Below are 72,089 nucleotides of genomic sequence, written 5' to 3'. Positions count from 1 at the left end.
AAATTTGACCAAGTTGGAGGGAGCTAGGGACACTTCCCGTAGCAAGGGTGATGTTGATGATTGAGGTCCAGGATGGGACGATGATATGCTTTAGGTCTTGGACAAGGTTAGAAGGGAGGGGGTCTTTGGTATGGGAGGATGGCTTTAGCTTAGTAATAATGCTGTGGACTTCGTCTTCAGTTACAGGGAGGAAATTATGCCAGGAGGCATTGTTTTTTGGTCGTGAGAATGGGAGGTTGGGTACAAGAGGAGTAGGGGTGGGAAGGTGTGGGGATAGTTTATCGAGGGTATAGGAGAAGGAATGTGTGATGTGGGGTTAGGGTTAGGTGAGGTAGGGGGTGAATATGAGGGAGGACCTAGGGGTGTCAGGAGTGTGGAGTGTGAATTAGAGGATATGACAAGAGAAAGTAGGGGGTTGGTTGGGATCTGCGTTGAGTGGAACGATTGATCTATTTTAGTGATTTTTTCAGAGAAAAAGTGTGCAATTTCTTCACATCTAGCAGTTGAGGCCGTCGGGTTAGGCGGAGCTGAGGAGGTTTGGTGCCAAATAATGTTGAACAGTTCTCTAGGTCTGTTTTTGGCCTGATCGAGTTGTGTACGGAAGAAGGATGCCTTTTCGTTACAAATTTGTTTTTTGTATGTAGATCTAGCTGATCTGTGGAGTGTCAGGTTAGAGTGGGAGGTATGCTGTCTCCAGGTTCTTTCCATTAGTCTTAATGAGCGTCTTTCGTTGTTAAGTTTGAGGTTAAACCAATATTTGTAAGGGATGTTTCTAAGAGTTTTAAGTTTACGAGGGGGCAATTGGTCTAGGACATCTATGACGGCTTGATTAAAGTTGTCAGTAAGCTCATTTGCGTTTTGGGAGAGAGGAGTGAGGGGCAGTTGAGCTTGTAGTTTGGACTCAAGTTCGCCAGGAGGGATAAGTTTTAGAGTTCTGGTCCATTTCATAGGTTTAATTTGTTTTGAGGTGAGGGGAGGCGGCGTGATGGAAATGGTGAACAGTATGAGGTGGTGGTTGGACCGGTCAATGGGGATGATGTTGGTCAGGAAGGCTAAGTCATTGTTGGTAACAATGGCATCCAGGATGGCTCATTTGGTGTGGGTGGAGGACTGACAAAGTTGTTTGAGGTAATTGATCTCGAGAAGGTTAGTGAAGAGGGTGGTAGTGGGATCATTGGTGTCGTTCAAGTGGAGGTTGAGGTCTCCAAGTAAGAGATTTTTGGAGTTGGATAATGAGGATTGTGTAATCAAGTCAGAAAGTTCCTCAATAAAGGGGTGTGGATCACAAGGAGGGTGGTAGATAGTGTGTAAACGAATAGAGTGGGCGCCTGGAATTTTACGTTCAGCTTCAAGGTATTCGAAATGTTAAAGAAATATAATGAGCTTGCCGTGGCAGGGTCACTAAAAAGTAAAATTTTTAGGTTCTCCTACCAGTACAGGCTTCAAGAATATTGGGACTCAGAGGGTCTGTCCTGGTCTCTTCTGTTAGCACCTGAAATGGAACTAGGAGAAGATGCAGGGCTTCTTCCTGGAGGAAATGGTGAAGATGATATTGAAGATGAATAGGAGAAGTTTCCTTCACCATCATTCCAACTTTCATCATGAGAAATCTATTCTTCTGCTAAACTAGGTTTAGCTCCTTCTTGTTCCATTTCCACCTGTACTGTTTTCTGGAACTCTCCTGGGGCCTCAATGATTGCCTAGACCAAGCATTGCCATATAGACGAGGGGCTTTTTTCACAGAAGAAAGTGAATGTGGTGCTTAGGATCTTCCATTTTCCAAGTCTTTACAAGGTGTACTGGGCACACTAGGTACGAGATGCAGAAGAACGCAGTGGTTGTGATCCCAACATACACCATACTCATGACCATACTGTTTTTTTTGTTGATGATAGTTGTTGCGCTGGCCACTTTCTTAGGGTCTCCAGTGACATATTCGGTTAAGCAAATACCTGTGCATTTTGTTTCTAATTCTACCTCCAAGCAAGAGGAAATAGAAGTATTATAATACAGATTTCTCCATAAATGTTTTTGATCTAGAGAAAAAACCTAATAGCAATACTCAGGAGTTTGACATGGAGTCTGGGATAGCTGTAGTTACCTGCACTGATATTCATGCTCTGGCAAAGAAACCCATATGGGCAAGTCGAAGTCATGTACCATGTTTCTGCTCCTGCTTCTACCTGACCTAGCCAGGTACCCAGGGGCACAGTTGCTTGCAGCAAATACTGTCATCCCCTCCCCCACCACCATTAACTGTGCCCCAGACACATACCATCAACAGCAAAATACATGCTCACAAAGGCAATAATAAATGGTAGGCAACAACTACCCCATAACTACTGCCACCCTGACGTTCACTACTAATACATAAAATGCTGCCAAATTGAGGATACACCTTGTGTGCACCACCCACCTTCAGCAGCCCCCTTCCTTACTGACACACACCCTAAACAGGAAAACATGCCCCAAAAATTAAGGAACAATCGGGCACTCTAACTCATCCATTGTTCCCCTGAAACATACCACTAACAGCATAAAATCCCCTACTACTTAATGATAAACCATGGGGTACATTCCACTTATCCATCGCCACCCAGAACCTTTGCACCAAAGTCAAAAAACTCCAAAGGAGACATTTTTGTTGAACATCAACTTTTCTACAGCTACTAAGATACATATTACCAGCAGCAAAAAGGGGCCGCAAAAATTATGATTTTCACACCCTCAAAGACACATACCACCAAAGTAAAAACATGTCACAAAAATTGATGCAAATTCTTAGGGCATATCGCACCACCTCCAAGCCTATCCTCGGGCCCCTCATTCCTTAACATCTGTCAAAAATAAATTAGAGAGTGGAAATGAGGGGGGCATGGCCTGTGGTAGCAGAAGTGCTGCACAATCTAAAACAAACACATATAATACCAAGGTAGACAAAATGTTTGACAAATCGATCATATACAAAAGGAATTACTAAAGACACAAAGCAACAACTGCAAAAAAATGTAGACCAATACTGGGGGGTAGCGCACACTCTTCTATTGCTTCAGACACGTCTACCACAAACAGTACAAAAAGGCAAAAAAATATTATAATTGTTGGGGCACTGTGCTTATCCGCATCTCTAAATCCTTACTAGCAGTAGCACAAATTGTGGCAAATAGGGCAATGTTTACTTTTATTTCATTTTCATTCAACCATTATCAAACTATGCCCCATAAATTGAGAAAAAAATCCTGGAGTTTCACACTTTTTTTGCTTTGCCTCAGACACATACTAACAATTGCAAAACATGGCCAAGTAATTCAGTATAAATCTTGTGGCACGCCACACTTATACTGCCTCCCAGACAAATAGCACAAAAAAAATGCTCAAAAACGAATCGTAAACCAAGCGGCGCCCTTACACTTCCACCGCCACCTGCCATTAACAGCAAAAAAATAAAAGACAGAATAAATCAGAGGAAAGGTGATGCTACCCTTAGTGTCCCATTGCACTCCAAACCCAAACCTTCGGGGAGCTCCCACTCTTCCTCTGACATCCAGATGCATACCATAAACAAACTTTCCATTGTTTCTTCGACATTTACCACCAATGGACATATGTCACTATATGCCACCAAGTGCAACAAGCATTTACAATGCAATAGGTCTCGCATTAGGAAAGTGTGAGCTATTGGTATTGTAAATGACAATTTTTTTTAATTTGTGTTGGCTTTGAAAATATATAAATTAATAGCATTGTTGTTTGCAAAGCCAATAGCTTACACTTTCCTAATGCGAGTCCTATTGGCTATGGCAATGCTTGTTGGTAGCAAGCAAGGACAGTGCTGTTGTGGCGCTGAGTGGTGCTGAGTGATGATGTGGTTGGGCTGGGTGATGTGGTGGTGTATTAGAGTGATGTGATGGTGTATTAGAGTGATGTGGTGGGGTCCCAGAGTGAAATGGCGGTGTCCCAGAGTGATGTGTGGTGTCCCAGAGTGATGTGGTTTTGTTCCTGAGTGATGTGGTGGTGTTCCTGAGTGATGTGGTGGTGTCCGTGAGTGATGTGGTGGTGTCCCTGAGTGTTGTAGTGATGCCCCTGAGTGATGTAGTGATGCCCCTGAGTGATGTGGTGGTGCCCCTGCGTGATGTGATGGTGTCCCTGAGTGATGTGGTGGTGTCCCAGAGTGATGTGGTGGTGTCCCAGAGTAATGTGGTGGTGTCCCAGAGTGATGTGGTGGTGTCCCAGAGTGATGTGGTGGTGTCCTATAGTGAGGTGGTGGTGCCCCTGACTTATGTGGTGCTGTCCCTGAGTGATGTGGTGGTGTCCCTGAGTGATGTGGTGGTGTCCTAGAGTGATATGGTGGTGTCCTAGAGTGATATGGTGGTGTCCCTGAGTGATGTGGCGGTGTTGTGTGGCGTTCAGCAGTGTGATGCATGCAGCAGTGTGAGGCGTGCAGCAGTGTGAGGCGTGCAGCAGTGTACAGCATGCAGCATTGTGAGGCATGCAGCAGTGTGTGGCGTGCAGCAGTGTGAGTCGTGCGGTAGTAGGCAGCAGTGTGAGTAATGCAGCAGTGTGCAGCATGCAGCTGTGTGAGGCGTGCAGCAGTGTGAGGCGTGCAGCAGTGTGTGGAATGCAGCAGTGTGAGTAATGCAGCAGTGTGCAGCGTGCAGCAGTGTGAGGCGTGCAGCAGTGTGAGGTGTGCAGCAGTGTGAGGCGTGCAACAGTGTGAGGCGTGCGGTAGTGTGTAGCATGCAGCAGTGTGCAGCAGTGTGCAGCGTGCAGCAGTGTGCAGCATGCAGCAGTGTGTGGCGTGCAGCAGTGTGTGGCGTGCAGCAGTGTGCGGCGTGCAGCAGTGTGAGTAATGCAGCAGTGTGCAGCAGTGTGAGGCGTGCAGCAGTGTGAGGTGGACAGCACTGTGAGGCGGGCAGCAGTGTACAGCATTCAGTAGTATGAGTAATGCAGCAGTGTGCAGCTTGCAGCAGTGTGAGGCGTGCAGCAGTGTGTGGCGTGCAGCAGTGTGAGGCGTGAGGTGAGGGGGTGAGGGTGTGAGGGTGTGTGAGGGTGAGAGGATGTGTGAGGGTGAGTGTGTGGGAGTGTGAGGGTGAGGGGTTGTGAGGGTGAGGGGGTGTTAGGATTTTGTCTCAGATTACTTCTGTGAATCGGGCCCAATACGTTTAAAGACTCAGTACACATATGCAACTAATACACCAAAATTCCCCTTTTCAGCAGGCCCTGACCTACACCTTCAGGATGCATCATGGTGCCTGCCACACAGTGCAGGCATGTTTACCTAGGCCCAAATGTGAAGGACTAGAAGGGCAGGGGGCCCTGCTAGGGGCCCCCAATGTCACTTTCCAACAGCCTTTCCATGCCGGAAAGGCCAATGTTGAATGGCTGCCAGATACCAACATCATAATCCCGATGGCGGAGCCGCCATCATTAAGGGATTATGAACTGTTTCCAAAGAAAGCATCAGACAGTCCCTCTGACTGCTGCCTCCGACCGCACGCATGGTAATGCGTCAGTCGGACCACAGCAGCAGATGGCGGTTGGACCAGAACTGGCGAGCTGTCGGTTGCGGTCTGACCACCATCATAATCAGGCCCTTAGTTGTTTTCCCAAAACATTTGTTCCGTGTCATGCTCTGGAAATTAATTTCCTGATACAAGATCATGATCTGGACATCCTGTTCCTGAAGGAGACTTGGATTGTTGCCAGTTCAGGTGCAGACATGGTTTGAGCCCTTCCCCCTGGTTTTTTGATATACCATCTTGATAGACCTAAGGGGCGGGGTGGCAGCATTGCCATTATATATAGAGATACATTGGTGTGTAAGGCGCAGAACAGTGACGTACAGGACTGTGAGAGCTGTCAGTTCTCTCTACATGTTTTTCCTACGGTGACTGTGTCAGGCATCTTGATCTATCGTCCACCAGGAGTCGTGGGGAGTTTTGTTGGTTCTCTGATGGAAACAGTCACGCAGTTGGCTTCCTCGACGACTAATTTTATGCTGTTAGGAGATCTGAATTTCCATTTTAACGAACCAACAGACTCTGTGGCGGCATATCTGCTGAGTGACCTTAAAGCCTACAATCTTAACCTAAAAAACCTGGGACCCTCCCATTCCAAGGGTCGCCTTCTTGATCCCATCTTCTCAAATATTCCATACCTTACAGCTCTGTCCGTTACCTTGGACAGACCATTTTCTGGTCCCGCTCAGTCTGCAAGTTGACCCGAGAGTGGCCCCCTCTCCGAGAGTTTGTACTCTGGAGAGAGTTTGGTCCAGGTTATCAGTTGATAACTGGATCGCGAGACTTGAGAGCTCATGCCCCCCTGTAGCAGCGGATCCGGTTACGGCTGATACGGATTTTGAGATGTGGATAACTAATTCCTTGGACGTCATTCTCCCCAAAAAAAGAGTAGCAAAGAGGGGTAAAAGGATGGGTTCCGCCCCTTGGTATTCGCCGGACTTACGCATCCTCAGGAAAGGATGTAAGAGGCTGGAGAGAACCTGGAGAAAAAACTGGGAGGTGGCAAGCCGGGATGAATATCGCACCGCAATAAGAACATATAAAAACGCCCTTCGCAGTGCTAAGGCGCAATTCTTTGAGGATAGGATAAAAAGTGCCTCCAATTCTTCGAGAGAGACCTTTACAGTGGTAAAGGAACTCCTCAAAATCCCGGAGCCCCCGCTGACTCAGGATAATCCTGCTGAGAAATGTAGAGAGCTAGCGGAATTTTTCCATCTAAAAATTAAAAACATCATAGCTGCCCTGCCCCAAGTCGTACAGGTTGCACAGACAGGCAATCAGACAGCAGGAGAAGGCGCCCGCCTGGATACCTTTGGTCCAATCCCTGTAGCTGAGGTTGCAAAGGAGCTGGGATCCATGAAGAGTGGTTCACCAGAGGATCCAGCCCCAATGAGATTTCTGAAACAGGTAACATCTGTGGTTGCGGCTCCTATAGCGAACTTGATTAATGCATCCCTTACCCAGGGTGTGGTGCCGCCGAGCTGGAAAAGAGCGGTTGTAAAGGCTCTTCTGAAGAAACCCAATCTGGATTCGTCAGATTTGGCTAACTTCAGGCCCATCTCTCTGCTGCCGGGTCTCGGTAAGATCGCTGAAAGACTGGTTAACCGACAAATATCCGTCTTTCTGGAATCCAATGGCCTGCTGAGAGATTCACAAACGGGCTTTCGGCCAGGGCAGGGTACAGACACCGCCCTCTTGGCAGTCATTGAGGAAGCAAGGAGCATTTTGGATTCAGGAGGGTCAGTGGCAGTGATCCTCCTGGACCTCAGTGCTGCCTTTGACACTGTAAACCATCAAGTGTTGATCCAACGGCTGTCCAATGCGGGGGTCACAGGAGTGGCGTTGCAATGGCTTAGGTCATTTCTGTGTGGTCGTACCTATCAGGTCTGGGAAGGCAGCGAGAAGTCTCCATCTATCCCCCTCCAGTGCGGTGTGCCACAGGGCTCCTCGTTGAGCCCTACGCTGTTTAACGTCTATATGGCCCCCCTGGAGGATGTGGTGGCCCCTTTTGGGATAAAAATTGTCAGCTATGCTGACGATACCCAGCTGGTGGTCGCATTATCTCAACTGGAGAAGAACCCAGACGCGCTGCGCCTATGCCTGACCAATGTACACACCTGGATGTGTGAATCGTTGCTCAAACCAAATGGTTCCAAGACGGAGATAATGCTGTTAGGGCACAAGACTCCCTCTCTCCCCTTGACCGTTTGGCCCAGCTGCCTGGGGGAGCTCCCCATTCCCAAGGAGGAGATCAAGAGTTTGGGAGTATGGCTGGAGCAAGATCTCTCCTTTAAAACTCAGGCCAAGAAAACGGTGGGGTTTGTTTTGGGCTTCTTCGTTCAGCCCGTAAAGTCTTGCCCCTCCTCCCCTTGCCATCGAGGAGGTTACTCATCCAGGGGCTAATTATCTCCAGGCTTGATTACTGCAATGCCATATTCCTTGGTGCTCCGGAAGCCACACTCAGTAAGCTGCAGCAGGTGCAAAATGCTGCGGCTAGGCTGTTGACTAATACATCAAGGAGACAATCAGCTAAGCCCGCCTTGGAAGCATTGCATTGGCTCCCGTTGAGAGAGAGGGTCAAGTTTAAGGCTCTCTGTACGGCCCACAAGATCCTTCAAGGGAAAGGACCTCCTTCTTTAAGGAAGCTAGTGGTGCCCTATAAAGCCAACAGAGCTCTTCGCTCTGATCAAAAACTTTTGCTACAGGTCCCCAGAGTTCACAAAGCTCGCACTGGAGGCAGAAGATTTTCGGTGCATACAGCCACCCTTTGGAATTCGCTCCCTTTGAAACTGCGTCGTGAGACATGCATTCTTCGTTTTCGGAAGCTTCTGAAAACACACCTTTTCCCATCTTAATACGTTGGATTGGCTTCGCAACGGTCTGACGAACTCCTTGACAAGCGCTGGGACACCCAAGGGTAACCACGCACTATATAAGACTCAAATCAATCAATCAATCAATCCTGTGTATCTGGCCAAGCACTCTTTGTCACCAAGAAGCTCAGTTCCTCATGGCTGCCTTCTCTCTCAGGGAGACAGACAGTCTGCAGGAGTGGCACCCCCATCACTGCAGTCTCCATGCTTTTTGTACCACCCCAATGATAGCCATGAAGGTAAGTTTTTTTTTGCACCTTATACCAACAAGATTACATGTAAACACACATATAAATCTCAAAATATTTTTTTGTTTGTTCTATTTTTTTGTAAATCAAATTTTTTCCAGATATGATGAAGAATTGGTGCTTACAAACAGTAGTGTAGCCAGTGTGTCATGGGCCCTAGTGCAAGGAAGGAAATAGGCTACCTGGCCACTGTTGTTTTAAATGGGAAATACAGCAATAATCAGGGTTCATTGGGTTCTCAGGTCTCTGTGCCCCAGTGTCACTGCACATGCTGCACCAATGGAGGTTGTACCCCTGCTTAGAAATAAGTAACAATTAAACAATTGTTAAAGATATGTGTGCTACATGGCAGTTACATTCAAACATCATATTTTTTATCAAAGTACATCTAAAAATGCTGGATGCACTTCTTTAAAGAGTTAATTGATGTAGGCAACCTCACATCCAGAGATGAGCACACACACATAAAACATATCACCGATCAGTGACATCTCTTTTGTTCCTTGACTGAGGCTTGGATTTCCTTCCTCGACAACATCATGCGATATACAACCGACCTCACATTAAGAAATGACAACTCAGTGGACTCAGACCTTAGCTAAAATAGTTGTTAATTCATTTGTTTCAAGCTGATTTTCCGCCAACAGAATAAAAGCACCTCCCATCCTGTAAAAAATGGGGTTAGTGGTCGGGGGAGGGTGAAAAACCAACTCAAGCAACAACCACAGTCCCTGTCAGGGTGAACCACAAAAGGTACTAAATTAACCTGTGCTTTTCCCTCTGGTAGCTTGGCACAAGAGCAGGCAGGCTTGCCTTAAAAGCACTGTGTTAAGCATGTATGTAGCATATAAACAGTAATACAGTGAAAACACAACACAAGAATCCCAAACTGTTAGACCTGTCAGCCTTTGATGTGGTATATCTGTGGAAACTAGCTGCAATGGCTGTTAGCAACAGCTGAAGCCCTTCTCTCCTTCTGTTTGCTAAACTTCATTTGTGTTGGCTGTGTGCACCTTTACCACTGTTAACCAGTGCTAATATACTTGTGCTTGTTCCTCTAAACATAGTAAAATTGGCTTACACCCAATCGGCACATTTAAATTACTTATAAGTCCCTAGTAAAGTGTTACCACTGCTACTAGTAGGCCTTCAGCATTTATTGTGCCACCCACAGTCATATAAAACATGTCTCATACCTGCAATTACAACCTGTGTGCAGTTTCAAATTGTCAGTTTGACCTAGCAAAATTAACCTTTTGCCATGCACAGACCTTCCTTTTTAATACATATAAGTCACCCCTAAGGATTTAGGCCCTTATACATCCCAGAAGACACGGTGCAGTGTATTTACAAAGTTGGACATAAATGTTCCGCATGTCCTGGTAGTGAAAAACACCTACATTAATTTTTCACTACTGGAAGGCCTATCTCTCCCATTGGATAACATTGGGTTAAATTATATTAAATAAGTTATAACTTTTGATTGGGAGGGGTAGGAATGTCATGTTTATGCTCCAATTCTCCAATAAATCCCTTGGAGTCACTCAGGCAGACTGGGATGAGGAGAGGAGGTTCGGTCTTCCTTCTCAGAGAGCAGGGCAGGCCTCAAAGAGCAAGGCAGTCTTCTAACAGCAGGGCAGTCCTTCTTCTGTACTGTCCACAGCTCCAGAAATGGACTAAAGATGCCTGAGGGCCCCATAATAATACCTGGGAGAAACTTCTAGGCTACCCTGATATCTGGTTTTTGAATTTCCATCCTTCCCCTGCCCAGGCCCCTGGAAGTCCAGAGTGATAAAAGACTAGTGTTAGGTTCCTTTGTGTGTGCTGGGGGTAGGCCCTATTGAAGTACAAGTGGGCCAGGAAACAGCTGAAGCCCTTCTCCTCTTCTGTTTGCTGAAATTCGTTTGTGTTGGCTGTGTGCACTTTACCACTGTTAACCAGTGCTAATGTACTTGTGCTTGATCCTCTAAACATAGTAAAATTGGCTTACACCCAATTGGCACATTTAAATTACTTATAAGTCCTTAGTAAAGTATTACCACTGCTACTAGTGGGCCCTCAGCATTTATTGTGCCACCCACAGTCATATAAAACATGTCTCATGCCTGCAATTACAACCTGTGTGCAGTTTCAAATTGTCAGTTTGACCTAGCAAAATAAACCTTTTGCCATGCCCTGACCTTCCTTTTTAATACATATAAGTCACCCCTAAGTATTTAGGCCCTATTACATCCCAGAAGACACGGTGCAGTGTATATACAAAGTTGGACATATATGTTCTACATGTCCTGGTAGTGAAAAACACCTACATTAATTTTTCACTACTAGAAGGCCTATCTCTCCCAATGGATAACATTGGGTTAAATTAGATTAAATAAGTTATAACTTTTGATTGGGAGGGGTAGGAATGTCATGTTTACGCTCCAGTTCTCCAATAAATCCCTTGAAGTCACTCAGGCAGACTGGGATGAGGAGAGGAGGTTCAGTCTTCCTTCTCAGAGAGCAGGGCAGGCCTCGAAGAGCAAGGCAGTCTTCTAACAGTAGGGCAGTCCTTCTTCTGTACTGTCCACAGGTCCAGAAAAGGACTAAAGATGCCTGAGGGCCCCATAATAATACCTGGGAGAAACTTCTAGGCTACCGTGATATCTGTTTTTTGAATTTCCATCTTTCCCCTGCCCAGGCCCCTGGAAGTCCAGAGTGATAAAAGACTAGTGTTAGGTTCCTTTGTGTGTGCTCGAGGTAGGCCCTATTGAAGTACAAGTGGTCCAGGGAACAGGTCCTCCCCCACCCATCCTGTCAGGATTGCCCATCGTGCCCACACATAAGCCCTATTGTCTAACTGCCTGGGAGAAACACAGAAACCTTATAGGAGGGTCATGTAACCCAGGAATCTGGCAACAGGCCCCAATTGGTTAGGACAAGAAAATGGCAGCTTTCTAAAAGTTACTTTAAGTATTGGGGCGACACTCCGCCCCAAAGCCAGTGGCACAGCTGAAAGCTGTTTGCTTCTTCCTTTGTGTACACATCATTTTGTCAAAATTTTTCAACATTTACTTTCCTTTTGCCTTATTTTCTCATTTTAATCCCTCTTTAGACTCCACACGTACGGTATCGTGCCTATTTTCAACAGTTTCTCATGTTCAAAGTCGTCCATCCGGACCTTATTTAAGAACAGGTACAAACTCATTCCGTTCATTTGAAGCAGTATTTTATTAACCCAATGCATTTCGGGCTATTTAAGCCCTTCATCGGGGGTAACTGAAAATATCAAATAACAAGCATTAGCTTCTATTTCTCATTAGCATGATCTAAACAACAGCATTATCTTTAAATAAAACACTGCACCCCGATACCCATACAGTCACCCCAATTTGTGTCTCTAAAATTCCTCTGCAAGGTCCACTTATATATATACCCATATGTTGTAAACAGAATCTACCTCAGTGGCTGATTTAAGCTATCTTCCTCATGTTGTGCCCCGCCTTTTGAGACCGCGTTTAAACGAGCATTCTCCTCATCCTTAAACCTCTCCTCTCAATATATTCTGCTAGTTTTTCACGTAGATTTAACCTATCCTTCCTGCCCAACCACAGTAGTTTCCTAATGCAATAATTATTCCATCCCTTGTTTTCCACATCTTTATCACGTGCAGTTTCTCATGCTGTCACAACCCACATAATGCTGCTTTAATTCGATCTTACTCCTTTGGAGCCAAAACTGCCGTATCCCTGATCTCACTAACATGCTATTCTGCATGTTAGTGAGATCAGGGATACGCATGTCAGGCAGCAGATAGAATGGGGGCTTGCAATGTGGGATTTCAGAAACAGATAAGATAAGGCGAACACTTGAGTTGGTAAAGGCAGTTTGGGCTCCAAAGGAGTAAGATCGAATTAAAGCAGCATTATGTGCAACTACTCCAGAGATTCCAGTAAGAGTTCTGGAACCTGAGAAGCTAGCGCTGGACAAAACGAGGACATTAACCATTTGCACAAAAAAACAAGCATATTAAATTTCAGAATTCAGACGTCCCTTGATGTTTGAAAAAATTCTCCTGGAAGTCCTTTTTCACATGATGACATAGATCTAATCTTTGCTTTCATTTTTATAGAGGAAACTCAATGTCCCTCTGTCTTTCTCCTCCATTGATACTTTTTATTTCTCGCCGAAACGTACTTTATAGGAGGATTTTTTTTCTTTCTAGTTAACTAGATTTACCAGAATTTCCAGAGAAACAAAGCACACCTCATTAAAATTTAGAACAATCTCACAGAGGTGCAATAGGTACTGCAAAGAGAGTCTACAGTCCTGCACGTTGTTGGTGGACGGGAACAAGAATTCAGCTGCCCGTTTTAATATTAAGGCCTTTTCTGGATTTGCAGCCTGCATATGCCTTTCTCTTACCTACACAGAACAAGCATTGGCATAGCCAATAGGTCTCGCCTTTAGGAGTTTATAAGTGTTTAACTATGCAACAATTAATGTTGTTGCACCAAGGATATTGTGCTGCATAACTAAATACTTATAAGGTCCCAAAAGCGAGACCTATTGGCTATGCCAATGCTTGTTAATACATATAAGTCACCCTTGGGGTGGGTCTTAAATAGCCCATAGGGCAGGGTGCAGTGTATCCAAAATGTTGGACATGTACTTTTAACTTTTACCTGTCCTGGTAGTGAAAAACTCTTAAATTCGTTTTTCACTACTGCAAGGCCCGCCTCTCTCGGAGAATAACATTAGGTTAACATATTACATTTATTAAGTGAGAACTTTCAGTTGTGAAGCAGGCAGGAAAGTCAAGGTTGGTGTCTAAAGAATTATAATTGCAAACCCTCTTTAATTGAAAAGTTAGATTTTAAGCCACAATCCTGAAAATGCTTCTTTTAGAAAATTGGCATTTTCATGTCCCAACCATTTGTTGCCTGGAGCTGATATCCCGGATCACATGAGAAGGTGTTGCTGGCCATTGGTCTTTGTGGATTGCTCCCAGCCTGTAAAACTAAGGGGTAATTGGTGTTGGCAGGATGTGCCATCCCTTTCAGGAGGAGGAGCTGTTACTTACCACACTTACATATCACAAAAGCTCTGCCTCAGCACCCTCATAAAGGGTTTGACATTAGTCTTTTTGCCCCCAGATAAGCTTGGGCCAGGTTAGGGAGGCAGGAAATTCCAGGGCCTCTGTAAAGGGAGGACTCTGACGATTCTCCCACCTCAAAGTGGGCACCAGGTATAGATATTGGACTTTCAGACCCAACTCTTCAGTACACATCTGGACCTGTGAAAGACTCAGAAAAAGTACTGCAGTGCTGCTCTGCTGCAAGGACTGCCCTGTTGCCAGCTTTTCTGCTGCACTGCTGCCTGAGTGAGAAGAACCGATCCTGCATCTTGAACCCATGACCACCAGGTTGAGTCCAAGGGCAAGTTGGCTGGCCTCCTAGTCAGAGCATGTGGGACAGAAATGGCCCCAACCATCTTGAACCCTGAACCTGGACTCCACCTGCTGTGGTGCACTTTCAATCCTGGACCCTTGGAAGTGGTGCTAAAGGTGCTCTGCCAGCCCAGCTGTGATCTTCAGTGGAACAGACGCTGCAGAACCCATCTCTGACACCCCCGCATCTCATCATAGTTTGAGCTTGCCAACCTGGATAACTACACTGCTGCTGAGCTCAAAGAGTTCTGCAAGGAGTGGACTTCCAGCCAAAGGTAAAACCAGGACGCACGAGCTCCAGAAGGCTCTGAGGGTCTGGGCAGAAGTTTATCAATCACTAGCAGCAGCAGAGGGGGCGGATGATGGGGAGCAAGAGCAGGACCAGGGCACAGGTCCTGAGCTGCAGCACTTGGAGGAGGAGGACAACTCAGCCCCAGGAGTGGTGCCCATTGTCAGGCCAGAGAGCAGTGTGTCTTCCTGTGTCCCGTCCCCAGATGAACTGGAGGACAGAAAGGCTGAGAGGGAGCTCAAGCTGCTTCTCGACAAAATAGAATTGGAAGCAGAGGGAGGAGGCTGAGTGTAAGAGGGCTTTGGCTGAAAAGATCCTGGCCCTGGAGGAAAGGAGAATGGCCTGTGAGCTAAGTCTCCAAGAGATGAACATCAGAGCCAAACAAGTGGAGTGCGGCAACAATAGTGGCAGCATACATACAGTATCCACTTGAGACAAGAGAGTCCACGTTACCAAGGATCTAGTGCCTGACGCTTTTGTGGGGGTTGAAATAGATAAGCAGTTTGTTGCCTAAGAGGCTGCCTTGGGGATCAACAGAGCTAAAAGAATGAGGGCAACATTGTCTTCTCTCATTGAAGGTTATTCCCAAACAACGACTACAGGTATTACCTATGTCATCTTTACATGTTTCTCATAAATCCTGATTCAAGTGAAGTTCCAGTTTTCTCCCAAATCTGCCCACACTAATTATACAGTAACTTAGCAACACCATAAGGAGGACCTAGGTGGACTCAGTGCAGATTAAAAAGCTCCGAACACAGTGGTTTTGCAGTGAGCCGAAATCCAAAACTACATTTTACCCATCATTCCAAGTGGGCAGAAATAATGTGAGGTACCCACCCACCCAGGTGTAAAAACCTCAAGGTGTGGTATCAGTATTTTCCCAGGCAGTTTTCCCTCTGGGATTTCCCATCTTATTTGGAATAAGGTTTTCAGCCATACTGACTGAAAGGTAACAGGATTGACTTAGGCAATGTACCTTTAGCCCTGTTGGATAACTGTCCCAGTGGGCCATGGAAGAATAGACAAGCATTGTAGCATCCTTGGTGGAATGCCGGGATCTACCCATTGAAAGCTTCTACCATCATGTATGATCCCAAGGTGCACGCACTTAGGGGCATAATTATCAAGAACGACGTTAAAATTATCAACGCTTTAGCGCCAGGGAACTGCCGCTAAAGCGGTGATAATGGGCTTGATAATATGCGATTGTGAATTCCCATAGAAGCCCAGGTTCACACCAAAACCTGGGCTTCAATGGGAATTCACAAGGGCATATTATCAAGCCTATTATCACTGCTTTAGTGGCAGTTTCCTGCCGCTAAAGCGGCGATAATTTTAACGCTGTTCTTGATAATATGCCCCTAAATAAGTAAATATGAAATTAAATGAAATCCATGTTTAGCAGGCAAATGGTAGGTACGTTTAGAAGGCAGAACCTCGCTTGGTTCTTTTGTAGAGACAGTTCCTTTGACAGAATGGCTCAGATGTCTTTGTTGAAGTGTCACAGATCCTAACAAAGAAATTCGTGGTGTTCAATAAAGCATGGACTTCAGAAAGTATTGTCACTGGTAAAAATGATCATTGTAATAAACGTCCTTTAAAAACACATCGACAATCACGATGTTTTCTGCATTGTAACATGGAGCATTTGTGATCAATAAACACCTATCTGATTCCAGGTATCCCAATTCGAAAACACCCTCACGCTAATAATCTGTGCTTTAGTTTGCCGTACTGTGTCTGTACTTGTAGTCTTGCAATCCTTGTCATGTCCCTGGCGTCCTTGTCTGGTAATAGAACAACAGGCAATTCAGATCACTGCACGTGCATTAACTTGTAGCTAAAACACGTGCATATATGTCATACAAGGCATAGGGACAGAACATTCAAAAGTAAGTACAACATGAAAAATTAAGAATTTGGCTCTGATAACTAGTGGTGTGCAAATCCCATTTCTCGCCCCGAAACAGGAAATCAAGTCGGTTGCATGTTACTGTCAACAATAGGATTGTCTGCACAATTTGCACAGGTAAAGTCAGGCGCGCACCTGTGTGTAAATAGCCCGATTTTTATTTCCCGCACAGTGAACAGAAACAAAACGTTTCGGGGCATATTTACATGTTCTGGCGCATCTCTGCAAATCAGCAGGGATGCGCCAGAACAGATGCGTCATGCAATCCCCTCCTTCCGCCACCACAGATGCGCCGCCTTTACAATGCGGCGCACCATGGTGCAAGGAAGGGAAGATGCGTGACGCATCTTGTTGCATATGGGCGGCGCATTGCGGGAGTCGCGTCGCAAGCACAACGCAACTCCTGCAATGCACAGGGGCCACCCATACTAAACGTGGTGCGTCACTCCTTACGCTTCAAGCAGGCGTAAGTATTTGACGCAGCAGCGTCGTAAAACTGACTCAGTGAAATCTTGTAGATTTCACTGCGTCAGTTTTACGGGGCTTTCCTGCGAGGGAACGCCCACCCTGCGACAGAACGCCCACATGAAACCTGACGCAGGTTTCATGTGGCGCAGGGCTTTACAACGTGACGCATATGCCTAGATGTGTCACGTTGTAAATAGGTCGCAATGTGGCGCATTGTTTATGCCGCCGCTGCGTCACAACAGTGACGCAACGGCGGCGTAAAAGTGTCGCAAGGGGCTTGTAAATCTGCCCCATAATAGAGTTTACCTATTCCAAGATTCAAAACACAGAATAACGTGCAAATCGTGCTCTCTGAAATAAACCAACACATGCAAATGACATTTTTACAGAAAGCGCAATTTGTACCTGAGACAGAACCCACAGTGTAATGAAATCCTGATACAAAAATAGGCAACTGTGTGGGAATAGAACGATGACAAGAATGAATCTTAAATTATAGGCCTTGACATTTCTTTAGAATATGAAACAGTAAACAAGGACAAACATGAAACTGGAACGGGTGGTAAGTACCTATTAGACCCACCTAAGCCTCAGGACAACATTTTGGGATAATCATAAGCACACGTATAAACAATGTGTACAGTAAATGGGTGAGGTCACAAACATCTGCAGCAGACAGGCAGCTGTGGGATTCCCCTGCGTCTTCCTTGCGTCTACAGTGCTGGATACTGGGGCTTTCCAAGCCGTGGGAGTGGCAACAGTGTATTTATAGGCTGCCTCAACTTCCCTTTCTGACGAGGAAAGCCCCAAGTGCTGGAACGGCGCGTGGTCTTTGGGAGGGATGTGCTCTATATAAGCAGGGCAAAATCACAGCTTGCCTGTAAACTTGTGTGCCACCTTTCAGCCGGATGGAGGTAGGTTTTTGTTGTTTACCCCTTCGGACAGTGGATAAGGGCAGGGGTAGTAGTGACCCTGAATCTCATTGCAGGGGCGTGATCTAATTAGCATAGTTCTCACTTCCTTTATTAACGATGGTCATTATTGACGGCAGTCAGTGAGATAGATTGGAATCGCAGCAATCCTGCGGCCATCTTGAAACTAATAACCCTTAATGAAGTGAATGAGATTGCGCTGTTGCACATCTGACTTACTTATGAAATTGTACCAGTAGAGTGGTGTGTCAGAGACGTTCTAATGGGCAAAATGGACACCAACTGCCCAGGGTCCCAACCTTCCAGGGCCAGCCCGGAGTGGTACATTTTCTCTCTAGCTCAATTATGTTTATTTCTATTTATCAGCCTTTAATGTATAAGTTAATTTTGTTCGGAAAAAGTTTTACATTTGCAAGAAAACATGGGCAATAACATTCAAAATTGTTGGAAACATGGGTTTCCAAAAGATTTCTTGCCAAGGGCCCACAAAAATATGACACCTGTGCCCTTTTGTATAGGGTTGCATCTGGATTAGATTTCTTATTACTGTTGGGCACCTGTTTTATGCTGTAGAATTAAAAAAATAAACGTCACTTTCGTAAAATATCAATTAATCGAGGGCAAATTTAAGAAGTACAGTTAGCTGGGTATAACGGCAAGTGTTCAGGCCCAGTGGCAGGTTACAGTTAGCAAATAAGGAGCAGGTGTACATAGGAGATTTATAGGGTAAAGTCTGATTCACACAAGGACAAGGTGTGGCATACTCAGGTATAACATATGCATGATTCACAAAGGTGCATGTCCAGGTGTAAGTGTATGAAGTAGATATGCATATACTCTCATGCAACAATTACCCTCAAGTGGGTTTCTTCCTGATTTACGCTTGTGGGCGTTTCCATGGATGTGTTGGACGATTGGTCAGGGAAAATTCTATGAAAATGTGGTGCATACACACTTAAGCCTATCATTTAAGTACGAGAGTAAAATTTGGGGGTTATACCCAGTAGGATAATGTAACCACTTGATATTACCCCATTGATGCATACTTCATCCATTAATGTTTTGAAATAAACAAAAGGATCTGACTTCCATTGAATGGCAATTTATAAATATTTGTAAACACATTTGTTGCGCATCACATTAACATAAACGTGGCACTTGAAGGATCTAGGTGTTGGAAAAAGCGTGAAAAACAACAATTTATCCTGTTTTCACGGTGAATGAGGGAGGGCGGAAGTATTGAGAAGGTCTAGAAAGAAGACGTCTGTTTAGTAAAGACTTTAAAATACAAAGATAAACGTTATGATTACAATTTTCCAAGCATTAACGTGTATCTTACATGAGACAAATATAGATACAGGTTTTTAATGTATTGTTTTATTTTGAATGTCATAATATGACTCGTACCTCTATAAGCTCGAGAGTTCCTTTCATAAGGAAACGAAGGGGACAGAGAGATGAAATAACAGAAAAGAGCAGGAGAGGGTGATGTAGTGAGTCTAGATCATGGGTACTCTCAAATATTTGCTATGGGGCCACAAAGTAAGGTCTGTGGTGTGACCGATGGCCGCACTGATGCCTACAGGGTGATGGTAGGGGGTCTGGGTGGGTCAGGAGGTGGTCTAAAACATGTTAAAGAAACAGGAAAGCATTTATTTACAAGTTAATAAATGCTTGCCCGTTTATTTAACATTTTTTTCTGAATATTAGTGCTCAGCAACTAAACAGCAGCTTGAACTGCTGTTCACCACAGGCCGCATGTTAAGGTCCATTGGGCCCAAGTGCCCCAGCTCCCCCCCCCCCCCCCCCCCCCGAGCCGTACTTTGAGTATCACTGGTCTAGAAAGAAAGATATTGGTCGAACAGTGAGTGTTTTTCTGGCATGTATGCTCATGTGGTTCCAAAGATGAGGTGTCCATCTAGGGAAGGATTGGAGTGATATCCTAATAGTCCTACATTTCTTGGTTTCCAGTCGTACTATTTTTTTACTTATGAGATCGTTCGAACTGTCCAAGACATTGAGGATGATGTACAGGTAGGTGGGGTGTTGTAGACACACAACATCCGTCTCTAGTTTCCTGGAGTGAATTTCTTTCCATCAATTGTTCTTTTTGCATTTGTCACCCCGTGGGACGTGTATGCCCAGATGTGGGTCCCGTGCTCTCCATGCCAATGTAATTAAACTGTCGTGACTGAAGAGGGGTGAAACCCCGAAACCATTCCTAGGATGCTTGTTTCGAGCCCAGGGAGGACCTGGCTTGGCATTTCGGGCTGGACTGTTTCTATTGGGCGCAGGGTCAAGACTGATTTGCATATGGCTGAGTCAAAACTGGAATGGCATGGCGATCATTAAAACGATGTTTTTAGGCCCAGATCTCTGTACTGGGGTGAATGTATGACATTGTTCTACATTCGTTCCATCAATTGCTTTTTTTGCATTTGTCACCCCGAGTGGGACGGGTATGCCCAGACGTGGGTCCCGTGCTCTCCATGCCACTGTAATCAAGCTATCCTGGCTGAAGAGGGGTGAAACCCCGAAACCGGTCCTAGGATGCTTGTTTCCAGTCCAGCGATGACCTGGCCTGGCAGTTCGGGCTGGACTGTTCCCATTGGGCGCAGGGTCAAGACTGATTTGCATATGGCTGGGAAAGAACTGGAATGGCATGCTGAGCAAAAAAAACAATTGATTTAGGCCCAGATCTCTGTACGGGGGTGAATGTATGACATTGTTCTGCATTCTTTTCATCAATTGTTTTTTTTGCATTTCTCACCCCGAGTGGGACGGGTATGCCCAAATGTGGGTCCTATGCTCTCCATGCCACTGTAATCAAGTCAACCTGGCTGAAGAGGGGTAAAGCCCCGAAATCGGTCCTAGGATGCTTGTTTCCAGTCCAGGGAGGACCGGGCCTGGCAGTTCAGACTGGACTGTTCCCACGAGTATGGCATAATAAGGCTTGATCAGGTAAAACAGCGAGGTGGTGGGATTGCTGTGGTGCATAAATTAGAGCTTACATGCACCCTTGAAGTGGCCATTATTAAGGATAGCGAAGCAGGCTCATTTTCTATCAAATCTGGGCCTAATTTGACTATAAATGGCTATCTGATTTATCGGCCACCTGGGGTATCCTTGAATTTTATAGACAGCTTAATGGAGGTGATCGCACAACCAGCGCTGCGTTATAACAAGTTTTTAATTTTGGGGGACCTTAACCTTCTCATGGAGGATGAAGGGAATAGGGAAGCCCTAGGACTGATCGCATCTCTGGAACTGTTCAATCTGAAACTCCAATCTCAGATGCCCACCCATAAGGCGGGCCACCTTCTTGATCCCATTTTCGCTAATTGGGAGGGAGTAGTGGTCCAGCCCCCAACTCAGATAGTATGGTCTGACCACTTCCTGATCCAGTTTAGCATCCCAGGACTGCCCAAGAAGCCCCCTCTAATTAAGCCCATGGCATATAAGCGTAGGCAATGGGGGAAACTTAAGCAGGCTGAGTTAGAGCTTGCGCTGAGAGCAGGAAGCCCCCCGATGAAAGACAATCTGGATGAGGCTTGGATGGATTATGAGAGCTGGCTGACTGTGGCGCTGGATGTAACAGCGCCTTGGACAACCAAGGCTCCGGCGAGGTGCTCTAAGTCGGCACAGTGGTTTAACGATGATCTAAGAGCGGCAAAATCTGTGTGCAAAGAGCTTGAGCGTACCTGGCGCAAAAAATATGAAGAAACAGCTGAACTAGAATACAAAAATAGTTTAAAAGATTATCATCGGATGGTCAGAAAGACCAAAAGAGAATTCCTAAACAATAGAATCGAGTCGGCAGAGAGCTCTTCCAAAGAACTCTTTGCGATATACAAGGAACTCACATCACTGGAGAGGACCATGGCTTCAGACGCCCACTCTACAGAAACTTGTGAGGCGATAGCTGACTTTTTTGTCCAAAAAGCTGAAACCATATATAATACTTTCCCAATGGGAGCTGAAGGCCCGCCCATAGATCAAACCACTGTAATAAAGTTGGCTAATAACTTTTGCCTTAATCAGTTTACAGTCCCAGATTATTCTGAGTTGTTGAAAATAATCTGCAGCATTCAATTGGGTTCTCAGCACAACCTAAGATCTTTAGAAATCAGGCGGAACTGCTCATAAATCATATAAGTCACATTGCAGAACTGTCCTTTCAGACGAGTTATGTACCACAAGACTGGAAAACAGTGCAGGTCATTCCCATAAAAAAAGCTAATCTTAGTCTAGCTCATCTAGACAACTTTCGCCCTATTTCACTTCTACCATTCTGTGCTAAAGTAGTGGAGAAAATCATGAATACACAGATGATAATACATAGAAGAGGGCCAAATTCTTCACCCCTCGAAATCAGGTTTTAGGGCGCACCACTCAACAGAATCGGCTCTTCTCTTTTCCACAGGAACTGTTGCGCGGGAGAGTAGATGAGGGGAGGACGGCTGCGCTATTGCTATTAGATCTTAGCGCAGCATTCAACACCGTCTCACACCCCCTACTGCTCTCCCGCCTCAGGGAAGCAGGGATTGAGGGACCAGCCCATGAGTGGCTGTGCTCGTTCCTTGCAGACAGAAAATTTCAAGTTCACTGCCCACCCTACAAATCGGAAGTACGTTCATTAAGGCAAGGGGTTCCACAGGGCTCTATTTTGAGCCCTACCCTATTCAATCTATATATGGAGCCCCTCGCCAAGATAGTTGAGACCTATGGGGTGGAGATAGTGTCCTATGCGGATGATACCCAACTGGTGGTGACACTGTCCCAGCCCCCAGAAGAAGCTGCAGCTAATTTCTCAGCCTGTCTAGGTAAACTGGCTGGCTAGATGAACAACAACTGCTTGCGCCTTAATGCTAATAAAACCGAGCTTCTTGTGGTGGGGAAAGCACCGTCCATTTGGTCCTCCGCATGGTGGCCACCAGAACTAGGGTCCGCCTCTCGGAGCAGGTGAAAAACCTAGGGGTTAAATTGGACGTCAATCTGTCCTTTGAAGACCACACTAGAGGGGTTGCAGGTAAATGCTATGGCATTTTAGAAAGCCTGCGAAAAACCTTGGATTTACTCCCTGCTACTAGCAGGAAAACTTTGACCCATACCCTTGTAATGCCTCACTTAGACTATGGTAACTCACTGTACATAGGCCTAAGTAAAAAAGGTCTCCACCGACTGCAGTGCATACAGAACGCGGCTGCTAGACTGGCACTGAACCTATCCAGGAAGTCCTCAGGGAGACGAGCCCTTTCTAAACTTCATTGGTTCCCTATTCGAGAGCGTATTGTATTTAAAACGATGTGCATGTCCCACAGCATCTCGCAAGATAAGGGGCCAATCTATCTTCAAAAAGTAATGACCAAGTACCAGCCCAGGCGCAATCTAAGGTCACTTGGGAGCATGCTCTTCCAAGTACCTAGAATCTATCGTGCCCGTATGGGTGGTCGCTCCTTTAAATACTTGGCCAGTAAACAATGGAATGCCCTACCGATTGAGCTCCGCATGGAACCATCAGATATAAGATTCCGACAGCAACTTGAAACCTATCTCTTCCCGAAATAGAGTTTGAATGCTCGGCAGCCCCTATGCGATATCTGTTTAAACTGAGCCGGCTCGATCCTCTGTCTGCACAGCACGAGGACACACTGTTTTCCTAGTGTAACCAGACGCTTTATAAGCTTTTTTATTATTATTATTATTATTATTGGGCGCAGTGTCAAGGCTGATTTGCATATGGCTGGGTCTAAACTGGAATGGCATGGTGAGCAAAAAAACGATGGATTTAGGTCCAGATCTCTGTACTGGGGTAAATGTATGACATTGTTCTGCATTGTTAAAACTGGCTATTTCTGGTTGGCTAAGGCTGACGCCAAAGCTAGGCAGAAACCACCATTCTAGTCAGGGCAAGGGTGTCCCACACCTAGATAACCCCTGCTCACCCCCTTGGTAGCTTGGCACGAGCAGACAGGCTTATCCCGGAGGCAATGTATAAAGCATTTGTGCACGCGCACAACAGCAACAACATCCTAGGCACACCACAAAAGGAACTCCACACAAGGTTATATAAAAATAACTTTTGTATTGTCAAAACACATCAGATAGTAATCACACAATACACATGGTGCCAACTGGCACGGGCAATATTCACAAGGGATTATTTACAGGACAGGGCCACATGGGCCACTGTCAGAATCAACACTTTTAGAACTAGAGATACTGTTAGAAATAGCACTTTGTAGATCATAGAACAATCAGAAGTTTCACACATGATGCATAGAACATTCAGAGGTGTAGGAAAGACACATGATGTATAAACATACATTCAGCGGTGTAAGAAACAAGGCACATGACACATCAAAACAAATTCAGAGGTACCGGAGAATCACATGATGCCTACAACATTCAGAGGTGTAAGGGAAGGAAAATACATGATGCATAAAAACATTCAGAGGTGTAGGTAAGTCATAATGCATAAAACACATTCAGAGGTGTGACAGGCATAATGGCATAGCACATTACGCATAACTCACATTTGGGCCTAACCAGTAAAAACTACAGTAGGCAATCTCTCACTAGTCTAAACACATTAGACTCTCCCCCTAAGCATAACTCACGTTTAGGGGCGTAACTCACATAGTGAAATAAACGCTCACTAACATAAACCTACACAGGTAAAAGAACCTCATAATCACATTGCACAGAAATCACATACCAGCCCCCTGGCCCCATGGCCATCCAACAAGGGGACTCAAAAAGCCCTGTGTCCAGAATGTCAGGGCGCGCTGCCAGTGCAGCACCAGTCAGGGGTGCGCCACCAGCGCAAACCTAAACGTTGCAGCTGCCCACTAATTGCTGGGCAGCTGGGAACTCCAACAGGGCCTAAACGTTGCAGCTGGCACTAAGTGCTGCGCAGCTGTGGAAGGCCTGGCACCACTGTGCCATCTCTGTCCCACACAGGGACTTTCACTCATATTGCGCCTAAACGGTGCAGCTGCCCACTAATTGCTGGGCAGCTGAGAAGCAGAACTGCGGCAGGGCTCTCACTAGCCCTCAGGGACCAAAACTGCGCCAACTGGGAGCCTTCTAGGCTCTGGACATACATATGCAGGGCCCCCCTTGGCTTTTCAATACATATAGGCCAGTCAGAGCCACACAGGCTCTGGACATCCAACATATGCCGCGGGGAGCACACTGGCTCATCAAACAATCATGCCCCTCATCAACCAGGCATCGGCACCACTGGTCGTGGGGAGCCCCACTGGGGCTCTTAACCAAAAAATGTGTCCCAACGTTGGAGCCCTGCTCGGGGGACTCGAATAATGAAAATGCCCACAGAGCCCTTGTGGACTAGAAATCAAAAATGCGCCCCGGCACCGGGGAGCGGCCCGCTGCCAGACGGGGCTGCTCTACACTTCCCTTGGAGACCCCCACCCGAGACGCCCGCACTCACCGATTGCCTGCTGTGAGGCGGTGTCTTCACTGGGGCTTCTTTCGGCAGGGAGCAGCGCGTCTCCTCTCTCGCTGCGGCATCTCTGCTGCATGTCACCGGACATCCGGGGCTCCCTCGATCGCATGGGAGCCCCGCACCACTCGCGCTGCATCCTCTCCTCTTCGTGGTGGCCCCGGGGCTCTCCATAACTCACCGGAGCCCTGGGCCGCGAGAGACCAGCTGCACTTCCTCTGTTCCTGCCGAGGCCAATCCCAGCGCGGCTCACTAGGACGAGCCCCCGGGTGACGAAGCACTGCTTCCGGCACTGTCCAATCACAGCGCTGCCTCATGGGACGAGCCTCCCACAGCCAACCAATGGCTGCGCGGCTCTCCAGAAAAGCTTCTCTCCGGCGGCCAATCAGAGTGCACCCCTTCGCTCACAGCCCCGCATCGGGAATGGTGTTTCTTGGCTGATTTCAAGCCTGGGCAGCGGCCAAAAAATGTCGAGGAAGCGACGGCAAGGCCATAATTTAGGCAGCCACGCGGCAGGCAGATAAGGGGGGCGCTCGAGACAACAAGGAAAGCCCTCTGAAATAAAAAGCAAAGCGCTACCTCAGCAGGTCACAGCCCCAGAGCTCAAAAAGGGGGAAATGGAAGCCACTCCTAGGAACAAAAAGTCCAGCACTCCCCAACGCTCTACAAATCAAGTCCAGGGACAAAGAGAGGGAGCACCAACAGCTCATATCCAGGAAAGTCCTCCAGATATCCTGGGGCTGGGCAGGGCCCAGGGAGGCAAGCCTTCCCCTGGGCCCAAGCAGCAGCACGCCCCTGGCAGGATTCAAGTCAGAAACAAGAACATTTTGTGACAGAGAAATCCTTTGTCTAGCAGGGTGCAGGCAATGTGAGAACCAGCTAGAACTGGTTATAGGGAATTCCTTTCACTGGCCAGGCTAGGGACATCAGACGCACCCCAGGGGGTGGAGCCAGCATTGTGTGGGGAAAACCCAGCCCCGTTCAGGACCCTCAAACCAGACAGTCAATCCACAAGCAGGCCCAGGCTCACTGCTGGAGCCAGGCTCCAGCCAATCACGTGCCAGCAGACTCACTACACACGCACACCCACGTCTAGAAGTGGCACTTCTACACTAGACACAATCATGCCGCATATATTATTGCGCAGCATTCAATCTCACGAGTTCGCACATACCAAACCTGACCCTGCACTCCCCACACATCAGGAACTACCATGGTCATACATATTCCCCATGCATTCCTATGGGAGGGCAGGTCACTCTCACCACACACGCAGAGAGCTCACGCACTTTACACTGTACCACAGTGAAAAAGTGCGCAGAGGCCTAAAATCACAAGCACCAGGTCACAGAAACGGGCTAGGAAAAAGCAAAAAGTTTCGGGGTGAACCTGCCAAAAAGGGCCAAGTCCAACATGCATTTTTTCTATCAATTGTTCTTTTTGAATTTGTCACCCCGAGTGGGACGGGTATGCCCAGACGTGGGTCCCGTGCTCTCCATGCCACTTTAATCAAACTATCCTGGCTGAAGAGGGGTGAACCCCCGAAACCAGTCCTAGGATGCTTGTTTACAGTCCAGGGAGGACCTGGCACGGCAGTTCAGGCTGTACTGTTCCCATTGGGTGCAGGATCAAGACTGATTTGCATATGGCTGGGTCCCAACTGGAATGGCATGGTGAGCAAAATACTATGGATTTAGGCCCAGATCTCTGTCCTGGGGTGAATGTATGACATTGTTCTACATTCTTTCCATCAATTTCTTTTTTTGCATTTGTCACCCAGAGTGGGACGGGTATGCCCAGACATGGGTCCCAGGCTCTCCATGCCACTGTAATCAAGCAGCTAAAGATGGTGTTGAAGGAGCATTCAATTTTTTTGCTGTGGCCAAACCAAAACAGATTAGCCTGTTGAATCATCTGATTTGAAAATATCAGTTGAGATCCTATCAAACATGCACGATGTAATGACTCTATGCCCTGTACTTGCCAATTTTTGGAACCCCAAATTGATTTCAAATCAACTGTGTCTTTCCAGTAATCATAACCCGTCAGGCACAAAGTAGATATAAAGGAAGAAGAATAGACCAATTTTGAACGGGTCAGCATGAATTTCGTGCAGATTGTAAAATTTAATTTATAAAAATAGGATCTTGGGTCAGACAGATTGTTACCCAATAAATATATAGATTAACTTTTTTGAGTCAGTGAGCTCCCGTGGGATGGTGTTGGACAATGTTCCCATTGTGCATGATTAAAAAATGGTCTCTGGGTGTTGGTTTTGTGTAAGAAATTATGTCCATAATGTTGGTAACAGAATAAGTCAGCATAATTTGCGGAATTTAAGTAGAAATCTTCAGCATCAAAAGCCGTATAATATTTCAAGGCCGAAAACAATGAATAAATAGCGTTCACAGGGGCGTGGCTTGGCACCAGCCAAGATGGCAGTGTAAATCAGGAGCTCCGAAAAGGCCTCGTCCAATGCCCAAAATATCTGACATTATTGCTGCAGCTGTGACAAAAACAAACAATCGTACAGCTTTGCTAAGGAGAAGTGATGAGGCCAGTGTCAAGCATCTGACTCCGGGACTCTGAATAAGCGAGGAAAACTCCTGAGAGGCCGGGGATCACGGCAAGCTGGAGACCCAATCAAGTGGCGTCTCGCGCTGAAGGTAGGCCGGGTGGAATTGTCGAGCGGAGGCTGACCTACTGGCGAGATGCAGGCCAGCTGGACTTGTCAACAGCAATCCCTGGGTTGAGCATTGCCCCCCACCACGAGTGAGGATCAAAGGCGGGGACAGGAGCCCATGATACGCAGGAAGAGGTGACAGCGCTGAGGTGGAGCCTGGGGAGGGGGCCTCCGTCTCAAGTTAGCAGGCTGTATGTGCGTCTTCCAGGACCGGTCCTGAGTGAGGCTGGTATAACCCTTAGCTGGTAACAGCTCAAACCACAGCGGTGAGTCCTGGTACCAGAGGCTGTTGAGGGATCGAGGAGGAGGCCCTAACTCAAGCGTCAAGTAAGTGCACAGAGACTGGGGCCAATAGTGCAGCCGCAAGCATTGCAAATCTGCCGGAGGAGAGCAGAGGCGACAGGAGGAGCATAAGAGGGGCCTCTGGGATTCTAGGACGTGTCAACAGGTCGCACTGGTTGTTGGTCTGAGGGGGTATTAAACAAAGGACCAAGGGGACTGCATCTGTTTGAAAGTGAATGCAGGTGAAGCAACAGGGGGTAAGAGAGCAGCTACAGAGCACGTCCTTGGAGGCCACGCACCCCATTGACAGGTCTGCCATAATGAAACCAAAAGGGCCCCCCAGTGCAATCCAACAAGCTGGATAAATGCAGGATACTGTGACAATCAGCACAGGAAGATGGAGAAAGTGGTGAAAAGGAGGAAGCAAGGGAGCCATCACTCGGAGCGATAATGACGGCCATCCGAGTCCTGGGCACATCCCCGGAGACCAAGATAGACAGAGTCACTTTAGCAATGAACCTGATGTGAGCTGACATGCATAAAATATCAGAGAGAGTCACTACGAAACAAACATCAGGGAACATCAGTCCACCACACTTAAAACGAGTGCAGCTCCTAGCCCAACAACATAAACAAATGGTCAAGAAGCTGGAAGATCAAGAGGGAAGGGCCCACAGGAACAACAGAAGTGTGGTGGGGGTTCTGGAAGGGGCGGAGGGTCCAAGTGTGGACCTCTTCTTGGAGGGCATCATACTGAATCATCTAAAAGCAGAAACCTTCTTTTTGATAGAAAGAGCCCAAAGAGCCCTGGTCCCCACACCAAAACCTGGAGCACCACCAATAACAATTATAGCCAGGATTCTGAACTTTAGGGATGGAGATGCTATCCTGCAAGCGGCAAGGGTGCAGGAAGACCTCCCCTACAAAAAAAGAGCCCTGAGGTTCTTCCCCGACTTCACTCTGATGGTGCAGCAACAACATCGCACTTTTGATGTGGTAAAACGAACCTTAAGAGGAGGGCCTGAAACACATGATTCTCTTTCCAGCAATGCTTCGAGTGATAGAAAATTCACGGTCATGGTACTTCACAGCACCCTCAGAGGTACAAGATTGATTGGAGGGAGGGGGAGTCAAAAAGCAAAACAAACACCTAGGAAAGCACCAGCGCGGAGATTGGAACCAGAATCCAGGGTCCCCTAGTGGGCTAAGAGAGGAAGGAAACGGCAAGAAGCGGTCCAGAGGCTCACGATCAGTGAGTCCAACAGTCATAATGAAGAAGACAGGAAAGAAGTGTGGACACTAATGAGGCCGAAATGCAAACTAGCACCAAGCGTGGACTGGCGACAGCTCAGGAAGGTACCTGGGGCACTAGGTACCATGTAAAACAGTACAGACTCCTTGTAACCGGCAACTATGTAAGTCATGCTGCCACACAGCAATACAGAACTTGAACATGCACTGCATAGGAAACTGGAGGACAAAGGGCAGGGGAGAGGCTGCTAAGGTGTCAAGGGAGGCGGCGTCAACCAGCCCTATAAAAAATGGTTGTTTTCTGGGCAACAGGCGCTCGGCAAATTGGGGATGTGGGTAGTTTTAGACCTACAGTGCAGGGTAGAAGGGAGAGGGAGTTTTAGTGCGGGTTTATGTTATACAGTTTTAGGTTTTCGATACTTCAGAAATAACCTAATCCTTTTATGGGTCAGTTCGCAGGGACTATAGGCAGAAGTCAGTTGTGCTGTGGAGGGAGGAAGATTAGCCAGCAAGAAGGAAGGGAGAGAGAGGGACACACCACACACCACATCAATATGGTGATGCATCAAGTTAGAACTGAGGTTCTGCGCATGGATACAGCTCTTATATTCCGTTAACGGGGCTGTTTCCAGAATCTTTAAGCACTACAGGGGTGTACGTCAGGGATGCCCACTCTCACCAATACTTTTTGCGATGGCACTTCAGCCATTGGCAAATTGGGTGCACGGGGACCGGAAGGTAAGAGGCATTGATGTAGGCGGTGGGTGGGAGGAATGCATATCACTCTATGTGGAGGACATACTGCTTTATGCCCACAGATCGCAACAAATGTTCCACAGACTCATCCACATATTTCGGACATTTGGCACCTACTTGGGGCATCGAATAAATTGGGATAAGTCCTTGGTGTTCTCCCTGGTGGGCGAGACTCCAGCCCTAACATCAGTGTGTAAGGCAATGTTGCCTTCCACAAATTCGTGGAAGAGAGACAGCGGATTGGGTTTTTATTACGGAGACTTGGACTTCGGATTCCTCCGGTCACGATCTACTTTTGGCCATTCCTGATGGCTATTCTCTCCATAGGCATGACAGACTATTGCGTAGAGGTGGAGGAATTGCAATCCTCTTTAAATCCTCCCTTTCCTGCATTATTAAACCCCTATAAATGCCTCACGATCGCTTTGAGGCACTATATTTCTGCATTCTGTGTGCTCCATCTGTCTCTTTCACTGGGATACTTATATACAGGCCACCTGGCCCTAGGGCCAGCTTTTTTGCGGATCTACTTAGAATCCTCGAACCCTATTTTGGAAAACCCTATCTCTCCATCTTGGGTGACTTCAATTTCCATCTTGATGAAGTCAACTCAAAGGATACCCTGACATTAATCGAGTCACTCGGAGCCTGTGATCTTGTTCAGCTGGTGAGCAGCCCAACACACAAGGCTGGCCATATTCTGGATGGGGTATTCTCTAGTGATTTATGACTATTTACTAGCCCCCCTCTGCCGCTGGTCTGGGCAGACCATTTTGCAGTGCCGCTGGAACTTGCTCTCCCTGCCTTGCCCTCAGTGAACCAGGTCGCCACTACATTTGCTCTTAGGAGAAACTTTAGAAATATCACGGATGAGGCTCTTGCTTCTCATGTTCGGGCCCCGGAGTCCTTCTCCTTGAAAGAGGCGGATGAGGCAGCTCAAGAACTTATGGATTCTGTCACCAATGCAGTTGAAAAGCTTGCCCCCGCCTCCCTACGCTATGTAGCTCGGCAGAAGCCTACTGCACCCTGGTTCTCCGAACATCTGAGACTTTTAAGGCAGGGGTGTAGTAGCAGCGAGAGAAGTTGGAGGAAATCGTGGGATCCGAAGGATCCGGAGGTTCATAAGTCCGCTTTGCGGGAGTACAAACAGAGAGTGGTAATGGAAAAGCAGGAGTATTTCTCCAATCTTACAAGTTCCCTAACTTCATCCAGGGAACTTTTTAAAATTGCTGATTCTTTATGCTCTCTTCAACTCCCTGATCCAGTGGTTAGTTCTCAGGATCTCTGCAATGGCATCTCGGACTTCTTTCACAGCAAAATTTCGGACATTCATATCTCCCTAGAAGCCCAATGCCACTCTCTGGATGAGGATGTCCCTCCTGCCATAGCCAGTTTGGATACTCTGGGTAAAGGCCCTTCCGAACTATTCACGCAATTTCCATCACTGTCTTTGGAAGGACTGAACCTCCTACTTGACAGGACCAAATCCTCCTCCCCAATGGATCCCCTACCACTTAAAAAACTTAAAGAGTGTAGAAACAGCATTCTTCCGCTTATGCTGGAAGTCATGAATAGGGCCATTGTCCAGGGTTCTTTTCCACCAGTGTGGAAGAAGGCTATTGTGAAGCCTCTCCTTAAAAAACCGTCTTTGGATCCTGGCCTTCTTAAAAACTTCAGGCCTATCTCATTGCTCCCTGCCCCGGCAAAAATATTAGAAGCACACCTCAACACTCATCTTTCCACCTTTCTTGAGACCAGTGAGTACCTTGATAACACGCAGCACGGATTCAGAAAACATCACAGTACTGAATCCGCTCTCACTGTTGTGGTAGACAACATTCACCGCAAAGTGGACAGTGGCCAAACCACAGTACTGGTCCTATTGGATCTCACGGCCGCGTTCGATACCCTGTCTCCCGCCATCTTAACATCTCGGCTTAGGGAGGCAGGGGTCACTGGGCCTGCCCTGAGTCTTCTTAACTCCTTTCTCCATGGCAGAGAACAGAGAGTAATGCTTGGAAATTTCCTCTCCCCTGCCAAGTCATTGCAATGTGGGGTGCCACAGGGGTCGGCCTTGAGTCCGACCCTGTTCAATATCTATGTGGCCCCCCTTGCTAGACTAGTAAGATCGCAGGGGATGGAGGTGGTGTCTTACGCAGACGACACCCAGATCATGGTATCACTGGCTCACTCCTCTGTCCGTACATCCGCCCTTAGCTTTAGGTCATGCATGCAGCATGTGGCAGATTGGATGATCATCAACTCCCTAAAGCTAAACGGCGACAAGACAGAGGTCTTGGTCTTCGGGAAAGACCAAGATGTTTGGTCGAGCGAGTGGTGGCCTTCATCTCTTGGCACCTGTCCCACTCCCTCCCAATCAGCCAGAAATCTCGGTGTTGTCTTTGACACTTCACTTTCTATGACGCTCCAAGTGAATAGGACCGTGGCCTCGTGCTGGGGTGTTATTAGGATCTTAAATAGAATTCGTAATTATCTCTCCCTCCAGGCGCGCAAACAGATCGCAGTCGCTCTTGTTGGCTCCAGGCTCGATTATTGCAACTCTTTGTATGTGGAGTCCAACAAGGGCCTCATTCATCGACTGCAAATCGTGCAGAATGCTGCAGCGAGCTTTGTTCTGGCCCTTCCTATGGCATCTTCGGCCACGACTGCTAGGAGAGACCTTCACTGGCTCCCTGTCCAGTATAGAATCTCTTTTAAGATCATATGTCTTACATATGATGCACTTGCGGCTGGCACTGATGACGCACTCGGTACCCTGATCATCCGCTATGTTCCAACAAGATGTCTTCGATCGGCCGGGCTACTTCAACTTGTAGTGCCCCGTACTAGGCTGACCAGATGGGGAGCGAGAGCTTTTTCTGTCGCCGCTCCTCAGCTCTGGAACTCTCTTCCAATTGAGATTAAAACCTTACCCTCAATTGATTTGTTTAAAAAGGCCCTTAAAACTTGGTGCTTCATTAGAGCCTACCAATGAGAGAATGCTGTTTGATCCGGCGAGCTGTATTATTTGAAGTAGACGCCTTGACGCCCATTGGGCAAAGTTTGCGCACGACAAGATTCATTTCATTCATTCATTCATAAGGAGCTGGTCCATAAAGCAGACCCTCCAGGATTTCGCGACTTCGCGATTTGCAAAAAAATCACGAAATCGGCAGTTTTGTAAAAATGCAGCGATTTTTACAAATCTGCCCGGGAAATTTAGAAAATGCGCCCAAAACATTGAAGGCATGCATGTTTTACCCACAGTAGCAGGCTTCCCTCCCTCCCCCTCCCTGCCCCGGAGTGTTTGTCAGCCTGGGCTGAGACAGCCCCGGGCTGGCGGTACTTAACAGGTCTGTAAAAGACCATTCACTTGTTAACTAGGCTTTGTTCTGTTTTCACCCCTTCGAGCCCCCTGCCCCTCCACTCTGCCTATTGATGTAGGAACTTGACACCCCCTCCTCCCCCCCCTGCAGCTGCCTTAAGACAAGACGCCAGCCCGGGGCTGTCTCAGCTCCTCAAATAGCTAATCTTCCATGTAGAATTGTTTTTTTTAAATCACCCAAAGTAGCTTTTCTGATGACTCCAGTATTGATCAGACACAGATGAATTTCAGTTCCATGTTGGCTGGGTTTAGTTAGGAAATTATAGATTTTCAATTCAGTGTGATTCATTTTGTCTTGTTTCTGCTATGCTGCATCTTCGTCACCTTTGGGGTTCAAAAAGCATGACTGCACTGTGCGCTCTACACATGTATGAGTTTGGCAGAGCAACACTATTCTTACTTTTGTTTCTCTGGCATGATTACCCAGTACTTGACAACCAAGCTTGACCCTTGGTAAACTGATGTTCATTAGAGTGTATTTCCACCAAAACCATATAGAACATATTCCTTAAACTATAAGCATGATACTTGTGTCGTTTGGCAGTCACAAGTAAAAATCCATCTCTGCAGTTGTTACATTGCTGGTTCGTTTACCACAGATGGTGTAAACACAAACACTCCGGGGGAGGGAGGGGGGCTGAAGCATATTTGTTTCTCTCGCCCCTGGCCACTGCTTCAGGACAATATGCCACAGAGGCAGTAGAATGGACTCAATGATTTGCTATAGTTTTAAGCATTCTCCTTTGCAATTCAGTGTGTGAATATACCTTGAAATAGAAGAAAACTGAAAACAACAATAGCTGAATGCACACAATATTCCCGTGTTTTCTATTTCCTTTTTGCTTATACAAGAGGACACCAACACATTATAGTCACTCCCAGTCTTTCAAAGCAGCAGAAGTGCAATGCTACAGGATTGAGATAATGAAGAATGCATAATACCGCAACGTGTACTATTTCCTAGAGGTAAAACAGAGCATTAATTCCCCGTGACGGATGAAAAGTGTAGATGGAAAAAGGCAAAAGGGACCTTTATGCTCTGCTTTTTTAAAAGATATTGTCCAATGACATAGAAAAAAAGGAAATGTGTACTTTAAGGTTTAAGGGCATGCAGCAAAATGATTGGGCTTCTTTCCTACCTTCCACAGGTGCTACAGACCCAATCTGAGTCACAAGGGAAGAGTAGTCATGGGAGAAATGTTTTTGTTACTAAACAGTTATGTTGCCCCGATTGATTAATGGAATAACAATCACCATAACTCTTTTTTTTGTTTTTCTCTGAAGAATGCAATTGGCACTTGCAATATAAGGTGCAGAAATACGCTGACATCATGACATAAAATGGGCTAATACATGACCCCCTACCCTTTTTAATTCGGAGAGGGGAAGGCTATGAATAAAGTGGATTTTACCCATCCTTACAGAACTTTAGCCAATAGGATAAATTGTTAGGTGAAGTTTGTGAAAGGAACTTGCTTACACAATGTCACTATACTTTGTTCCTCTTTTTCTCCAGTATCTTGCTTATCACTGTTGCTGTTACTGACACACTGGCGTATCTCTTTTTGTCCTTGATGATCTGTAAATCGCTTTGATACCCGCCTCGGTCATATCCGCGCTATATAAAACTTTATATAAATAAAAAAGTATGAGATGGCTAAGGTCAATAGATTTTCTCACACAACAGCAAACCCATTGATAAAGCATGCCTCCTGATGTGGCTGAGGGTTTGTACGCCTTTTAAATACAACTTTGTTGCACCACAAAACCATCCATTATTGCCACCATATTTGAGGGACATCTAAGGGTAGGAAGAACTAAGCCCCAGATGCATCAAGCACCCATTTTGCTATTCCTTATTAGCGAAAAATAAGGATTCGCTAATAAGGAATAGCAAAATGCTATGCATGAAGAAATCACTAAAAAAATTGCGATTTCTTAAAATTCCTTAATTGGGACTCACAAATAGCCTTGAAATCCAAAAATACTGTTCCATCACATAGACGAATGGGCAGTACAACCTGAGAAGAAGGGGTTCATTTTGTGTAGTAAAATGAAGTCTTGTTGCATAAATGTGTTTGAAGGCACTGCCAGCCTCTGGGGACAGGAGATGTACATGCATATGGTATGCACATCTCCTGTCCGTACGCGTGCACATCTCCTGTACGCTCGTGCCTTCTCTTGTCTCCCTTCGGGACAGAAAGCAGCAGCAATAGAGTCTCATAGCTTCATGTTGCTAAATAACTCAAAAACAAAGATATCTGTGTTTGTTGTAGGAAAAATGGCCCAAAAAATGCCGTAAAATTGCTGCTAAATTTCCATATTTGTGCCGCTAAATTTCCTTTTTTGTGCCGCTAAATTTGCTAATCCATGCCGCCAAAACCTGGGGGGTCTGATAAAGATGCATTTAAATATCTGGGCATTTGGATCACTAAGTCTGAGGAGGAGTTTATGCAGAGAGATGTCTATACTCAATTGGACAGGCTCCGGGAGGATGTGGCCCATTTGCTGTGATTGCCGGTCTCCCTTATGGGAAGAGCAATTCTGTTTAAGATGATGGCTCTCCCTCATCTACTGTACGCACTACAGAACACGCCACATCAGGTATCAGAAGCTTTCATCCGAGAGGTTAAGGCAGAGCAGCACACTTTATTGTGGAGGGGTGGCAGCCCTAGCATTGCACTTAGGAAGATACAACAAGGGGTGAATGAAGGAGGGCTGGCCATCCCAGACATTAGAAAATATTATAGGATGGCACAACTTATTATTAATAATGGGTGAGTCTTCTCTCCGAGCGAGGAACCGGCATACCGGATTGACCGGCTAGCATTGGGAAAAGGCAGCTAACAAGCTGAGTTATACAGTAAAAATGCAATGACACTCCCGAAACATACACAGACAGTAGCTACTGCTTGGAGGAAAGCTATGAAATTTTGGGTTGGGAGACCAAGTTCACGGAGCAAGCCCCATTGTGGGAGATATCCTAGAGGAGGTAAGATGTCTAAGAGGCTTTAGCTAATGGGGACGCAAAAGGATAAACCGCTTGAAAGACATATGGAGAGGAGGAAAAATTATCGACTTTATTAGTCTACAGACGGAATTCCAGATTGAGGTGAAGAAATACATCAGATACCTACTGTTGCGACATGCTCTCAAATGTCATGTGGTAGAAGGGGCGCCGCTTTCGGAGTATACTCCACTGGAAGATAGACTTTTACTCGAACCAATGATAGATAAAGTTATCTCCCTCACTTATTAGAAGCTAATGAATAACTCCTTAAATTGACTGGGTTCCTTGAGGGCAGGATGGGAATTGGATATGGGACTTTTGGAGGATGAGAATTGGGCTGAAGCCACGCAGAGCCCCAAGGAACTATCCATGAGGGCATGGTTCAGGCTAATTCAGCTTCGGATACTGCATAGGTCCTACACCCGAAGGACAGTGCAGTATCACATAGGTCATTGTGATTCAGAGGAATGTGCAAGAGGGTGCGTTGAGAAGGGCACATTCTTCCATATTCTATGGTCCTGCGCCAAGATTCAGAGCTACTGGAGCGGCTTAGCCCAGGTAATGGCAATAGTGGTGGGAATACAGGTCTCAGTGGAGGCAAGATGGCATATCCTGGGGGTGACTGGAGTGACAGGCTGGCCTAAATATGCCAAAATATGACTTACTCTGGCAGGCAGAGAGGCCAAAAGGAAAATTGTTCAAGCATGGGGCGCAGGGGAGGCTCCAACGCATATGGACTGGAAAAGGGATCTTGATTGTTGTCAACGAGCGGATCGGACAATGTACCAGAGTAGAGGCTGCCCGCATAAATGGGAGAAGATTTTGGGGGCATGGATGAAATACAGGAGCTAGAGCTCCAAGGCATGAGGGACAGTCAGGGGTTAGAAAGGGAAATCAGGTAGAATTCAGTACTCCAGACCTAGTTTATTGTAAAGGTAGGCTGCTTGGGGTGTGGGAAACGTGGGTCCTTGCGCACAGATGTATGTTTCATTGCATCCAATGTATGTATCGTATTGTTCTATGTCTGAAGCCTATGTTTAATAAAAAGAACTTTTAAACAGCGTTCACATCCCAATCAACAGTGTGTATCCCAGGCATAATAACATCACCCAACGAAACTTGTAACACACATGACACTTGTAAGGTTTCCTTCGAGCCGTATATTTCGAATGGTACTTTATCCAAAACGATGCCACCAACAATTGGGAAGGCTGAAATGTTTACTAGACATTGATCCCTTTTCATTTTGTGGGAGGAAGTATGAGGGACCCATACACCGTCCACCAAATGCACAGCAGAGCATTCGGGCAAGTAAAGGCCATTGATTAGGAGGAAGAAAACTGTCATGAACCCAATCCACATAAGGAGGAACACCATTGTCAGCACCATCCAGATGTACGTCCATGGGAGAACAAGGGAGATTCTTTTAAACCAGGAGATGAAAACGCAAATCTGTGAAGGAGGCTCTGCCTCCCATTAAGTTGGGGAAGATGTTTCATGAGAAATGTTATCTTGGTCCACATAATAACCACAGGAACCCAGACTAAATAATGAGGGTTGATCAGCATTGGATTGGGGAAAAGTTATACGGTCAGGAATAGCCAGTTGATATTCGGGCAGTGGGGACTCATAATCATGTGCCTCAGTGACAGACATCGAAGATAAAACAGGTAACAAGTTAAGGGAAGACTCCATATCCCCTGCAGGTTGTTGAGAAGTGGTGGGGGAAAGTGCAGTCAGTGGGCGCATTGAAACATCCCGCCGAGGAATGCTTGTAGGCATACTATTGAGTATTGGCCATATGGTGTAACTTGACATGTTCAATGGAAATAAAGCGATTCTCCGTGTGACCAGGCAGCGGGGGCAAAATCACAGTACAAGAACCTTTCAAGGCAAGGACTGGGACCGGTGCATGGTATGAAGGACCACATTTTTTTTTGTTCTTCACTTTTTCTAGGACCAGATATCCAACTTTAAGAAGCAAGCCTGTAACAGGAATCAGCACCGCTGCATCCGTGGAAGAAGGCTAATGGTCTGTTGTCTGTGTATCACAAGTCTTTTGTAGAGCCTGTTACATAGCACAATGGTTATTTACGTCAAATGTTGCGGCAGCCGCCACAATGTCTAGACGATCAAGGTCTGAAACAAACATTTTAATGCCAAAGAGCATTTTGTATGGGGTCCGCCCACCCAGAGATCTTCTAGGGAGATTGTTAAGTGCACGTTGGACTCCATAAAGATGAGTCAACCAATTCCAATAACAGAATTGCCGTCAGGAGACGAGAATTGCACTTGCACCCCCACAGACTTCATAGCCTCACAGTAAGCCTTAGAAGCAAAAGCCAGACCTTGTTTGGAATGGAAAGTGCCACATTCAAATGTCCCTACAAAGATGCACAAATCTTTTATAACAGTTTGGGCGTCAGCACTGCGTTGCGGCCAAACCCAAAGGAATCTAGTGCATGAATCCACTGCAAACAAGATATGTTTAAATGCAGTGTCAGAAGACAAAGGACCGCAGTGATCCAGATACACATAGCCAAATGGCTGATTCGAAATGTAAAGTTGAGTTTGTGGTGGGCGTGCCACTGTAGAAGGTTTAACTTGCTGACAGATTTCGCGAGAAAGAACATATTTAAGCGCTTGTTGATATAAACCAAGTCGCTGTAAAAGAGAAGCTGTCTCTGTTATTCCGGCATGAGCAGAAGCTACGCCTTCATGTGCGGGAATGATTAAAGAAAGTCTGCGATCCTCGTTGGGAATCAGCCGATCCCCAACGGACAGAATAGTTGCAAAGGGGACTTGATCAGAGGTCAAGTGATATGTGTAACATGAAGGGAAACCTTGAGGATACTCCGTTACCTCTTTTGTAGTATCAATGGCCGCCAAGATGTCATCATCAATTTTAGTCATAGACCTATTGACTGTCATTACTGAACAAGTGGCTACTGCAGATTTGGCTGCCTTATCAGCCAATGAATTCCCCACAGCATGTGCTCCCACACGCTGATGTCCTAACCTATGAATAACATGTGTGAGTGGCAAACATTCTTTAAGAGCTGCCACTCGAACCCAAAGCATTTTATGCTATATTGCGCTACTTTTAATATCACATTAATCATTTTGTGACCAGAAGAACAAGTTGTCATTGAAGGATTGTACACAGTAAAAGGAATTGCATACTATAAGTGTAGGAATTTCAGGAGCAGTGAATTCTATAGCTAAAACCAAAGCACGCAACTCTGCCAATTGAGCTGTACAATCCTCTGAGGATTGTGTGTGTACTAATGAAGATTTAAAATCACCATCTACAATGGATACTGCTACAACAGTGCAGGCTTGTGAATAATCATGTTTGAAACCAATGCTGGGCTGTGCAGATCTGTCAGTGTAAATAATACATTTGTACCTATCAAGAGGAAGCAATAACAATGGAGGAGGATGAACATGTTCATATTGTAAAAACTCTTGTGTCTATAAAGAAGGATCAAAGATAAAATTGACATCAGCCAACGTCAATGAACTAGCCCATTGTATCCAACGGGATGTAAACAAAGCCTTTGAGTTTGGAACACTCGCCATTTTGACTGCTTCTAGAGCAGGCACCGGCGAAACCATGAAAATGCTGTTTCCTTGGGCTAGAGAGCATTCCATAAGAATCGCCATCTGCACAGCGGTCAATATTTTCTCGGTAGAAGAAAAATGCATCTCTGCTGCAGTATACAAATGCGATTTATAAGCAATGGGGACAGTGTCCCCCTCATTGAAACTCGGGTAGGTAAAACCTAACGCGCCTGGTACAATCCTTATGACCAAATTAGTGGTATTATCTCTTGTTAACAAGAACTGGGTCACAAGCAGATCACACTGCAAAGACCTGAGTATTATGGTATGTTTCGGGAGCCAACTGGAAGAAGAAAAGGAAGGTTGGAACAAATCATAAAGTGGTTTGGTACACTGGGCATAATCAGGAATATATGTCCTCCTGAAATAAAAAAAAACTCAGCAAAGAGTGCAATTTTTTTAGAGTAGATGGAGGTTGCAATTGTGCACATTTCTCCAGAAAGTGAAGGGCCAACCCCCATCCTTCATTATAGAGCTCATAACCAAAGAAAAGTACAGCCTAAAAAGGCTATATGCGATTTAGCAAAATGTTATTTGTACCCAAGGGTAGCAAAATGTGTGATAATGCTGTAGACACACAGCAGATGCGGATCTAATTCTTCATCCGTCAAGTAATTGTCATTGACATATGAAAATGCATCTGGATCAATCTCATGTAGAATTGACACAATGTGTGCCGCAAACACACCCGGGCTATTCTCATATCCCATAGGAAAACTCGCATATCTTTTCTGATTGCCTAACGCACTGAATGCTGTCTAGTCACAGCTTTCAATAGCCAAAGAATGACTGAAAAATCCATTGGAAATATCCAAAGTAATTTTATATTTTTTGCGTACAATGTTGTTAACCAACGCCGAACTATGTGTGTTCTGTACCGTAAAGGTACGAACATGACTGTTCAAATGTCTGAAATCTAAAACTATACAATATGAACTGCCCGGTTTCAATGTTGGAAAAACAGGATTTTTCATCGACGAAAGACAGGGTTCAATCACACCCTGATATTTCAACTGGGTAAGAATTTCACCTACGGATGCTTTAGCATTACGTTTAATTGGGTACTGCAGTTGGGGCTGTATTGTAGAGCAAAAGGAACTACATGCTCAGGTGAATCTCGGTCCCGACCCGCCTGATTTTGATATAAAGCAGGAGCAAGGGCAAGTGCCCATGCTGATGCATAAGCAAGTTTAATTTCTTTTAGGACATATTGTGAAAAACTCGCGAGAATAATCTCCCCTCTCAAGGAAGCAAGAACAAACAGGGGAGGTCAATCAACCTCCACAAACAAAATGTCATAAGAAGAAACAAGACTGCCTTAATAGTGTGTTTAATATCACCTTCAATTTGGAGGCCTATTTCATAAAGCCTTTCAGGGGGGCAACTTGAGTGTCAGCTGTATCCACTGTAATGAAAGTATCAGTTTCTTTCGCCTCCAGATGCTGGTGGAGTGTCTGCCACACTGTGGTAACCTCTGCTGCGCTGTTGAGGAGGGTTACTGCCGAGCTCCTGTCAAGGAGCAGAGTTCTTACCATCTGAGGCATGCTTTGCAGTCAAAGCGGCAACTTTTTTCTTCTGAAATGGGGCTTGATATGGAGGTGGTCCCTTCGGTTTGGTTTTCACATCAAACTGGTGCTGCAGGTCACGTCGTGTCTGCGTAGACTTGCATTGTCTGCGATCCTGTCACTCTCCCCCACTGAACTGTCAATCCGACGGTTCCTGAAAGGAACGAGGAGAACGAGGGTCAGGAAACTGAAACCTCTCTGGTGGCTTAATTTTAGAGCAGACACGCAAATCATATCTCTGTTCAGAAGCGTCAGGTGGTGGCGAGCCAGCACGTGAACCAGGCTTCTGCTGTTGCTGCCGCTGACTTTTGTTCTAGGCCTTTTTAGGAAAGACTGGATGACCCTCTTTATCAGGAGGGAGCTTACTCCCAAAGTATTGCGACCCAATGATGTATACACATCCACAATAATAATCGCCATCTCCTACTGCCGATCTACGTCCACCACAGCCGATATGCGTTGGCGCACTTGTAAGCAAACTGCTTCACCTTTAATATTGACTAGAATCATATCAGAGACAATAGACACTAGACAACATGCCCACTAATTTCATCCCCATTCCAGGGCTGGACCAGCCCCGTGTTCATCGCTTACCTTCTTTAGAATGCTCGGTAGAACGCTCATGATGGGGGTGCCAAAACACAGTATATGCACTGAGGCAAACATTGTCCCCCAGGTGGTGCAATCAGCTAAAGCAGGAATAATAACACTCGGTAAACCCATTGTCATGATCCTGTATTTCTCAACAGGAGTAGTATGTGGAAAAACAGCCTCGAGTTGCTCACATTTTTCTACGAGCCAATATGGTAAATCATCTCTATTTTGAAGATGCCTGCCCATCACTGAGTTAACTATGACGGGGCTAATTACAAGACCATCACCATGTCCAGGCAGAGGAGGAGCTGCTTCAGCCTGGGCTGCATGTAGGGCATGTGACATAAACTGTATTACACTTCTGTGGATATGAATCAACGGTCTATGTAACTGACGCAACTCTGCGTGTGTAAGAGTAAATCATTTGGATGCAGTGTAAAGCCAGCCAAAACAGGCCAAGTGGCACAGATGGACTGCAGTAACAGGGTGAGAAACGGCACCATGAAGCCAGATAGTATGCTCCCAGGCTGATAACGGAACTTCAATTAATGCATAAGGATGGGAAGTTGCCGGAATAGCGGCTATCGTATATTCATGAAACAAATTATCATTCCCATTCACTGCGGGAAATGTAGCCCAAGAATAAAAGACCTTGAAGCGGTAATCTGCATCTGCCTCGACAGCACAGATAAAGTTAACCGCTGCATGGGGGACCCCATGTTGAGCCAAGAAAGCTGTAACCGCACAGTTATGCTCCGCTATAGCAACCAGTTGTGCCATATTGTAGTGTAGTTCCTATATCCCTGATAGGTTCTGCGCATTGGAATAATATACATTATAGTTGTGGCATAGGACTGAGGTCATTATGCCTCTATCGAGTACATTAAACTTATTTACTTGTGTGTGCCAGCTAACTAAGAGGTCACTAGAAACTTCTCGAATGAACAAGAAGGGATTAATTTCTGACAACCGCATAAACATGACAATTTTGTTTCCCGTAGAATCAGAACAGTCTCATGATCGTGGAAACAATAGAGAACAGTTTCACTCAGTCAATCATGCATGCTTTGTTTCCACAGAGTTTGCACAGAAATAGGGAGACGTGTGTCTCAATAAAAAGGGTTTATTGAACAGTCTTATTTCTCATGCAAGAGATATGAACTACTATAATCGTAACACAGAATGCGAAGTATACTACGTACAGCATTAGCAGTAAGATAAAATAATACTGCAATAGCATGGTTTGTAGCTATGACATATATTCATAAAAATACATACATAAATAACACAGGCTAAAATACTCATCTGGTGCCTATAAAATAATCCTACCCCAGTGTAACTAACCTAAGTGTAGTATGAGGGAAGAAGTAGGTGCTGTTTAGCTATAGTCTAGTTTAGCTATAGTTGCCAAGATTTGCCAAAAGTCCCTCTAGGTTCTAGTTCGCTCAATACCTTAGAATGAGTGAGGTTGGAATCTCTTTCCGGGTCTCGATCTCTAACACCCCGTAAGGGGAGTCAGAAACACTGGAGCTAGATTTTCTGCAAGGAGGATGACAGTGTCTGGTCAGTGCATCAGGCGGGGTCTTGACTTCCTTCCGAACTTGCCGTGGCGAGCCGCGCCGTGTTGTGCCATGGTGTCGCGATTGCAAGCAGCGCTACTACTATTGCGCGCCACTAACCTGAGAACTTCTTGATCAGCAGGAACGATGCGATGAATGTCCTTCTGACTTATCTGAACACCGCACCCAGTGGTGTCTTTAAGAACACCTCCGGAATGGGTATTTGCGAGAAGCCGGGAGGATAAGGCGCAGGGGGGCACACGGATCGATGGAAGGGTCCTCGGGGTCTGATACGACAGAATCCGTAGTGAAGGGACGTACTGCAGCGTGGAAAAATAAAGGACAGGTATAAGTCTCGGTTCCACAATAGTACACTTCCTTCCCCGACCCCAATCTCTGGCACTTACCAAGGAACACTTCAGATGTTCTATAAAGGAAATAACAACAGGTTCCTTCGTCCTCTGCGGATGGTGAGAAAGTTATTCTTCACTTTCTCGTAAGGGCAGAATCCCCTTAGTCTCGGCTTTACCCCGGGGATAGCGGAAAAGTAGTTTCAATCCGTGTATTTTGCTTCCTCAATGCAGCTTGAGAAACAAAGGAATATGTCTTAGCACACTCTACCAAGCTATACACTCAAACGCTTGGTAATCCTGAATGCGCAGCAGGATGCTAGCAGGATCTCGGACAAACAATAAACAGAGAGTAGAAGAACGATCCCGTTCTCCTAGGGTTATACTTGCAGTTGGTCGGAAGTTACTTCACTCCATTGACCACGCTGGCTTTTGATCAGAAAAAAGGGCTTGAACTAGGCTGGCCACGCAGGCTCTTGTTCGGCGATGATTTCCTGAGACTGAACACGCAGGCTCTTGATCGGCGATGATTTCCTCACACACACTCCGGCGGGGATCACCATCCGCCTCAACCAAAACCAAGAAAACAATTGTCAAGCGCCGATCTGTTTCCAAGGAGGAGTTATATAAGGCTCCGCCTTCTTTCCTTTTCTCCAGCGCCGCTTGGCCTTCTGGGACATGTAGTTTAAAGGGATCCCTCGTACTTGTTTCCCTTTCCTACTTTCCTTCGCTGCGTCTGTGTATGCGATCATGACAGAACCCCCTCTCGAGGACTGCCGACTCGGCGGTCGACCCGGTTTCCCAGGGAACTGCTCGTGAAATGCGGCTACCAAATCAGGGCAATGCAAATGATCAGCGGGTTCCCATGTTCTGTCCTCCGGACCATACCCTTTCCAATCTACCAGATACTGAATCCGGCCATGCAAAATACGAGAGTCCAGGACTTGTTGCACTTCGTATTCCTCCTGGCCATCCACCTCCAGAGCGGGGGGCCGTACTGGCAATCGCATGTTCAAGGGGCAAGGTTTGAGGAGGGACACATGGAACACCGGATGTATGGACCAGGAAAGTGGAAGAGACAACCTCATGGCCACTGAGTTCACCACCTCACTGATGCTGTAAGGCCCCACAAACTTAGGTTTAAGTTTATTTACACCTTTTAAATGAATGTTCTTTGTGGAGAGCCACACCTTGTCCCCCACCTGATTTGTCGGCTCCTCGGACCTCCTGCGATCCGCAAATAGTTTATGAGCTGCTTGCGCCTTCTCCAAACAATGTCTCGCATCTATAAGGATGGCCCTCAGATGGGCATGATGTTCCTGAATGGAGGGAACCAAGGATTCCGCAGGCCAGTCGAACGGAAGCATATTTGGATGGAAACCATACAGGCAGAAAAAGGGGGAACACCCCAGGGTGGTATGAACTGCATTGTTATATGCGAACTCCGCCAACCACAAAAGGGTGGTCCAATCCGAAGCATTTTGCATGGTGAAACAGCGGAGGTACTGTTCAAGCGTTTGGTTAAGCCGTTCGGTTTTTCCGTCCGTCTGCGGATGATAGCTAGACGACAGTCGGGCATCGATTTGCAAGATGGCACAGAGTGCCTTCCAGAAATGTGACGTAAACTGCATGCCACGATCAGTTATAATCACGCTGGGCAAACCGTGAGCACGTACTATGTGTTGCAGAAATACCTTGGCCAATTCCACAGAAGTAGGTAAACCCGGCAAAGAAATGAAATGCCCCATTTTCGTGAGATGATCTACGACCACCAGAACCACGGTTTTCTGAGCGCAGGGAGGCATCTCCACTATAAAATCCATGGATAAGGTGTGCCAAGGTTTAGGAGGAATGGGCAACGGACGGAGGCGACCTGCTGGTTTGGTATGAACTGATTTACCCTGGGCACAAATCGCACAGGTTTGCACGTACTCTTTTACATCGGTTCGAACCTCCTTCCACCAGAAGGAACGTCTTGAATATCCCCATATGTCCGCTTAATGCTGAGTCATGCGCCCACTTCAGGGCTTGTTGTTGCAAATGTTTCTGGGGGACATACAACGCATGGTAATGGTACGCCAAGTCATTCTCCACATGTCGATGGTCCGGGTCTTCCTGGATCCAAGAAGCGATATCTTGATCGGCGATGGCTACTTTCAAATCCTCCAGAAAGTCCGCAGATGATACGAGAGCGAGGGATGCACTGTGGTTGTCAGCTTCCTGAAGGATAAAAGGGGGTTCTCCTAGTTCAACAGCATCCTCGACCCCCAAACGGGATAAGGCATCCGCCTTACCATTGCGTGACCCTGGCCTGTACTTAATGACGAAATCATAATCGGAAAAAAACAAAGTCCATCGGAGCTGCCTCGGAGTCAAGGCCTTCGCCGTTTTGAGGAACAACAAGTTGCGATGATCAGTGATAATTTCCACCGTGTGACACGCACCGAGGAGATAATGTCGCCACTCCTCGCAGGCTCTTTTGATCGCCAAGAGCTCTTTATCAGTGATAGTGTAATTGATCTCACAGGGTGTGAGTTTTCTCGAATAGTAGGCCACTGGGTGCAGCTGTCCGGTTTTGGGATGTCTTTGTGATAAGATGCCTCCGAGGGCGGATTGAGAGGCATCGGTCTCCAGGACATATGGCAGCTGAGGATCCGGGTGCCGGAGAATGGGGGCTTGCGTAAATCTGCGTTTGAGGAGTTGAAATGCCTGGTCTGCTTCGGTTCCCCATACAAACGGGACGTTTTTTCGCAGGAGGGAGGTGATGGGATGAATAGTTTTAGAAAAGTCTTGAATAAAGCGCCGGTAGTAATTGGCAAAGCCAAGAAAGCTCTGGACTGCCTTAACATTGTGTGGAGTTTTCCAGTTAAGGATTACTTTGACTTTGCTGGTGTCCATCCGGAACCCTTGGGCGTCTATGATATATCCCAAGAAAGCGACCTCCTGCACATGGAAAAGACACTTCTCCAACTTGGCGTATAACGAATTTTGTTGTAACTTTCGTAGTACGGTCTTTACATGAACAACATGTTCCGCCATTGATGTTGAGTAAATCAGGATGTCGTCTATGTATACCACACAGTATGTTTCCAGACATCCTCGCAGAACTTCGTCCATGAAGAATTGGAAGGCAGCAGGGGCGTTGCAGAGACCAAAGGGCATTACCCGGTATTCAAATAAACCAAATTTGGTTCGGAATGCCGTCTTCCATTCATCCCCCTTCTGTACGCGAACGAGGTGGTACGCTCCCCGGAGATCGAGTTTCGTGAAGTATTTCGCACCCTTCAACTGGTCCATCAAAACCGGGATGAGGGGAAGAGGATAACGTTTTTTATCGTCACTTTGTTAATCGCACGGTAGTCAATGCAGGGTCTCAACTCATCGCAATCCTTCTTGGCAATGAAAAACATGGGTGACGATGCAGGGGATGTAGAGTGGCGGATAAACCCTGTAGCAAGGTTGTCATCTATATATGATTTCAAATACTGGGTTTCCTTCTCCGTTAAGGCATAAACCCTACTGCAAGGGATATCGGCCCCCGGAATGAGGTCAACACGACAGTCGTAGACCCGATGAGGTGGTAATTGGGCGGCCTTTTGTTTGTCGAACAAGGCTTTATACTCTTGGTATTCGACGGGCAGCACCGTGACACAACAGAACCTTTCAAATGTACAGGCGTTCGCCAGATAGGAGGCCGATGAGGGTACAGAGAGGGATGGTAAAGGTTCGTGGGTTCTGCAATGTTCCTTGCAAAACGGAGAGGTCATGTTGACCGTACGAGCTGACCAACTGACAAAAGGATCATGTAACGTAAGCCACGGCATTCCCAAGATGAGTCGGAACTGCGGGGCGTCGATCAGGTCGAACTGGATGTGTTCCCGGTGATCCTCACCAAACTCCATCAACAAAGAAAGGGTGTTGTAAACCACCGGGCCTGAAGAAAGGATGGTTCCGTCGACTGCCTTTACCGTCTCGGGGCGTAGCTTTTTCTCGCACTGGATGCCCATCCTTAACGCGAAATCCTGGTCGATATAATTACCAGTGGCCCCGGAGTCGAGAAGGGCATCAACTTGCAAGGGATCGTTGGTAGCTATCCAGAGAGTCACACTAATATTTATATGGGCCACTGCGGGATGAAGGGTATTGGCAAGAACAGGGGAGATCCTAGGGAACTGGTATCTCGAGTCGGAGACCTCCTTCGGACTCGAGATCTTCAGTTTTCCGACGGTTCGGCTTCCTTCTGTGTCGCCTGGACTTGGGGAAGAGTAGAGCGCCCGGGAACATAATTCCTGGCTCTGCATTCCTTGATAAAATGTCCTCCTTTCCCACAATATAGGCACAGTTTCAGGCGTCGTCTTTTGTCCTTTTCTTCTGTAGTAAGGGGGCCTCGAACCCCCCCAATTTGCATGGGTTCGGCGTCGTCAGACACCTTAGGTTTGTCTTCTCCTCCGGATCTAGATCGAATGGGGGGATAGTAGAAACGGTTCTCTCCCCTTGGTTTTTCCCCTCGTCTTTCCAGCAGGCGATGATCTAACTGAACCGTCAGATCGATGAATTCAGATACCATGGTAGGTAGTTGCACCACCTGAGCAAGAACATCCTTCAGTTCTCCTCGTAACCCTTGATAAAAAAGGGAAATCCGTTTTTCCGCTGGCCAATCAGTTTCCACCAGCAAGCGATTGAAGGTAGTGATATAGGTTAATAAATCCTGTGAACCTTGTTTGAGAGTCATGATTTCCCGGTCAAGGGTGAGCATATGGGATTTTCGATCGAAGAGTTTTCTCAACTCAATACAAAAATCAGAAAAATTATGCAATACAGGGTCGTCTCGCTCCAATAAGGGAATTGTCCAGCTCGAGGCATTCCCACCCATGTAGGACATCATGAATGCAGTTTTCACTGCTTCCTCCTGAAAGACTACGGGTTTACACAGGAAATGAAGCCGGCATTGGTTCAAAAATGTTTCGAACTTTCGAGGATCCCCGAAAAACCTCTCCGGGGGGGCTAAAGGAATCCCTTGGTTCTGGATCACTTGAACCGTTGGTAGTGTTTCTGTGACTACCGCGGGAGTAGATAAGGGCAAAAAGTACCCCCCGGGTCGGGAAGAGGAAGGCGGTGGTAATGTGGCCGGTTTGAGTATGGGCCTGACTACTGGCTCCTTCTGTGCCAGGTCAGACATATCTTTACGCAGTTGGGCCACCTCTTGATATAATGCTTGGTTCTCGGCACGAGAGGTGATGACCTCCTGTCGTAGTTCCGAGAAGCTTTCCAACAGTGAAGCGAGAGTAGCGTCGGCGTCCATCGTCCGGGCTGAAACGTATTCTTGGGCTTGACAATCTGTCGCGATTGCAAGCAGCGCTACTACTATTGCGCACCACTAACCTGAGAACTTCTTGATCAGCAGGAACGATGCGATGAATGTCCTTCTGACTTATCTGAACACCGCACCCAGTGGTGTCTTTAAGAACACCTCCGGAATGGGTATTTGCGAGAAGCCGGGAGGATAAGGCGCAGGGGGGCACACGGATCGATGGAAGGGTCCTCGGGGTCTGATACGACAGAATCCGTAGTGAAGGGACGTACTGCAGCGTGGAAAAATAAAGGACGGGTATAAGTCCCGGTTCCACAATAGTACACTTCCTTCCCCGACCCCAATCTCTGGCACTTACCAAGGAACACTTCAGATGTTCTATAAAGGAAATAACAACAGGTTCCTTCGTCCTCTGCGGATGGTGAGAAAGTTATTCGTCACTTTCTCGTAAGGGCAGAATCCCCTTAGTCTCGGCTTTACCCCGGGGATAGCGGAAAAGTAGTTTCAATCCGTGTATTTTGCTTCCTCAATGCAGCTTGAGAAACAAAGGAATATGTCTTAGCACACTCTACCAAGCTATACACTCAAACGCTTGGTAATCCTGAATGCGCAGCAGGATGCTAGCAGGATCTCGGACAAACAATAAACAGAGAGTAGAAGAACGATCCCGTTCTCCTAGGGTTATACTTGCAGTTGGTCGGAAGTTACTTCACTCCATTGACCACGCTGGCTTTTGATCAGAAAAAAGGGCTTGAACTAGGCTGGCCACGCAGGCTCTTGTTCGGCGATGATTTCCTGAGACTGAACACGCAGGCTCTTGATCGGCGATGATTTCCTCACGCACACTCCGGCGGGGATCACCATCCGCCTCAACCAAAACCAAGAAAACAATTGTCAAGCGCCGATCTGTTTCCAAGGAGGAGTTATATAAGGCTCCGCCTTCTTTCCTTTTCTCCAGCGCCGCTTGGCCTTCTGGGACATGTAGTTTAAAGGGATCCCTCGTACTTGTTTCCCTTTCCTACTTTCCTTCGCTGCGTCTGTGTATGCGATCATGACACATGGTAAGTGAAGGTATATTTATACCTTGAAGGTGTTTAGGAATGCCAGTATTGATGTACAAGTCGGGCATAAGAATGTCATGAATGAACCCCTAAGGACTAGATGTTCATGCATAATAAATGAGTTCTTGGAGAAATCAATATCCAAACAAGGGGAGCTCCTTTAGGAACTCATTGTGACATAGATGAACGGGCGTAGTGGCGATGCCTGTACTTGGTTAGCATGGATAATGCCTAAATAAGGGTAGAATTTCTATGCCTAAATATGGGCAATGTGAATTGTGCCTATATAAGGTCATAAATCGAGAAACCTATATACGGTATCTAAATTGACACACAACAATATCAGAAATGGGAAAGAAAAAACTTGAAAACGGTAGTGCAAAACGGGGTAATAAAACATTTAAACTTCAAGCTTGAAAAACCTATAACTATACAAATATAGGAGGCTGAGTCCCCTCACCACGGACGTCTCCTAAAGTTGGTGAGAAAGGATTGTGGACAAGCACAAGAGCTCCTCAGGTGTCTTGTGAATAAGTACCAGACCAAAGGTTGGCGGCGCCATGTTGCAGGGATTCTGCCCAAAAACAGAGCTATGCCTAGAATTATGGGACCTTAGTGAGCAGGGACTGAGTCATCCTACCACCTTAGTACCCATGAGCCCAGGACGAACTAGATATAGTGTCTCACTTGCTCTCCTACTCACTCACAGAGGAACAAATGATTAGACATCCCAGAACACAACACTCCTGAATCTCTTAGGACTTGTGGTTGCAAGACACACCCTTTCGCTCGCACTCCTGTACCTGTCCACAATAAGATCTGACAGAGACATGAAACAGTAAAAAATATGTATTTTAACTACCGTGCGCAGTGTACATGCCACACCAAGGAGGAAATTGCATAATACAAATACAGTCAGCATAGCAGCTAGTCCATATAATGAAGCAATATTATTATATATCAGACGATCTTTGGGTTTTGTGAGCAGATCCCATACCTCAGACTATAGATGAAAGTTATACATCATAGATGCTGTCTTGCTCTTCTCCCTGTAAAGGTCTCTCTCCAAGTGTGTGCTCTCTATGCTCGTATCCTCATAATATCAAAGGAAGAGTTCCAAACAACAGCTGCACTGGTATGTTTTGTCTAGGTGCTAGGACCTGACCAGAACAGAATAACAAGGGGCATTGCTGTTCGACCTTGCATATCATGTTCAGACTAAATCCCAGGAACTGGGAGAAAGCGAACGCAGCAGAGCTCTCCTGTGAAAAGGACCAAGAAAGTCTTTGCAAAAATAAAGCCATGTAGTAACATGCGCAAAGCCGTGCACTGTCTGCAGAGCTCATACTAACTTAGAGAAAATGACAATGACCCTATGGGCCACAAGACACTCACAGTACATACCCTGCACCTAGAAATAAGGAATTTATAAACCTTATTCGGATCCCCACTGAATGTCCCAATTGCCATTCTTCTAAATCCATGAACTAATTTCTCTGCTGTATACCACATTATTGCCCATCGGCAGTTAAAACCTTCCTGGAGCTTTCAGACACGATTATGAAACTCAACCTTTAAATCCTTGTCCTCAGAGAAGCTTCACTTAATTATACTTCAATGTCCTATGCCATTGGTTCTCAATCTTTTGACTCCTGAGGACACCTCCTGAGCCACTAATGGAAGCCAGGGACCCCCAAACACTTTGTACGATTACATTTCAAACATTAAAACTGTAATTTGCAAAAAAAACCACAATTAAGTGCACACCAAAATGATACTTGAATTACTAAAGATGTTAGGATTTTCTATTAGAAAAATATGCAAAGGGGGCTTTAAAGATATCATGACAAATGTGTTGTAGAGTGCACCATTTGTCCCCAGATGTTCTTGGGGGAGAGTCCCCCAAAACAAAACATAACATACACAACTGCAAATCAAAATCCTACACACACACAATTTCTTAATACTTTCCATCACAAATTAGAAACATAACCCACTCCCCCCTCATGACTACACAAATAATAATAAACATCCTAAATCATCTTTACTCCTAAAGTTAGAATTCCTAACTTCTGTGAATACCGAAATGAGTTAGTGCCTTCTGTGAATACCAAAATGAGTAAGTGCCTTCTGTGAATACCAAAATGGTAGTAAATTTAGGATTTTGTCTTAAGTTAGTTCTGTGAATCAGGCCCACAATCTCTAAACTGCCTACTAATAAATGCTCGATCACTCTAAAAAAAAAACAAGCACCATATCTACGACCTACTCACTGACACAACCTGACTTACTCTTTATAACTGAACCATGGTTGGGAGGTGAAATTGCTCAGGTGTTGCATGAAGCCATTCCTCCAAGCTATCAAACTATCACACATAATCATATAGGCAAAAGAGGAGGTAGCCGAGCTGCTATATTCAAGCAAACAATAAATCAAACAAAATCTGACATTTCCATACAAGGTTATTAGGTCCTCATTACCAGATGAAACCCTACACCAACATCCTCCCGTACCTACCTCCTCCTTTACGGACCACCACCTAGCAATGCAACATTCCCAGTCACGTTCCAAGACACAGTTTCAAACTTTATAACACTACACTCCAACGTACGCATTCTTGGTGACGTAAACATTTGGTTTGACAAACCCCTTATGTCCCATCCAAAAACAATCATCACTGTCTTAGACGCACTAAACCTACATCAGATCATCCACAAACCCACACATGTCAGTGAACACAACCTAGATGTCATTTTTGCAAATCCAGAACTAGTTACCTTTCACAGGATTACTGCAGTCACATGGTCAGACCACCATTTGGTAGCTTTTCAACATAAAACAGCACAAATCAACACACCGAAGACCACCGAAGCACCTATCGACTGTGTAACAAACTCAATTTTGAATACGTAGAAAGCTTAGGGCCCTACACAATAAATTCTGTTGAAAAACATAATGAGTGGCTACAGGAAACTTTTGGTATCCTAATACCACTAAGAACAACAAAACAGGACAAAAGAAAACAAGCGCCTTGGAGAAATACAGAGCAAAAAATCTATAACAACAATTTAGAAGGCTGCAACAAACCTGGCTCAAAACAAACAACCATCAAGACAAGCTTCACCTATGCAAACTTAAAAGAATATACAAATCAACAATCAAAAAAGCTAAAAACGGTACTATTCAGGCAATTAAGAATGCTAAATGTGCAAATAAAGTATTTTATAAAAGTGCTCATCAAATTTTGTAAACCTAAATGCACAGAAGGAAATCAACCTATTACCCAAGAATTGATGGATAAACTGGCAAACCATTACACAAACAAAGCAAACACGTTCGACTCCTATTTAAAACCAAGGAAAAGCATCAGCACCAACCCATTTAAAAAATCCCCTCCAAGAGTAGGCTGTCCCAGCCTCTGCATTCCTTCAAACAAAAACCACAAATAGAATTTATTGATCTGGTCAAAGCAAGCAAGCCTTCCGGCTGCCTTTCTGACCCTTATCCACCATAAATATTTAAGAACATTCTTTAATCTACCTCTGCTGCCACACCAGTAAGAAGAGGTACAAAAGGGAGTGGTGATGGACGGAGCACCTGAATCAATCAAACACTCACACCCAGTCAAAAGATCTGGGTTTAATCCATCACTGTTCTTTAGCCCACTCTGCCACCCCAGTTCAGACATGGCTATATGCAAATCAGTCTGACCCTGTGCCTCATGGGAACAGTCCAGCCCGAACGGCCAAGCCATGTCTTCCCTGGACCGGAAACAAGCTTCCGAGCACCGGTTTCTGGCATTCCAGCCGTCTTCAGCCCGGCTTGCTTTAATCCAGTGGCAAAGTGAGCAAGGGACTCACGTCTGAGCATACCCTGCCACACTTATGGCGGCCAAAAGCGGTACAAAAGGGGGTGGTGATGGACGGAGCACCTGAATCAATCAAACACTCACACCCAGTCAAAAGATCTGGGCTTAATCCATCACCGTTCATTAGCCCACTCTGCCACCCCAGTTCAGACATGGCAATATGCAAATCAGTCTGACCATGTGCCTCATGGGAATAGTCCAGCACCGAACTGCCAAGCCATTTCTTCCCTGGACCGGAAACAAGCTTCCGAGGACCGGTTTCTGGCATTCCAGCCATCTTCAGTCCGGCTTGCTTGAATCCAGTGGCAAAGTGAGCAAGGGACTCACGTCTGAGCATACCCTGCCACACTTATGTCGGCCAAAAGCGGTATAAAAGGGGGTGGTGATAGAAGGAGCACCTGAATCAATCAAACACTCACACCCAGCCAAAAGATCTGGGTTTAATCCATCACCGTTCTTTAGCCCACTCTGCCACCCCAGTTCAGACATGGCTAAATGCAAATCAGTCTGACCCTGTGCCTCATGGGAACAGTCCAGCCCGAACTGCCAATCCATGTCTTCCCTGGACCGGAAACAAGCTTCAGAGGACCGGTTTCTGGCATTCCAGCCGTCTTCAGCCCGGCTTGCTTGAATCCAGTGGTAAAGTGAGCAAGGGACTCACGTCTGAGCATACCTTGCCACACTTATGGCAGCCAAAAGTGGTACAAAAGGGGGTGGTGATGGACGGAGCATCTGAATCAAACACTGACACCCAGTCAAAAGATCTGGGTTTAATCCATCACTGTTCTTTAGCCCACTCTGCCACCCCAGTTCAGACATGGCTATATGCAAATCAGTCTGACCCTGTGCCTCATGGGAACAGTCCAGCCCGAACTGCCAAGCCATGTCTTCCCTGGACCGGAAACAAGCTTCCAAGGACCGGTTTCCTGCATTCCAGCTGTCTTCAGCCCGGCTTGCTTGAATCCAGTGGCAAAGTAAGCAAGGGACTCACGTCTGAGCATACCCTGCCACACTTATGGTGGCCAAAAGCGGTACAAAAGGGGGTGGTGATGGACGGAGCATCTGAATCAATCAAACACTCACACCCAGTCAAAAGATCTGGGTTTAATCCATCACCGTTCTTTAGCCCACTCTGCCACCCCAGTTCAGACATGGCTATATGCAAATCAGTCTGACCTTGTGCCTCATGGGAACAGTTCAGCCTGAACTGCCAAGCCATGTCTTCCCTGGACCGGAAACAAGCTTCCGAGGACCGGTTTTTGGCATTCCAGCCGTCTTCAGCCCGGCTTGCTTATAGCCATGTCTGAACTGGGGTGGCAGAGTGGGCTAAAGAACGGTGATGGATTAAACCTAGATCTTTTGACTGGGTGTGAGTGTTTGAGTGATTCAGATGCTCTGTCCATCACCGCCCCCTTTTGTACCACACCAGTAAGAAGAATCATCAATAATTCTTTAACTACTGGAATCTTTCCAGAAAACCTAAAAAATGCATACATATGCCCATTATTAAAGAAAACAAACCTGGATTTGGATTTGGATTTGGATAGGTATTTCTAGAGCGCAGACGTTCGCTCCGAAGGGAGCATCTTGGCGCTGTAAAACCTGGGACCAGATCACAGGGAAGTTAGTGGGGGGCTAAATGGCTGCTTTAGTCCAGTCATCAGAGAGATTAAAAATCCCTAACCCCGATAACTACAGACCAATTACACATGGACCTTTTCTGGGCAAACTAATAGAAAGAGCATCTTTAGCCAAGATGTCACAATTCAGTGCAGATAACTCCAGACTTTTAGACTACCAAACTGGATTCCACCCAGGAAGAGACACAGAATCTGCTCTCATCGCCATCTGGGATAACTTTAAAAACACGTTAGAACGGAACGGGGCTGCCGCACAACTTCTCTTAGACCTCTCAGCTTCATTCAACACAGCTCTATAAGCAATAGATGGGATTGCTCTTGACTGGATCACATCCTACGTTTAAAACAGAAAAAAATTCATCTATACTCCCCCTTTCTCCTCCAAACCATAAATTCATAAACGCAGGGGTCCCTCAAGGCTCTGTCATCTCATTCGATGAACAATTAATTTCAGCTCACATGCTATAACTATGGAGATGACGCACAAATACTCCTTAAACTGGAAAGTCCCAAAGACATTGGAAACTCAAAAATCTTCAGTTGCCTCTGAGCCGTTGATCAGTGGAAGACATGGAGCCATCTCAAACTCAATTCCTCAAAAACTGAAATACATGTGGCGATTGGGAAAATGATGACCCACTTTGCCGCTTGCCGGATGATCTGGGATGACCTCCCAAGGTATCCAAAGAAGTAAAAAAGTTTAGAATTACCATGTAGTTCAAGTTATCAATGAATGCCCAGGTGGACAAATTAGCAAGATCAAGCTTCATCACCATGAAAACTCCATGACGCATCTTCCCCCACCTGGGATTTCCACACAAGGTACAGGCTACTCTCTCTTTTGTACTGTCTAAACTTGATTACGCCAATAGCCTCTATCATGGATCATCTTTAACAACTATGAAAAGGCTACAATGGATTCCGATCTCTGCTTCCAGACTACTCCCATTTGCGAAGCCATAAGCCTCTATCTTCCCTACCTTGAGGGCCCTACATTGGTTACTGGTTGCTAGAAGATCCACCTTCAAGCTGCTTTGTATTACCCACAAAACAATACATGGAGCAGGACAACTTTTCATCAGGAATAAAATCACCAAATACATTTAACAAGCGGGCATCAGCTCAAGATTGGACCACGCCTCAAAGTCCCACCATACAAGAAAAAGACATAGGTGGTACATCTTTCTCCGTTGATGCAGTTATACTATGGAATTCATTACCCCCAAACATAAGATCCACTGATAACTATTTTCTCTTCAGAACACCACTCAAGAGTTCTTACATAACCACCATACTCATACACTAATGTGCAGCATATCCTTATGAAAATAAACATTTATAATGAGAGTATAGGTATGTATCTCAATATATGTGTTTCTTTGTACAAATATTTATAACTATGGCTTTTAAAATATATAGATCTTCTTTAGGTGTGATTAACAAATGTATATCTTACTTATGGTTAAATACGTAATTACCTACAGGCTCATGCCAGTAGGTAGACATGGTAGGGCCAAAAGTTCCATAGGAAAAGCGTTTTTTGTTTTCCCAATAACTTTGGTGCTGCTTGACGAATCTTTATGGAATTCTCCAAAAACTTCCCCTTAATTGTTCAACTGCTGTGTTGAAAGTTTCGGAGCGATCTGCTAAGTAGGTCCAAGACAAAAGGGGGTCCCAAAGCATGTTTTCCCCATGTTATGTCTGTGGGGATTTTTTTCATTTTGTGAAAACGACAACCCGAACCACTAAACGGAATTACATCAAATTTGGCAAAAAGCTAGATGTTGGTCCAGAAAGTGTACTTGTGTGATTTGCTGTAATTCTGTTCAATAGTTTCAGAGATTTTTCAGTTTTAAAAATATAGATATCTGGGAGCCCAAACTCCTACTGAAATTTGATTAGCTGACAACACTTCAACCAGGAAGTGTTAGCAGCGATCTTGGGACTCAGTTGAACAGAGTTCCACACAATTTTTTTTTAAAGAAAAGGAAGAAGGGTAGAAACACTGTGACCCCATAGGCCTCTTGGGGAGGGGGGGGAGGGGGGGGGGGGACGGGCAGAGCCAAAAAAAGCATTGTTTTTTTTATTTTCAACCAGATCACTGTATCCAGATTAAATTTTTATTTAAATGAAGCCCGGCCTCCCTTGCTTCATTTATTATCGGACCCCCGGGGCATTATGGAAAAAAGTAGGAAAGGTGCATGCCCCTGACCCTCCTCCTGGGGCTTTTTATGCCCCAGGGACCACCACCTCCCTGGGGCTCTTTAAAATATTAGTGCGGGGGAGGCCCACATCGACTTTCCCGATGCCCCGCGTACTGCCCGGGGGACCGCCTTATTTCATTTTAAATTAGGGGAGTCTTTCAGACTCCTGCAGCCCTGGGGACTGCCATCTTACCAGCGCTTTATTGGATATTGATGCAGGGGGGCCGAATGGACCCTCCTGCAGCCCTGGGGGCCACCACCTCTCCGAGCTTTAATTAAAAATGTGGGGGCCTTGCAGACCCCCACAGCCCCGAGGACCACCACCTCACTGGGGCATTAGTTTAAATTGAATGCGGATGGCCTTGCAGCACCCATGCAGCCCCGGAAACTACCACCTCCCTGAGGCAAATTAGAAGATTGGAGCCCTAGATGGCCCTGGGGACCGCCACCCCCCAGGGCTGGCTCCTGCAATGCTCCAGGGTACCCACCACTGGGACATTGCTCTTTGCTATGGCTTTATGAGAACACCGCTCCCGACAAGCCATAGTAAATGCTGTTCTGCTTCTAGTTAGCTAGAGCAGAAAATGCTCTTACTAGAACTGAAGCAAAATGTATTTTACACACAGAGAGCTGCATGTTAGCGGCTCCCTATGTGTAAAAGTAATGCTGGCTCCCGCAGGAGACGGGTGCCGGCGTGGCCCATCGGGGCATTGAGGCTCTCCCCACAATCCCCAATCTTTGAGAGATGGGGTCAACTGAGCCGAAATTGGCCGGGAGGGGTGCCGCACAGCCCCCTCCATTTGTACAAAAAATGTAGTCATCGAAAGTGCCGGGCCCCAGGGGATGGGTCCCAGGGGTCAAAATCAGGCTGGGGAGGGGGACCCCTCCCCTGTTGATAAAAGGCCTGGTCCCGTTACCTCCAGTAAGTCCTACACAGCAAGATTGTGAGAGGTCTTTGGAGGCCATGCCCCCTTTTTCCACTACTCTGCAAACAAGCCTCCTGGTGCAATGCTGGTTGCGAGATTAAGTCCCCCTTGCCTCGTGAGGGCCTCAGGACTAAAGTGAGCTTCTTCCCCTAACCAGCAGTGTACCAGGAGGCATGTTTGAAGAGTGGTGAAGAAAGGGGGCATGGCCTCAAACTACCTCTTAGCAATCCTGCTGTGTGGGACTTACTGAAGGTAAAAGGGGTGGTAGCTAACCCCAAGGACCCGCAGGAGTAAAGTGGACTAACCAGTAGTTCACCAGGAGGCATGTTTACAGAGTGGTGGGTAAAGGGGACATGGCTTCCAAGACCACTCAGCAATACCACTGTGTGGGACTTACTGTAGGTAACAGGAGGTATAGTTGGCCCCCTACGACCCTTTGTAGCCAAGGGGACATCGTCCCCCAGCCAGCAGTATGCCAGGAGGTGCGTTTGTAGAGTGCCGTAAAAAGGTGGCATGGCTTCTGAAGACCTCTCAGCAATCCCACTGTGTGGGCCTTACTGGAGGTAAGAGGAGGGCTTGTTGGCCTCAAAGACCCTCTGGAGCCAAGGGAAATTCATCCCCAACCATCAGTGTGCCGGGGGGCACGTTTGCAGAGTGGTGAAGAAAGGCAGCCGCCGAAGACCTCCAAGCAATAGCGCTGTCTGTGACTTACTGGAGGTAGCAAGAGGAGTCATTGGACCCAAAGGACATCCTAAGGGGACAACTACTCCTCCTGTTGCCTTCAGTAAGCCCCACACTTCGGGATTGCTGAGAGGTCTTCGTGACATGCCCCCTTTCTCTACCACTCAGCAAATACACCTCCTGGCACACTACTAGTTGGGGGATGAAGTTCCCTTGGCTGCTGAGGATCCTTGGCAGCGAACAACCCCTCCAGTTACCTCCAGTAGGTCCCACACAGTGGAATTGCTAAGAGGTCATAGGAGGCCTATGCCCCCTTTCCCCACCACTCTGCAAACATGTCTCCTGGTGCACTACTGGTTGGGGAATAAAGTCCCCTTGGGTGCTGAGGGACCTTGGGGGCCAAGAAGTCCTCCTGGTACTTTCTGGAAGTCCTACACTACAGGATTCCTGACAGCTGGTCATAGGCCAAGCCCCCTTTCCCCACCACTCTGCAAATGCCATTATTACTTCCAAAATATAAAAATTCACTGAAAAAAACAAAGGTTACAGGGACATTATAGTTAGACATTAGTATTTAAAAAACCTTAGAAATTCACTAAAAAAAAAAGGTTACAAGGACATCATCATTAGGAAATGGGATAAAATAAATCTTAGAAATTCATTGGAAAAAACAGAGGTTCCTGGGATGTTATAGTTAGGGTCAGGTTTCACTCATACAAAACCAGTAAAATTCAACAGGTATAGTTAGCTGAGCTAACTATAACATGCATCTCCGCAATGCACTGCTTATGACCTCACATATTACATCACTCATGACATGGTCAGTGACATCACTGATAGCATTCCAAATGGCATTACTTATGACATCATCCAGTGACTCTGAGTGTTTTTATAAAGTTTATGAGTGTTAAATAGATATACCAAGGTGTATTGGTGAATCAGTGGGTGTATGAGTGCCTGTATGGATGATTCAGTGGGTGTGAGACTGACTGTATAAATGAGTGATTAGGTGTCTCAGTGAATGTATGGGTGAGTGATTGGTTGGGTGCATGTTTGTCATCATGCACTGCCTGTAAGAAAATTGGAGTATTAGTAGAGGGGGTGGGAACCCACTTCAAAAAACAATCACAATACTTAAGGGGGTGAATCACAAAGGTCACGAAATAAACCTGTGTTTAACCCCCTGGTAGATACGGCAGTCAGATTTAATTTAAAGGTAATGTGTAAAGTATTTATACAATATTCAAACAGTGATTAAGCGAGCACACAAGAAAAATCCCAAACCAATTTAGAAAAATTGAGCATATTATGCAAATGACAACAAAGAGCCAAAAATCCAATTAGTAGAACTGGAGTTATGAATTTTCAAACTTTGTATTTAAAAATAACACCAAAAAGCCTTATGCACCAACCACTTACTGGACCAGGATATGAGTAAGATTGAAGGCCATCTGCACAGACGTTCGGTTGTATTACTTGGCATCACAGCTGATAGTCATAAATGATTGGCTCGTTGGAGAGTGAGGAGATCCCATGTATGCTGTGAAGCTTGCACTGCTGGGTCTAGATAACATCAGGCACACACTATACGGGGTCCCAATTCATCACACCCTGCCGGCCCTGATCAGAGCGGTCCTCACAATTTAGAAGTGGGCGAACTGTTTATGTGGTGGGGGGAGAGGATCACCCAGCTTACTCTGCTGTGGAGGGACACTCGGCTACACAAAACAGCCTTCCGGGAGGAGTTCCCCAAGTGAGATAGGATTGGTATCACCCAGTTGGGGGACGTCTGGGTGGGCTTGGCCATAAGATCGTTCCAGGAGCTACAGGGTACATTTTCAGTGGCCAATACACAATTTCATAAATACCTTCAGTTGTGACATGCATTGGCAGCGCACACCTCAGAGCTGAAGAAATTCCTTGAGTTCAGTCCTATAGAGGGTAAGCTTCTTATAGGACTTCAGGAGAACAGGGTCTTTAAGAAACATATAAGACAATGATACAAAATGCCCCTGATAGCTTCCCAGCTGTCAATACCACATGGGAAGCCTGGGTGGGACCTTTGGAAGAGGCAGATTGGAGGCTTGCCTGGATGGCACGGAGGACCCTGACCATCTGGCACAGTGAAAAGGGCTGTTATGAACGTTTCACTGTCAAGACATGTATTACATTAATTTCTATATGTTCAAGTGTACAGCTGTTTTCTTTCTCATTCTGACATTTACTGGCCTTCAGTGGCAACTTGTGACGTTTGAGAGTTGTGGTGCTGGGCTAAGCATGTGGGGTTAGGGTGCTCTTTAAGGTGGCACAGCATTTTCTGGGAGGCAAGTCACCGTTTCCCAGTGCACATCTCTTTTAAAAGACAATGGGATAAAATGATGCATTTTCCTGCAAAGAAATGTAAAATAAAAAGTAATAGTTGTCACATGCATTTGTACAAGAACTCTAAAAGTATCTGGGAAATTATGAATGTTTTACTTTAAAAGGGTGGCATGTGGGCTCATTTTCCCTGTTACCATTAGTGCAGAGGGCAACCCAAAAGAGGGACCTAATGTGGGAGTTCATTTGTTTCATGAAGGAACAGCGAGCCTGATACCTCAATCCACCACCAGAAACTAGAGGAAATGCTTCAGAATCCACAGAGCACAAGAGTAATCCCATAAGCAACAAATGTACTACATTAATTAATAATCAGTAAACTAACTACTACCTTTTTGTGGGTAATATGGTATCTGTAACCCAAAGAGGTTTAGCACCTCGTAGGGGGTATTAAACACTATATAAATGCAATTACAATACAACTACTTTACATAATTAAGTGCTCTTTAAAAGGCGCAGCTCTTAGCCTGATGTGGTGATGCCACTCTTTCATGGTGGAAGCAGGGAACATCCTCCATTACCAGCATTATCGAGAGCGGAATTAGCATACGTCATATTATCACCAACATATTACAACATGGCAGCAGTAACTCCACCCGGAATGGTTCCACCAACAATAATCCTCCCAAGGGAAGCTATACAGCGTCCATCACATATCAGTCATTTTGAGTTCACTGCCAATCTGTAACTCAGGCCCTATTTCATGCATACACTCTGACTACTTGTATTAGAATTAAATGACCTTTCAGTTTTACACTTAATTGAGACTCTCTGCAGCCATATTTACTGTATAGATAGATGTTTAAGATACTCACATGCCATGATATAAAATGGATGCATGCACGCAGATTCCAAGCTAGACAGGAAAGAAATTACATTTGTGAAAATCATGTAACATTATGGTTTGTCATGTTGTTATGCATGCCCAATGTAACAATCTCATGAGGCTTCATATATTTACTACAGGCCAAAACTGCTTTAGTAAATACACAAACATGACAACATTGTTGCTGACTTTTAACTCGTATTAATAAAGTTTGGTCAAAAAATTGATGCTTCAGGTTCTATAAAAGGACCAATTGCCCGAAAAACAAAACAAATAACCAATGGATTTTTATGTGATGTCGTGGACCATGAACAATTTGATAAATGTAATGTAGTCAAAGAAGTGCGTTATCTACCACTGTGAATTTACAGCTGTTGCAAACATCTGCTGAGTTTTCACTCATACTCACTACCAGAAATGTCATTCTTTGGGATTCAAGCTACTGGCTTCTTTAAAGGAGTCTATGATTAAAGTCCCTATGGTACTAACATATTGTATGACAGAAATATAGTGTCATAAATACCATTTATAGGAGGGCATGGCTTGGAGCATCAAGATGGCGGTCGCACTCTGAGACCCATCCGTCATCCAGTCTATCTCCACAAGCCCATCTGAGAAAATCTACAGTCACGGAGACAGACCCCAACCCACTGACACCGGGGGCGGCCTCCCTGCCGTGTGAACCTACCAGAGCGACCACTACAGATCGGAGTAGCGCTGAGGCGATCTTGGCGGCCTCACTCAAGATGGCGGAATCGGCTTCTCAGCCTGCTCGGCCGGAAGTCTAACTGTGCTGACCACCCAATGTTGCTGTGGAAGACCACTCGGTCCCCTAACGAGGAATCGGGTCCGTCATAAACCAAGCATACCCACCTGTTGCAACTTCCGACGGGGTAGAGAAAGCCCAGGTCTGCACAGAGCACAGGATGATCCCAGAGGTCCAGGCAGTGCATACTCTATGGGTGAAGCTCACCTGTGATGGATCTGAGACTGCAAGTCCCATCACGGCAAATATTGATGAGGCCCCCACTGCCACTTGAGTACCCAAGGTAGAGCAGACCATCAGACCTGCGGGAAATACAGGTATGTGCATCAGTGCCCCCCAGATGGGCAGCTCCTTGCCGAAGATTGCTGGAAGAGTCTGGAGCACTGTAGACCGCTCTGCAACATCAAGTAAGGTGGTGAACGGGCAGCCTGGGGTGGATTGGACCTCCAGGAGGGGTGAGGGGCCAGAGGACTGCGGGAAACTGCCGTGGGTCACCCCCCCAATCTTCAATCTAGGACTCTCCCAAGTGGGGCATAATATAGTGACCACATAACACCAGGCCTGGGTCCCCCATCTTGAGTCCGGTGAAGAATCAACTTCTGTCCCACTGGCCTGTGGGCTGTGAAGCACCTGGTATGACCAGCACCAGATGATAGACAAATGCTTGTGAGCTGACCCCCTGCGAGGTGGCGGGTTGCGGGAAAGGGCAGGGTACTCCTGGGTCTTTGCTCGACCGCGGCCCCTCCGCCACCGTGGAGGCAACTGTGGTTCATGACTCAAAACCCCCCCAGACAAGCAGCATAGGAGGCCAGCACCCCTGGCGACAGACCCCTCATCAGGGACCCCCTGAGGAACACAGTGCCCTGTAGGCCGCTACGCAAAACCGGACACGGGCGTGGAGTGAGCGGGGTGAATCGGGTGTTCGGGCTGAGTGGGGGGCTGAGAGACTAGCAAGAGGTTGCTATGGTTCGCCCCCCCTCGGCTTAACAGCCCAGGCTACTGCCAAGTGGAGCAGGAATCAAGACCACATCACATCAGGCCTTGGCCCCCACTTAAAGACTGGCAAAAGGCCTAATTACTAACCCCACCAGCAAGTTACACACTGAAGACCCGACACAGCAACGTCAAAGGGCCAATATACGCAGAAGCAAGGGACTCCCCATGACACAGCAGTACTCCACAAGAGGATAGCGAATCAGGGCAGCGAAATCCCTGAACCCCACCAGCCTACACCCACAACCGGAGGGGGGGGGGGCAACAGTATTCAATGCAAACAGCCCACATCTCTCAAGCGGCCGAACAAGTGGTCAAATTCGCAAGCCTGCACCCGCCTCAGCAAGCCAAGGGGGCACCTTGTGGGCTGAGGGGCCCCGAAAACTCATCCTTACGCCTGTCAAGACACGCACCAGAGGCTGATCATCTGTCCTGGATCAGTGGCGTATCAAGTGACCCAGAGGCATTCTCGGAGCAGGGCCTCCCACCCCACTCCCACCCAGTCATGGGGAAAGATTGAGGCCCAAAACCTACCGCGACACAAATCAAAATGGATCAATTCACATTGAACGGACTCAGACCCACGGAGGGTACCATGGAGAAGCCTTCCCTCCCTGAAGGGGACCTCACCACAATCCTCGAGGCTATCAGCTCATCACAGGCCTCAGTCAAAAATAAGATCTGAGCAGTTTGAGTGGATATGGCCCTCATTCAGCAGGACCTCCTTAATGCCATGGCCCCACCGCAGAAGCGGAATTCCACCTCTCCACAGACGAAGACGATGTCCAGCAATTAAAGGAGCAAGTAACCCAACTGCGGATCCACAAAAAGTAGCTACATAGAAAATCAGAAGAAGCCCAAAACAGATCGAGGCGCAACAACCTCTGACTGGTGGGGTTTCCCAAATGGACTGAACAGGGCCAAGCAGCAACTCTTATCGAGAAGTAGACCAAATCTTGGATGCCGGAGGACACATTATCGGCATGGTTTGCAGTGGAGTGGGCACACAGGTCTCTAGTGCCCAAACCTCCCCCGGGTGCCGCATACCAACCTATGATCGCCAGGATCCTTAACTTTAAGAACAGGGATGCAATCCTACGGGAAGCCTGTTCCTGAAAACAACTTCACTTACCAAGGACACAAGATAACGATTTTTCCAGACTACACATGAAAAGTCCAGACTCAGCGATGCTCGTACACCAAAGAAAAAACAAAAGCTATGAGCCCTCAATCTCCAATACAGAATGCTGTTCCCAGCCCGCCTCCGAGTCATTTACCAAGACAAAACCCACTTCTTTGATTCTCCAGAGTCATCCTGGACCTGGCTTCCTGAGGAGCGGCCCCACAGGCCTCGGGCCACGACCTCCCCTCCGAAATCCCAGGATGGAACAGTCCCACCAGCATCCCCGTAGACCTGGAGAAGATGCACATTTTCACGTAGAGGCCGTGGCACCCAAAGGATGCTTCTGCTTCACTCACCACGGGTACCCAACGCCCTGGGCTCCAACGTGAACTATTAGACTCCCAGAGCCAGCAGCGGAATCGCTCCCTGGAACATCGGACCACGGGGGGGAAGCCCCCCAGGACTCTGACCACTGTTTCCATAGACACATACCTCTCCAGAACCCCAGAAATCTGAAACAGGTGGACTGACTTTAGTAACATATGGTCCCGAGACCTGCCCAGAAGTTTGAGATAGAATATTATAATAACTCAAGCCTCGTTGTTTTCGCCGCATCGTTGGGACGTAAAGGAACTTGCCAAACCCACCTTTTTGCGCTACATTCGACCCTCACGGGACCAGGAGTGGTGGGGGAGCAACAGGGTAAGTAAGTAAAAAAAATCTTTATTCGGTATCAATTTTACATGAAAAACCATAAAAGCATTTATCCATTTCATTTACATCCATTTTAACATTGCTAGTACATATTCAATTCATTTCAGATTAATGTCACTGTTACTTGATAAAATCATTAAGAATTATTATTTTGGAGGTCTAGCCTATGTTTAAAAATACATTTTAAGAAAGTACTTACAACTTTGCATACATATTCGGAACTTAAGAATTGCAGCCACAACATGGCGGGACGACACGTTCTAAGGCCTAGAGTTCTCAACAGGGGTGTTAGCCAAAGCCTGCGGTGTGCGGAGTAATATTTGCAGAACAGTACGGTGTGAATTGTTGACTGTTCCGATAGTTCGTCACATGGGCAGGCCATTAGGCTTTCTTCCCAACTATTTCTATTAGGAAAAGCTACAACCCTGTGGAAGATGTTCAGCCTGAATCTCGCTAATAAAAAACGTTCAAACTGCGAGTCAACATAGGTTAAATAAGGTTCCATTTCCAAGGTAGTCATTACCGCCAGAGAGTGTTGTACAGATGGTTTTTTAATCTCCATGGTGATGCGTAGCTCTTCGAAGTGGCTCAGCGCCTTTGCCTTTAACTCTTTTTTTGGGATTTCAGCGATCGTTTCAGGGTTGTGATAGTACTCAGCCATTCCTAAGTCAGTGAGAAGATTTTTTATGTACTTTAACCAGTCTATTTTTTCAACGCAATCTAGAGTCATGCAGTCCGCAACAATGTCTTTGGTGAGAGTGTTTTTTGTTGACACCCATATTCGACGCCAGAGAAGTATGGGTTCAATTTTGGCCAGGTCCTCAATATGTGGCAATCCTAATTCTGCATGACAGGCAAAGGTGGAAACTCTTTTTGGGACTGCCAATAAGAATCTCGTGAAGGTGTTCTCCGCAACCTGGAGGGCTTTCGTGTTTTTGTGTCCCCACAGGCCCGCCCCACAAAGTGCGATGGAATGGCACTTGGCTCTGTAGATCTGAAGTAATTCAACCGGAGGTTTTTTCCCTAATTTCTGGGCAAATTTCATAAGAGCAGCAATAGAGCGCAGAAGTTGATGTTTACGGGCTTCTATAGCCGCTCTCCAGTTGAGCTTCTCATCTATCATAATCCCTAGATAGGGGTATTGGGGGGTTGATTCTAGTTTTTCATTATTGAGGAAAATGCTTTTTCCATGTTTCCTGACTTGGCCTGCTACCATGACATATGTTTTCTTTATGTTTATATGGAGATCTAGGTCGCTCATGAATTTTGCGTAGCTGTTCAGAGATTTTTGTTGCTCACGTGGGGTGCGTGCTAGGATCACCGCGTCGTCCGCGTACAGGAGCGCGGGCACCAGTCGATCTTTCGCACGGGGCAAGTCCAAACCCCCCCTCAGCATCTCTACCTCAAGGCCCTTGGTATAGAGGGAGAAGAGGAAGGGGGCAAGGACACATCCCTGCCTGACACCGCGCTCTACGGGAAAAGGTTCTGACAGTTCGCCCCGTACTCCGAAACGCACTCTGGAAGAGGCGTTGGAGTAGAGTTTTCTAAGAAAGGTCACAAGAGCCTTATCTATTCCCATGTTGAGCAGGGCCGACCATAATTTTGCGTGGGAAACGCAGTCGAAAGCTGCGGAAAGGTCGACATATACCATGTATAACTTCTCGCGCTTTGCCGACACGTATTTTCCCATCAGCAGGGCCAAGTTCAGGGCTTGTTCCGTTGTTCCGAGGCCCTCTCGGAAGCCGTACTGGATGTCCGAGAGGGTCCCGGTGTCCTCCGCCCACTCCTGTAAGCGCTGGAGAACCACTCTGCCTAGTACTTTCCCCAGTGAATCCAGGAGGGAAATTGGTCGATAGCAGGTCACCTCCTCTCTATTTCCCTTCTTAAAAATGGGCACTAGAATTGATTGGGTCCAGGATGTGAATAGTCCACACTTCATTGTTGCATCAAACACCCTTTTTATGATGGGGGCCCAGAGATCTAGTTTGAATTTGAAAAAGTCAACTGGTACCCCATCCGGACCAGGTGCTTTTCCACTCTTACTAGCATTCGCTGCAGTTATTACCTCGTGTAGTTGGACTACCAGTGGAATTGGGAATGTATTATCCTGGTTTGAGCTATTGTTTCTTTCTGTGGGGACTTCTACTGGGAGTTTGCCAAAAATCTTTGCAAAGTAGTTTACCCATGTTTGTCCCTCAATAGCTACTTCTATGCTTGGCTGATCTTTTGTATCCGTCAGGAAAGGTGCTTTTACCACTTTCCAGAATAATTCGCTGTTTTTGTTTTGTGAGCTTTCATGGAGCTGATCCCATAGTGCTTTTTTAGCTCCTCTTTTCTCACTTTGCACGCCAGCCTATACACTTTTCTCAGGTTCCTAACCTCCTCTTGATCTCTTATTGTTTTTGTTAGCGCCCTCTTTAGCTTTTTATGATCAGCTGTGCTGTCGTGGTTAAACCATCCTTTTTTCCTTTCCATAGTCCCTTTCTGCTTCACAGTAAGGCATTCATTTACTTTTTCTAGGATCACTTTAAAATGGGATAGAACTTCCTCGTCACTTGCCTCGGTGTCTAAACACTTCATTATTGCTGATTGTGCTACAGTTACAACCTTGTTTGTCAGCTCATTTGGGTCAATCTTCCCCCACCCAAGGGCATAGCCGTTTGTTTTTGTGAGATGGATATTATTCTGGGCGAGGGTGGACATTAAGGTTTGGGCTGATAACTGACCTTGGTCCAAAATTAATTCAAAGACTAGAGCTGAATGATCACTTAATGTGTTGATTTTAACTCTAAAATTCGTGTTCCTATTTACAAGGGTAGCTGTGGTGAGGATATAATCGATTGTTGTTTCAGTTCCCCTTCCTAGGTAGGTAGGGTCCAATTTCCCAGATAAAGGGTTTATTTGATTTAGTATTACTAAGTCCAAACTGGACATGGTTTCGTTTAAGAAATCTCCCACCACTGTGTGACTAAAATGGGTTATTTGCTCTTCTATTTCATACCCCATACCACAGATATTGTTGTTAAGCCTTTCACAGGGGTGATGAATAAAGTCGCCTCCCCAGATGATACTCGGGGGTTCTGCCCCTTGTGTTTGTTTCATGCCACTAATCAGTTTCTTACAAAGAGCCCCCAGTATTTTTATTCTCTCGTTTTCCACTAAATTATCATATATGTTAACGAGGAGGATAGTCCCCTTTGTCTTAAATGCCAATCTTAGGATCTGGTAATAAGGTTCTAAACTAAGTGCGGTAACTACCAGACCTGGTATGGTGTTTGATATATAAGTTATCAACCCGCCTTTAGCTCTCCCGTGGGTTCCTGCGATTCCTGCTGAGAAATAAGTTTTATACCCTGTCAGGTGCATTTCTTTCGTGAGCCAGGTCTCCTGGAGGGCTAAGACTTGACATTCTTTGGAAAACTCTAAAACACTTCCGTCCAAAACTTTTTCTCGGAGACCCGCAACATTCCAAAACATTATTTGGATTTTTTCTACTCTCCTACCAGGGAACTGTGTTTCATTTGTCCTATTTTCCTTATTTGGCACAGATGTCTCCAGGACCGGGTTATATACCTCATGCATTATAGTGGATGTAATACTGGGTTTATCCCCCCTGGTAGAGTTTTCCCCCTCCCTCACACACGGTCGGTTGGTTTGAACCGACTGACTTTGTCCTTCGATATTAGAATTTTCAGCTAAGGTGTCTAAAATGGTATCACCCAAAGGGGTAGCTTCTTTTGTCATAGTATGATCCTGAATCGAGGGGATATTACTATCGAGTCAATCTATTCCTTCTAAGCCACACAGCATTGAGAAGGGATTAAATGTTGGTAAGTTAAAGTCTGGAAATGATGGTTGGTAATTGTTATTCAGATTACTCCAGTATGTCTGGGGATAGAGTGATTGCGGAGGTTGGTTGAAATAATGGTTCTAAATAGGTTGGTAGCCTATTTCTCTCCACTCTGGACGCTGTCTTCTAGTTTGGTGGTGTTTAGGGTTATTCATCAATTCTCGTGGATAGAAGTAGCTGACATAGTGTGTGGAAATATTGTCTCCTCCTATGGCCTCATACCAGTCTCCTATAGTTCTTACCGCCCTGTGATCCTTAAAATTAATAATTATCACATCTCCCCTTTTGTCTTTCGGTCTTGAACCCACCCAAAGAGCGTGCCTTACTGACAGGATTTCTCCATTAACATGTGCAGGGAGGGGTCTATTCTGCTTCAACCAATAGATGGTTTTATTTTTTAGAGCGTGATAGTTCTCTCTGACCCCTTCTGCTAATTCTGGGACTCCAGTCATGACAATTGTATAAGGGGCTGATTCCGGAGGTAAATCAACTATCCTGCGTCTTGATCTATATGGGCGCTGTGTTGACTGCTCGCCCATCTCTCTACTTGGTATGTTATTCGTAGGAGGGTTAGGATTAGTTTTTGGTAGAGAAGGATTTGTTTCTACAGGGTTCTTCTCTACTATATTTTTTCCCCTTTCAGTTACTTTAGCTCCATCTTTTACCTGAGTGTTGTTGGGTGGCTTAGGGTTTTCATTATTAGTAGTTTCTTTTAAGGATTTAGCCACTGCTTTTTTCCCTTGCGTGGTTACAGATTTTAGAGATGCACCACTGGTGGATGGTTGTTCCAGTGGTAAGACGTTGGGACCAATGGGTTTTTGTGTGGAGTGTTTATGGAGTTGTGGCGATAGTTTAGTTATAGCCATGGTGTTCTCTTCTATTTGCTTGCCCAACTTGTCTAAATGCGTGCTTATTAATCTTGTTCTCTCCAGAAGAGGAAGCAAAAGTGCTTTCATTATCACCTCTATTCTGGAGAGAAGTTCAATCTCCATTTCAGGGAGTAGCCCTGTTGTGTTATTCGTTGTGTGCACCACGCTAGGCTTAGGGGAATAGTGTGGATGGGGGTGTTGTATTCAGGATGGTGATTGTGTTTAGGGACGAAGGGGAAGGCTGTCTCTTTCGTTTCTTTGGGTGGTTCTTTATTTGTTCTAAAGGTGGTGGCGTGGAAACAGGTAGTTTGGGGGAAGTAGATAATCTAGATATATTGGGGCTAACTAAAAGGATTTCGGTGGTTGGGATATATTCATTGTTGTTTATCTGGGTTGATCCCTCGCCCACCTCAATTCCTAGGGGGGTGAGAGAATCAATATCGATAGGGGGAATGGTGGAGGTCGGGGAATCTGAGACTATCACATTTGGTGAAGAAGCTTTCCCAATCAGTCCTAGTGAGGAACGCTTACCAGTTAACAAGTCCATAGATAAGCGTTTTTCAGTGTCCGCAATTTCTTTTTCTAGGACGATCGTTACCCTTTTAAAAAATTGATCGATAGTGCCTGTTACTGCCCCCTTTGACGTATTAACCGTTATGTTCCTGGATTTTCCGGGGT

Source organism: Lissotriton vulgaris, chromosome 3_1, assembly GCF_964263255.1.
Source record: "Lissotriton vulgaris chromosome 3_1, aLisVul1.2, whole genome shotgun sequence".
NCBI lineage: Eukaryota > Metazoa > Chordata > Amphibia > Caudata > Salamandridae > Lissotriton > Lissotriton vulgaris.
This window is presented reverse-complemented; position numbering follows the sequence as displayed.